At 40.8% G+C, this 72089-nt stretch overlaps 1 pseudogene and 1 gene segment (V, D, J or C); both read right to left on the bottom strand.

The window, feature by feature from the left end:
• Positions 1-17545: 17545 nt before the first annotated feature.
• On the bottom strand, positions 17546-18124 carry LOC147001866 (T cell receptor alpha variable 23/delta variable 6-like). The segment is given in 2 exon segments: positions 17546-17934; positions 18073-18124. Coding segments are annotated over 2 exon segments (441 nt in total).
• Positions 18125-49324: 31200 nt separating this feature from the next.
• On the bottom strand, positions 49325-49917 carry LOC147001865 (T-cell receptor alpha chain V region 2B4 pseudogene; annotated as a pseudogene).
• Positions 49918-72089: the final 22172 nt, after the last annotated feature.

Below are 72089 nucleotides of genomic sequence, written 5' to 3'. Positions count from 1 at the left end.
AAGCCTTGAAGATATGGGCACAGGGGAAAAATTCCTGAATAGAACAGTAATGGCTTGTGCTGTAAGATCGAGAATTGACAAGTGGGACCTCATGAAACTACAAAGCTTCTGCAAGGCTAAAGACACCATCAATAAGACAAAAAACCCACCAACAGATTGGGAAAGGATCTTCACCTATCCTAAATCAGATAAGGGACTAATATCCAATATATATAAAGAACTCAAGAAGGTGGACTCCAGAAAGTCAAATAACCCCATTAAAAAATGGGGCTCAGAACTGAACAAAGAATTCTCACCTGAGGAATAACGAATGGCAGAGAAACACCTGAAAAAATGTTCAACATCCTTAATCATCAGGAAATGCAAATCAAAACAACCCTGAGATTCCACCTCACACCAGTCAGAATGGCTAAGATCAAAAATTCAGGTGACAGCAGATGCTGGCGAGGATGTGGAGAAAGAGGAACACTCCTCCATTGTTGGTGGGATTGCAAGCTTGTACAACCACTCTGGAAATCAGTCTGGCAGTTCCTCAGAAAATTGGACATAGTACTACTGGAGGATCCAGCAATACCTCTCCTGGGCATATATCCAGAAGATGTCCCAACTGGTAAAAAGCACACATGCTCCACTATGTTCATAGCAGCCCTATTTATAATAGCCAGAAGCTGGAAAGAACCCAGATGTCCCTCAACAGAGGAATGGATACAGTATTTATGGTACATTTACACAATGGAGTACTACTCAGCTATTAAAAAGAACGAATTTATGAAATTCCTAGCCAAATGGATGGACCTTGAGGGCATCATCTTGAGTGAAGTAACACAATCACAAAAGAACTCACACAATATGTATTCATTGATAAGTGGATATTAGCCCAAAACTTAGGATACCCAAGATATAAGATACAATTTGATAAACGCATGAAACTCAAGAAGAATGAAGACCAAAGTGTGGACACTGTGCACCTTGGAATTGGGAACAAAACACCCAGGGAAGGAGTTACAGAGACAAAGTTCGTAGCTGTGATGAAAGGATGGACCATTTAGAGACTGCTGTATCCAGGGATCCGTCCCATAATCAGCTTCTAAACGCTGACACCATTGCATACACTAGCAAGATTTTGCTGAAAGGACCCAAATATAGCTGTCTCTTGTGAGACGATGCCGGGGCCTAGCAAACACAGGAGTGGATGTTCACAGTCAGCTATTGGATGTATCACAGGGCTCCCAATGGAGAAGCTAGAGAAAGTACCCAAGGAGCTAAAGGGATCTGCAACCCTATTGTTGGCACAACATGATGTACTAACCAGAACCCCGGAGCTCTTGTCTCTAGCTGCATATGTATCGAAAGATGGCCTAGTTGGCCATCAATGGAAAGAGAGGCCCATTAGACTTGCAAACTTTATATGCCCCAATATAGGGGAATGCCAGGGCCAAAAGAATGGGAATGGGTGGGTAGGGAAGTGGGGGGCGCTATGGGGGACTTTTGGGATAGCATTGGAAATGTAACTGAGGAAAATATGTAATAAAAATATTAAAAATCAAAAAAAAAGAATTTTTTATGTATGTGCATAATGAAAATTAGTCTAAAATACTTTCTTTTTGTTGGATATTTGACTAGTTTTAATATCAGTAATTCTGACATCATGAAAAGAATTTGGAAATGGCCCTTTCTTTTTTATTTTTGAAACAATTTGAGAAGTATTGGTGTTAGCTCTTTGAAGTCTGGTAGAACTCTATGCTAAAGCTGTTGGCCCTGGGCGTTTTTAGTTGGTGGATTGTTAACTGCTGCTTTCATCTAGTTGGTTGTAATGTGTAGCTGCTTAAACGTTTTTACTGCATCTTGATTTAACATTTGTAAGTGGTATGCATCTGGGACAATGTCAGTGTTGGGCAGAGATGCTTGTTTGTTGCAGTGGTCAGCATTCAATGCTGCTATGTTGTTCAAGAAGAGGAGATTAAACAACATTGGCATGTCCACTTAGTACTAAATAAGAAAACATATGGAAATCCACCCCAGACAATGAACTAAATCTGCTTACCATGTATTCCATAAAGTTCTAGTTGGCATACTCTACGGTTGTAGTGTCTCCCACAAAATAAAGTCCATAGAGTCTTCTCAAGTCCATTTGGCAATACATCCTAATGACTGCTCTCACGGCTTATCACAGACATCTGTGTTCTGTCACATGTCTTACTGCTAATGGGAATACATTGTGTTGGGAGGGTGGAAGACAGCAAGAAGGCTCTGTCATGCTACCTATAGAGGTTTCTGCATCAATATCTTGTTTCTACAACGGGATATTTCTGTAGTTCAAAAAGGGTCAGAATATAGATACACATTTCACCTAGCAAAGAAAAACAATCCCGACTTAGGCAACAATGCTAAGCTCTGTGAACTTTTGTCAACCTGTGCTGGATCCTGTGCTTTGAGGACCTGAAAAGTTGTAGAGGACTACAGGCTAATACTGTATACAACATCATTACAGCTTCAATACATGTTCATACATGAATATAGCAAAGAAAGCAAGGATGAAAGGAAGGTTGTTTTTGAGTTCAGAAAAACATGTACATAAGCACCAGTAAGCACAGACTAAATATTAACAGAGAAGCCCTTTTCCAGAATGTTCTCAGGACAGATCAATTTAAACACAACTTCCTGGCTTGTGGTATAAGTTATATCTGGGAAGGCAATGAAAGCAAGGTAGAAGGTCATATCCAGATTCAGGGTACACTGACCAGATAGGGTTCTATAGATATGTTCTGACAACCAACAAGAATAAATATGTCCTTAAAGTTGAATGTAAATGTCTGAGGAGTGGGTGTAGCAGCAGTCCCAAAATGGCGCCTGGGGACTGCAGCCAAGTCTTATTACTTGCACCTGACTTCCTCATATACCTGAAAATAAGCCACAACAATTGTGAGAACTGTGCAGGTGCACCATGATGCAAGATTGTACCATATGACGAGTGATGATTCTGGCCAATGGACTGCTGTTACGTGGACCGGGCTGATGGGGCGTGGTTGAGGGGTTATATAAGGGATTGTGATTGGGGGCGGAGATAGATACACAAGAGACTATTCCTAGAGAGAGATTCCTGCATGCATGTTGAAAGGTTCCTGAATAAACTGCTTTGAGAAGAACATAGTGTCCTCGTTCCTTTCTGCTGTTCGGAATCGGAGGCAACATAAATGTCACACAGAGCACAAAATCACATCCAAGACCAATCCAGGGAACAAAAATGCACCTGAGGTCAAAGGCCCTCTGCCTTTTGGCCTGAAGCCTATTTCAGTTTCCCAAGGCATAGGTCATTCTTCAGTCTATGTTCTAACAAGCTCCACGTCTTAAGCAATCTTCTGTTCTCCGTCTTAAAGTACCCATGAATCATATTTGGCACTCCTGCATGAATCGTCACTGTATCTGACAGCTGTGGGTCAAAACCACAACCTTCTTACTAAATCGTGCCTGCCATCAAAGTTCTATCCTTTTTTTTTTTTGATATTTTCTTTATTTACATTTCAAATGTTATCCCCTTTCCCTCCAGAAACCTCCTATCCCTTCCCACACCCCCTGCCTCAATGAGGGTGCTCCCCCCACCCACTCACCCACTCCCACCTTCTGCCCTGGCATTCCCCTACACCGAACTTCCATCAGGCATCCTGGCATCAAACTTCCACAGGACCAAGGGCCCCTCCTCCCACTGATATCCAACAAGGCCATCCTCTGCCACATAGATCCCTCCATGTGTACTCTTTGGTTGGTTATCCAGTCCCCAGGAGCTCCAAGAGGTCTGGCCGGTTGACACTGTTGCTCCCCCAACTGGGCTGCAAATCCCTTCAGCTCCTTCAGTCCCTTTTCCAACTCCTCCATCTGGTACCCTGTGCTCAGTACAATGGTTGGCTGTGAGCATCTGCCTCTGTATTTGTCAGGCTCTCGGAGAGCCTCTGTATCAGGCTCCTGTCAGCAAGCACTTCCCTGCATCCTCAATAGCGTCTGGGTTTGATGACTGTATGTGGGATGGATCCCCAGGTGAGGCATTCTCTGGATGGCCTTTCCTTCAGTCTCTGCTCCACACTTTGCCTCGGAAGCATACACACTTTGGTCTTCAGATCAAGGATAGCTGCTCCAACCACTAGGAATCCAATTTGACTCCTGAGCACTAGAGGGCAGCCAGGAGCTCAGCTAAAATATCAAATACTTCAGTTAGATGTCTGGTGGCCGATTCAGTCAAAAACTACTTCCCTTTGAGTCTCAGAAAGACAAATATTGCATTATTTTTTCCTATGCAGGTCTTAGATTTTAGTGTGTGTTTGTGTGTGTGTGTGTGTAGAAATGTGATTGACTATTGGCCTAGAAGAAGATATGAAAGGGAAAAAACAAAGACAAAAACAAAAGCAAAAACAAGATCTTAATGGAGGCCTGAAAGTGGAAGAGAAACAGGAAAACAGGCAACAGGAAATCAGAAAGAACTCAAAGGGACAGTCAGGGAGCCAGCAGCAGGAGGGGCAAAATGGAGGGGTCATTTTTATATGCTTATTTATTGAGTAGAATGTCAGGAGCTATTTTGCCTGCTTCTGTGAAAACCTGTCTGTCAGCCAAAGTCAAGGCAGCTCAGGGTCTGCTGGCAGATTTCCTGACCTGCTGACACCTGGACCAATAAGAGAAGCTACACTTAAGACTCAAGGTGAGGGTTGAACATCCTATTAATCTTGGTGGAAGGAACAGGGGGTCCTCCAGGTGGCAATGGATATGCTATGTGCATTAACCATTGTCTCTGCCAGCTTGTGACTTTGTTTCCCACTCTACTGTAAAGTATATAAAGGTGATGTGAAATACATTTGCTGCTGGTGTGGTACATACTTGCAGCCCTGCCAATTTCTAACTTTCATCTCTGAGTCTTTTTTCCATCTTTCCTATAATCATCCTCACATCCCTCTCAGTGGACTGTCTGACTTCACACTGGTAGGCCTGGTGCGGTATAATTTGTGAAATGGCCAGACTTTTCCATTTTTATTGATTCTTTTCTTCCTGGATTTATAAGCTTCTTATATATTCAGTATTTGAATTAATTTCAGAAACACGCAATGAGGCAAAGAGACACTGTGACTCTTGCCTATAGTACACGGGAGGCTGAGGGAAGAGGACCATTTGAGCAGAGAGTAATAGTTTGTGATCAGAAAGGGCATTGGGGCAAAACTCTATGTCTTTAAAGACAGCAAAAAGCTATGCATTGCAAAGATGAATTTCCAATGTGCCAATGACATTTCCAACTCCTTGTTGTTACGTTTTAGGGTGGTTGTAGCTGTTGTACTTGACGGACTCAAACTGGCAAGCCTCTGCCTCAGGTGTATAGATCTCTTAAAACTGCAGTCAGCTGTGAGGCAGTGGATAGTGCCAGGAAACTTGGTAAGGTGAAACAGATTGGAAGCCCTGGGGATGTCTGAGGGGACAGTAAGAGTTCCACCTGCTACAGACCAGGTCCCAGTCACGTGACCACATTCTCCGAAAAGGAATCTGACAGGTCATGATAATCAGAACAGAGTTCCCCATGCTAATGAGGTTTCTAGAGGCCCTGAGGGTTTAGCCAATAAGCTTCCCTTCCTGGACATTCCTTCCTGCAAAAGGTATTTAATTTCGGTCCACCTTGAGAATGTGGTATGCATCCAGTTTCCACAATGAACAACCAATAAACAGTTTAGAACCAAGGACTGTCTCTTTCATAAAACAAAAACAAAAAACAAACAAACCATTGTGGGGGAGCATGGAGAAGGCTGAGCTAAGCTGAAGTTCCCCATCCTCCCATCCCCTCTCATTCCCGGGCTCCTCAACCCATTGGTCCAACTTCATTCCCAACTACCCACAACCCAGTGGCATCTGGATGTCCAGGAGTTTGGGAGCCTCTGGCCCTCAGGCTCCTCATCTTTGGCCTGTGGACCCCCTACCCTCCGTTCCAACCTCTATGCAGTTTTCAGTAGTAACTGGACACCCGAGAGTCAGGGAATCCCAGCTTTAGCCTCCCACATCTTAGACTGCTTTCCCACTTCCTGAGCAGTGTATTGGGGCGTTGTTCTAGCCTAGCACCTGATGGCAGGGTAAGTGCAGACTAGTGCTCCACATCCTGTCTGCCCAGCAGCATTCCCACACCCCAGAGGCAGAGCAAACTTGGAAGGTACAGTCAGGTGCCACGGTGTCCAATTGAGTAGCCTTTTCCAAGGATTAATTGCAAATCAGTGCTAGCAACTCTTTTCTGCAGTTGGTGCAGACAATTCCAGCATGCTGCACCCCCCCTAACCTTAATTTAATAACAATCCATTTACTTTCAGCTTTACTTTTGAGAGAGGCTTGCTGTCTACCATGCTTGTGTTGATGTTTTGGTTGCATGGATCATTGGTGGTCTTTTCTTCCTTCCATGTTCATATTAAGGGTCTGTGGTTGGCTGTCTTGGACATGATAGATTCCTTCCTGGCTCTCCTCCTTTCATCCCTTCGTTTCATGAACTTTATTATGTATATGTTCTTATGGATGACACTGCCTTTCTCCTTCTATTTACAGAGTTGCTCTAAGGATTTTCTACAGTGTTGTATAGTGGTTGTGAATTGTTTTAATTTGTGTTTTTCTAAAAAGAAAAAAATATTATTTTTTCTATGGAATTGAAATGATCACTTCCCAAGTATGTTGACTGATAGTTAAATACTTTCAGGCCTTAAAATATGTCAGCCCTTTTTAATTGGCTCTTGGGAGTAGCCTTGTCTGGTGTTTCTGGTTTGAATGTAGATTGGTGTTTTTCACTTATTGTCCTTAACATCATTTCTTTATGGAGTGGTTCTTCTTTGATCATGTCTGTTTAGGTTTTAAATACTCTCTAGTTTAGATCTCCATATCTTTTACTTGGTTTGAAGACTATCCAGCAAACATTTATGTAATAAATTCTGTTTTCAGACTTTTCTCAACGTCTTCTTCTGTCCCACTGATTCTTGGGTTTGGCCTTTTGGATGTGTCTCACATTCTAGGAAGTTTGGGATATCTTCGTTATTTTTCTATAAGAGCATCAGATGTCATTATAGATGGTTGTGAGTCACCATGTGATTGCTGGAATTTGAACTCAGGACCTTCAGAAGAGCAGTCAGTGCTCTTCTCCACTGTGCCATCTCTTCAGCCCTGGTTGGTTCATTTTTGAGTCTCAATTTTCTTGCTAACATTTTCATACATTTTTGTTTGTTTTAGTTTTTATTATGCAAAGTTACTGACTATTTTATTCACTTTTATAACTTTTTTTTTCAGATCCTGAGTTGACTCTTCAAAATTGTTCTTATATATATTTGACTCTCCAATATATGGTCATTTTTATTATTTCAAAGGAGATCACAAAGGCTTTATCTGACATGTTGGCTGTCTCCCTTTCTCGGATGTCTATTACTGAGGAGCTGTAACTATGGGTGGATGTCACAGTGGGCAGCTGTCTCATGTATTTTGGTTTTACTCATTTTGCTTTGCGCATCTGATGGATGTGTCTTCTAGGGTTTTGTTTGTTTGTTTTGTTTTGTTTTTATTTTGTTTTTTACTTACGTTTGTCTTATATGATTTCTCCTGGTGAACTGCCTTTGATTTGTGTTACCTCTGGCTGTTTAGCAGGGAACATATCTGCATTACCAGACATAATGACTTAGCCAAATTTCCAGTGCTGACTTGCAGTAGAAAACACTAGAGCACTTTTCCAAATCCCCAGTAGAGTTTAATGACATTTGAATGAAAATGTACTGATTTTGAACTAATGTTTAACTAGTGAAATGAGTAAGGAGAAGCAAAGAAGGAAAAGGACTTAAATGAAAAGGGAAGAATGAGAGTCAGAATGAGGTTTTGGGCAGTAGAGTCATAAAACATTTGACAATAAGATTAAATGGAAGACAAAAACATAACAAAATATAAAACTATACATAGTAATAATTACTGTGCAGTCTTCTAGGAAGGACATGCATGATGAATTCTTGATTCACAAAAGCCAAGGATACATGTGCAAGACTGGACCTTTCAGTATTCTACGATTGCCAAGAGGCTCCAACTCTATATGAGGAGCAACATTCTGTTGGTGCTGGCTGGGGGAGGGAAAGACATATTCCTCCATGATATAGGCACAGATAAGGTATTTATCATTCCTCCAATGACTCCCTCATTCACATCCACCCTAGTGGAAGAAGTCCTAATTATGTGCAGTATGCCACAAGTGAAGGACATAAATATAACACATAAATGAAATATGGATAATGGAGGCAATACAATCAAAGTACATATATACATAAACACATATATGATGTATATGTATATAATTATGTAATAACGATAAGTTTAAAACTTTAAAATATCCAATAGCATGAAGTAGGAGGTATCATGCATAGAGTCTTTATTTCTTCCTCTTCAGTATGACATGGTCTCTCTGATTGGGTGGATTGTAGATCAGTTTCCACAGGTAGAAAGGTCTGCTAGTCTCATGAATTGAACCAAGTCCTCAGTGGGTCCTTCCAGATGAGGATTTCTGTGACAAAGACCACTTTTTCTGTCAGAAGTCTTGTTGTTGTTGTTGTTGCTGCTACTGCTGCTGTTGTGTTGTTGTTGTTTGGATTGTTTTGGTTGTTATAATGAAACACTAACAAAAACCAATTTGGATAAGAAAGAGATTATTTCAGATGCTACTTCTACCACACAGTTCATTATTGAGGAATGAAGTCAGAACTTAGGGCAGGAACCTGGAGGCAGGAACTGAAGCAGAGATGAAGAATACATTAGCACAGCTGAATTTTCTCTCTGTGGCTCTCACAGACCTCATACAGGTGGACACTCACTGCCAACTACAGCAAGCACTAACTGGCAGAGACAGCGTGCTGCAGCTGTTGCCTGGCTAGTTCTCTGTGAAGAAAGGACCATCTGAGCCTCTTCTGTTTGCTTTAGTTCTTTCTCTTAAATGGCATATGGTGCTTTTACTTTAACTGTTTTCCATGTTGTCCCAGAAACCCAAGTGCTATCTGACTGTTTATCCAGATGTCCCGTGGTAGCGCTGTAGTCTCAACTTGAATTACTTGAAAATAGGGGAAGGAGGTTTGACTCAGTGGATAAGAGTACTTGCTGCTCTTGCAGAAGACCCAGATCCTGCACCCATCTGTTAACACATACCTTTCAATAACTCTACTTTAAGGGACTCTAATGTCCCCTTCTGGCCTCCATGAACACCAGAGCCCATAGTTCTCACACACACACACACACACACACACACACAGCCAAAACAATTACATAAATGATATTGAAAAATAAATCTTTAAAAACACAACTGAAAACACATTTTCCAAAATTTATTTCCCATGTTGCTCAGGTTAGATGGTGGATATGGAAAAGGCAACTGTAGATGACTTGAGAAACAGGTTTGATATTTATGTTTTGTTCACCGCTGAGGATTCAGGCCCAAGGTACATATGATGTCAATTAGTCCCTGATGACTTTATTATTGACTCCTTAACCCATACTTCCAATACCATATATTCATTGTGATTCAAGTATGTGTGTAGCACATTGGTAAGTGACACAGCTTCTTCTGAAGTCCCATCTCTTTCCTCCCATCCCACCCTCCACTCCTGCCACAAGCACATATGAGATTTGGGAGCTAAGAAAGTTTTGTGCTTCTAGACACCAATTGCATTCTGAGTCACTGTATTTTCACAAATCTCAGTACATGAGATGATTTTATGCAGCTGGCCTTTCTAGTGGCTGGTCAAACTGACCTTCAGCACTTCAGACAAGTCCCAGATACAAAGACAAAGTTTTGTGCTGATAACCTGGTCACCACCAGCAATTTCATGGAGTGAATTCCTTATAATCTGTCTCTGACTACTTCACTTGCTGGATCTTTTTTTCTGTGAGTGTGAATTTTACCAGGAAGCTATTTTTGCTATTCCAGATAACTCATCTGAGGTATGTGCTATTCCCAACTTAAAGAGAAACTGATCCTTTATATTATTGTGGTGCAAGATTCCCAACTGTAGAAAATACTACACATGGTCTCTGTGATCTATTTTTCACTGTCTCAAGACAAAGCATTATAGAAAGCCGCTCACCATAACTGTTTCTGAACTGCATGGACTGAGGTTTTACTTAGAAACACAGTTCTGATGCAGACCACAGAGGCAGCATCCACAGCTGGGACCTTCTTGTTCAGGATGTGCAGGTGTGTTTCTCAGCTGGGCTCCCTCCCTTAGCAGGGAGGGGACTCTGCTTAAGGAGCCCCAGTTTTTGTTCAGCTTCTGCTGTCACTTCAAACACTGTGCCAACTCCCAGAGAGCACAGAAATACTTTCCCGAATCGTCTGGTTGTAAGGCTGAAATGACAAGGCTGATGGAGTTGAGTGATTTCTGGAAGACTACAGAATAGCGGCCGCTCCTCTCTTTTGCAGTAGAAGAAGACGTTTGTCGAATAAGGAAAACCATCTCTCCACTAAGAAGGTGCTTGTACCAGAAAAGATGGTATAAGACCTGACTTGTCTCATATGAACAGTCCAGGGTGAGTTCTTCGCCCTCCTGCCTGCTTGCTGTTGACCAGACCTGAATCACTTTCTGGGCCACATTAGATCCTGTAGAGCAATCAAAAGAAAGAATTAAAAGCTTAGCCTGTGACAGTGTGAACAAAACACTTTTGGAATTGGGCATTTTAAAACCCAAAGACAAAGCTGACTAAATACACATTGTGCTGGTTTCTCTCCAGTCCCTCTTCCCCCTCATGTCTGTAGGAACTGCCACATGCCTGTCAATGCTTCCTGTTTATATCCTTAGTTATTCATGATGCATTCATACCAGAGAAAGCCAAGGACACCAGCACACAGAGCAGGCTGTGAGGAGACATGTGACACACGGTCCTCTGCATGCGTGTGTCTGCTCTGCCTCAGCTCAGAGATCAGTGTCTAAGTGCCTGACACATGCACTGCCTGCATTCTTATGTAGCACCCCAAACAGGAAGTGGGGTTTTCTAAGACCATAGGCCACAAATTCTATGTAGAGAGAGAAAAGGTGGAGCTTACCACAGCCTTTTACTTACTTCCTTGTCTTCCTTGTTAGATAAAGGAGGCAGCACTTAGAAGGGAGCATGGGAAAAACCATGCTGAGGACGTAGCAGCTTTACCCACATGGGTATTATTCAGTGGGATAATGTTAGGACCCTAAGTTAAATTCATCATGAACCATGTGAGATAAGTAATGTACTTACAGGTCATTCTCAGATGTTTTCGTCTCTACATCAATTTGCTAATAAAGGTTAACAAAGAAAAAGTCCTCACAAGTCCATGCATCTCCCCCAGGAAACACCAGGATCTGGAATAGTCTTCTTCCCTTAAAGAGTGATAGGATTTGTTTAAATTCTGCAATTAACAAAGGTAGTTCTAAACTGTGTAGTAAAGTGCAGTCCATTAGAATTCCAGAAGATCCCTGTCTGCTTAAGTTATGTAACATTGTAACAGGAATAAAATAATAGTCTTTGGAGGTCTAGGAGAAACTCATTGTGTCAGTTCCCTTCTGTAGACCATGAGAACCTACCTGTGGATCACCAGTGGCCACAAGAGAATCTAGATGTCGTAGAGGGCACCAGCAGTTCCAGATATGGAAAGCAAAGGCAGAAATAGTCAAGGGTTTCACAAGTTGGTCAGTATAGTTGAGTCGGTGACATTCGGGTTCAGTGAGTGTCTATTCCCACACCAAATAAAGAGGTGGACAGTAATAGAAGATAGCAAATGTTAACCATGAGCACTGGTTCACACACACACACACACACACACACACACACACACACACACACACAGAGATGCAGAGACAGACAGACAGAAGACACAGGGACACAGAGCAGAGACACAGAGATAGACAGACAGAGAGACACAAACAGAGACAAAGGACAATAACTAAAAACCCCATTTTTACAAACATGGATTAACTTTTAAAAGTCTAACATTAGGATACATTCAGAAGATGGTTCTTGTACTTATGAAAGACCCACAACGTGAGGACTCCCCCATGTTCTGACTCAGGAGAGGCAACACCCCAAAATCACCCACAAGAAACGATCTTGCTGCAACTGCAAGAGGATTTTTATTCAAGAGCGCTCTCGGGCCCATGGTCATACACCACGCAGGGGTAGAGGACCATGGTGCCCCGAGTAGCTGAGTAAGGGGGTATTTAAAGGAAGAAACCACAACTCAAGGAGGTGGGGAGGGCGTTGTTGGAAAATACCAAAAATACCAGTTAAGAGTCACAAGGAATTGCAAAGTCACAAGTGTCAGGTTATCTCTCAAGACAGTTTTTAAGAGCCCCTAACAATCTAAGAGCCCCTAAAGATAGAACATTTGCATTGCAGGTTCCAATAATGGTCAGGGTGCCATTCTTTGAATGAACACTCTTTGAACCTAGGAAGCTGGTGGGTGAGGAATGTCGCTATCTGTTTTATGACCAGCACCTGGAGCACTAAGCCACAAAAGCCACACTCCCAAGCCTGGGCCCAAAAGCCTCGAATTTTGCTATACTTTTTCACTTACATAGAGAACTCTGCATGTTACATGTCCTGAGTTTCTATACCATTTCCCCCAATTATCACTTGTTGAATTCTGTTTCTTTTTAGTTTACACAATGGTCATTGATAAGCTTTCCAAGTCTCTCTCTGATTCAAGTCTATTACATGTGCATGATGCAAATAACCTGCACTTATGGCGATGTTAATGCCATGTGAGTTGGTGGTTGGATTTTTATTGTCATTTAGAATGTAGTTCATAATCTTTCACTTGCTATCCCAATGGATGAAATAACTCAAAAGGGAATCAAAAGAGAAAATACAAACAAGGTCTCTGAAAGAGCTGCACGTCTCTCTATGAGATCAAATGACCTATAATCAAGCACATCAGGGACTATTATCTGGTATCTGGGGTATATTCCTCTGTCCATTTCACTGCTGAGAGCTGAGAGCACGTGCTCTGGACTGCAGTCTCTGTATGTTGTGTCTGGCCAGTAGATCACAACTTGGGTTCTAGCCTGGAAAGGCATTTTGGAAACCTGGAAGAGAAGAGGGGCTGGGCTGTGTGAGATAAGGAAGGAACCAAGACAAAGGTCTCTGTTTAAGGTTTAATTTTTACTATTCTGGCACTCCGTTATGAAGGAAGGAGGAGGGGCCCAATTCCCGCCAAATAATCTTGGGGTCCAGTAGCAGGGTGATCACGTGATGGCTTCGGAACAGCAAAGCAGCAGGTTCCAGCAGTGGGCATGGCAGAACGATTGAGCTATTGAGCAGGGAAGCCCCATCCAGGTGTAAACAGTGGAACCATTAAGGCTGGGGGAGGGGAGGCTACATCTCCTCCCTGTTGTTAATAAAAAGAAAAAGAAAAAAGGAAAGGCTGGCCTGAGGCAAAAAATTTATCTATGTTCAATAGTTCTGCCTGAATTTTTAGGGCTAAAGAAAAAAACCTGTCTCCGTGGGATTCCCTAACTTTTCTTTTGGTAAACCGTATCTGGATAAGACTGTCCTTTCTATCCTAGTAAACAACTAACAGAAAAGCCCTGAGCAGTTGGCTCTGACTTTATAATGCTAATTAGTGCTGGATAGGTAACTTCCTAGTTGAATTTTAAGTAGGGCGTTGGAACCCTGACTGAACAAATTTGAAATGCACTCTATTAAGAATAACACTGAGTTAGTATTCCTCCACATTTTGGATGACAGACCAACTCTGTAGTACAAGGCCAATTGGCTTTTTTTTTTAATTTTTAATATTTTTATTACATATTTTCCTCAGTTACATTTCCAATGCTATCCCAAAAGTCCCCCATAGCGCCCCCCACTTCCCTACCCACCCATCCCCATTCTTTTGGCCCTGGCATTCCCCTCTATTGGGGCATATAAAGTTTGCAAGTCCAATGGGCCTCTCTTTCCAGTGATGGCCGACTAGGCCATCTTTCGATACATATGCAGCTAGAGACAAGAGCTCCGGGGTTCTGGTTAGTACACTGCTAAAGAGTTACAAATCCTTAAAGAAAAACAGCCAATTGGCTTTTTTAGGGTGGGAGGCAGTGAAGGGCTTGCCCTTCCAACAGTAAGGTCTCCACTATAGTTAGCAGGAGACCATGGGAGCCACAGCAGCCTGGGGAGCTCAGGATGGCACAGCTCTGCCCCTGCTCTCCTTCTCCACAGAGCAGGTGGATGCTCTCCTGTCACATAGCCACAGCCTCTGAGATGTGTCTTTGGAGTACATTGGGTTTGAGTCCTGGGCTGGACAATCAGTCTCATTCTAAATGCTGCTTTGTCTTTCCTTGTGAATTATTGACAGACAATACTTCCTAGTGAAAATAAAGCTTAAGGTTGGTAGAGAGATAGCTCAACAGGGAAAAGCACTTGCTGCTAATGATAAAGGCAGCACTCTCAGTGCCCAGGACCCATTTGACAAGCCAGTGTCCTGCAAAACCTGCAACTCCAGCTTTGAGGGATTGGACACAACCTACTGGCCTTCACATGCATGCATGTGTACCTATACACAAGTCTGTGTATACTCACACATACATACACAAACAAAAATAAAATCTATTAAAAACAATAAAACTTAAAATTTAAGGAATCATAAAAACAAATCAGCTATTCAGGAAAATTGGGATAATGGTGCACTTAATTTAGAAGTGGGAAAGTAGGTCAATAAAGAAAGAGAGGAGAGAAAATAAATGCGGAGAGCCTGCCCCAGCTGGAATTGGTTGAGTAGAACATAGCATTGGTTGCCGACCAAAAGACTGGTGCTCCCTGGCCTTGCATGACACTTAACAGTTTCTTACTGTTCTGTGCTTCATTAGGTGCTGAAGACTTAACTTTGTCTTCTTATTCTGTGATAAAAACTTAAATCTTTATTACTGTTCTGTGCTTGATTAAGCACCGAGGAATCTTAATACTTTATCTTATTATTTACTTTATAATTCTCTGTTCTTGCATAAGTGCTGGAAAACTTAACTCTAACTTTATACTTTATAATTCTCTGTGTTTAAACAAATGTTAGAAAACTTAACTCTTACTTTATAAACGTATTTTATAATCCTCTGGCAATTAATATATGCTGTATAGCAGTGGAGGATTAAGTAAAAATGCCCTTTGTTCTTTTCTTGCTTACCTGGAAGCCCAGCTCCTTGGTAGCCAGGCTAGAGGGAGGTTTGGGACAATTAGATTTTAGTTGAGTCAGGAAAAGAAAGTCATATTCACAGAAAGAAGTTTTTTATATAAGCAAATGTGCATGGACATACACATTCATACATGCATTCATACATGACCAAACACGTCGGGCCTGATCACTTGTTTCATCAACTCCACATGTATTCATGCATACTTACATGCACACACCTATCCTTAAATGTGCATATATCTATTTAGTGGACAGAGCAAAAGCCCCATGAATAAGCTCCATAGAGCAAGTGCCAGTTGCACTTGAAAGAACTCACTCATTCTGGATGAAAAATAAGCTTCAACCTTTATTGCTTAAAGAAAGAAAAAACTTTTTTTTTTTTTTTGAGTGTGAAAAAGCCCTGTCCTTGTCAGTGAGAAGAAACTTGCTGTTAAGGAAAAACACCTGTCTCATGGTAAGAAGAAACCTGTCTTCTCTCTGCTCGCTCTGTTCACGCTGCTGTGTTCTGCTGCCCAGCTTTGCTCTGCTCTGCTCTGCTCTGCTCTGCTCTGCTCTGCTCTGCTCTGCTCTGCTCTGCTTCTGCTCTGCTTCTCCTCTGCTTCTCCTCTGCTTCTTCTCTTGTTGCTATCATTCCCAGTTCTTGTTAATTTGCAGGATATGTGATTCCATGGTATCCTAATTCTCTTATTTTCAAAAGTTCATAAGTTCAAACATAAATTCAAATCATAAATTAAATAAGAATGAACAACAGAGATGTTTACATGTGTTTCCATTAAGACTAGTTATCTAATTAAACATCCATTATCTGTTAGTAACTCACAGGTTCATTAAGAGTTTAAAACAATAATTCTTATGTCCAAGCACGATTTTGTCAAGAGGCAAATCATGTGCCTAGTGTCTCATTATGTCACAGGATTAGACACTGTCCTTATATAACTGTTATCTTAATCTGATCTGAGATGTTTAAGATTGTGAGTTTAGGGCCAAATAGCAAATTCATGACTCTGAGTTTATTGTTAGGGTGTTTTCAAGATTTTATTTAGAAATAGCTGAGAGTAGTTAATGGACAATAGTTTATATTAATTTACATAGATAGTTGGTTTTCAAAAAACATGAGAAATTCACAGAATGTGATGTTTGATGTCATGTATTCACTTGTTGTTAAGACAAGTCTGCTCCTGACAGATTTCCCTGTCTTGGATTCAAAGAAGAAATTAAGCATCTATGAGTTGCTCCTGTTGTGGTGAGACAGCCACTAGGCAAGACTTGCCTCATTTCATCTACAGACATAATACTGCCTAAAGAAAGAAGCTTGATTCTGCCAAGACAGAGTAGGCTAGTCCTTAATATCCTGTTTCTCTAAACTCTGTCAGATGTTCATGGGCCAGAAGGCTGAAGACTGATGCTCCAACATGTTGAATTAAGGGACTGTCCAGGTGATCAGCGGTCTCTATAAATTGGCTAAGTTTTGGAAGCTGTCTTGGGCTTCCTATATATTTTCAGTTAATATCAGTTGTTCTTGGATTTCTGATAAGGTTGAAAAACTAGATGGTCTCCTAGCCAACCCAGGTTATTACTTTGAGAGGAACAGATTTGAGAGGATGGTTTTCAGATGGCACTCATAACTTGATGGTAACCAACACATCTCTGATTGGACTTGAAAGCTCACTAAGGAAGAGGAAAATGAGAGGTCCTTTTGTTGTTCTGTGCATAGCCATAAAGACTGTAGCTGATTTTATTTGAAAAAAATTTACATTCAAAATTATATTTTGTTCATCAATAATATACAAATATGACGTCACTTCTCTAGTGAAGGTTTTGTGTTTTCATTATGTAAGTAAATTGAATTCTTTCCTCGATGATGTCATTTGTGTTGTAGACACATATGCATCCTTGTGAAGGCCTCCTGGTTTACATGGATTTCTTGAAGGTAGATGTGGATTTGAGAGGCAAAACAATAGGAAGTAGAAGAAGTTAGTGGTCATGTAAATCACCGCTTCCTTGGTCTTCAGAGGAAATTAAGATAAAAGAAAATTCTATGTGATTTCTACCCCAGAAGTCAAAGTCAAGATCTCCTGACCCTGGGTTGTAACATTCACTCATTAACAACATTATTGACAAGAGAGTAGGTAGATGGGGCCTTTATAATTCATAGCTGGTACAAACCAACCACACAGAGAACTATTTGTACAACCACTCAGAAGAGCAATTCATTTAAACTAGTTAAACACAACTAGAAGTTCAGCTGGTTTTGAGGAACAAGGAGACTGGAGAAAAGCAAGCCATGACTTTACCTTGGACTGTCACCAGCCTGAATGAGTCTAACCACTATATCCACTGTTCCTAGAAATGAAAACTCCCCCTGTATCTCTGCCAGGCTCAGCCCACAGCAGGGCTTTGCTGGAGCCTCAGCTGCAGGTTTGGGTCTGGGCTGCAGGTGCCTGGAGAGCACTGTGCACTTGCTGCACAGAAGTAGGTGGCTGAGTCTCCAGGCTGAGAGTCTGCGATGTGCAAGGAGAGCTTTTTCTCCCTTTTATTGAAGAAGATTGTGAATCGTCCATCTTCCTTTTTATCAGACACTGAAAGTATGGCTATCAGGAATACAGGGCTTTCCCCAGGGAACTGCTGGTACCATGGGAAGTAGTCAAAATTACTGTTCTCATAACTGCAGTTCAGAATTGCGGTCTCTCCTTCCCAGACTGTCAGAGACTGGGGACTTTGTCTCACCTGCTGCTGGTCACGTTTCTCCTTCTGCTGGCCACTCACCCCTGTGTAGAGAAATAGCAACTGTTGTTAGGTTCCCAGGAATGTACTTCCTGCTTAGATACCATGACTTGCCTGGTGCCCCAAGTCTCTCATGCCTCCACATTAATCCCACATTCTCGGATTTCTCCTTCATAACTCACCAGCTAGGTGAAGGCCTAGGAGTAAACATGATGCTGTCAGAATCTTGTCCATTCCTCCTAGACTGAAGCTTGGGGGAACTCAGGTGGCCTTTTGTCTCCCATAGAACACTGACTCCAACTTCACAGGCACCTCAGCTCTTTGAGCAGGCTCCACCCTTCACAGACACTTTGTCTGAAGCTCTTTCTGACATATGAAGCACTTCCTGTTCTGTTCAAACTTATGCTGAAAGCAGAGTCCTGAGAATCAGAAACCTTGTCATTATAATTCTGCCATCACATATTGTTGGTAAAATTTTGTGTTGATATAGCCACCAAGTATAGCAGTGTGGATTCTCTGAAAGAAAGAGAGAGAGAGAGAGAGAGAGAGAGAGAGAGAGAGAGAGAGAGAGAGAGAGAGAGAGAAGGGGGGAGGGAGGGAGGGAGGGAGGAAGGAAGGAAGGAAGGAAGGAAGGAAGGAAGGAAGTAAGAAAAGGAGGACCAATGATCCAGCTAATCTAATACCATTTAGGGGAATTGAGATCACCATATAAAAGTCAGCATATAAACACATACGTGTGTATGTATGTTTATTATAGCACTATTCACTGTTGCTAAGATGTAACCTAGTCAGACAATGAATGAGCAATACATTATATCTGAAACAACATAGTAATACTCAGCCGGAAGGAAATATGAACTTAGGCCATGTATAGAAAAATGAATGTTATTGAGGGATGTGATGTTAAAAGTAAAGTAAAGCAGATGTGTAGAGGCCTACAATACATGTGTTCTCAAGCATAAAAACAAAAAGAAAATGAAAGAAGGGGAAAAGGAAAGAAAAGATGATCTGAAAATAAAAGTTAGACAAAAGAGTAAGGAGGAGGGTCACTTGGAGGGGGAGAAGAGAGTACAGCAGAAAGGGCCAGCAAGGTGAATATGGGGAAATCACTACAAATGCATATAATAGACTGTTACTACAAACCTACTAGCCTGTACAATTAATGTATGCTAATAATTAGGATATTTATGATTAAGAAAGGATGACTTTTTCTCCATTCTAGAAGTTTACACACACACACACACACAGACAGACACACACACACACACGTACATTAAACAACTTACAATTGAGTTATTATATATGGGGCATGAATAGGCCTACCAGACTCCACAAGCTAGTGAACAAACAGGCAGTGGCAAGAATGGGTTACTTTGTTTGGTGTTTGAGTAAATTTTCTATCTATGAGTAAGATAAATATAATGGCCAGAAGCTACTGAGAGAGGGAATTAAAATTTGTTCCATTTATATTCTAATCATCGTCCACCTCAGAAGAAAGTCAAGTCAGGAATTCAACCTGGAATAGTGGCAGGAAACAGAGGGATGAAAGCTGCTCACTGCCTTGCTCCCCTTGGCTTGCTCATCTTATTTTACTTTATACAACACAGGACTTCCTGCACAGGGGTGACAATGCCCACAGTGGGCCGAGCCTTCCCACATCAATAATTAATGAAGAAATGTCCGAAGATGTGCCTCCAAACCAGTAAGACAAATAAAATTGTTTGATTGAGGCTCCCTTTCCCTGGGTATCTCTTAGTTTGTGTCAAGTTGATAAAAATTAATCATCACAGCTTACCACTTGTCAACCAGACACCTAAAAACAGTATTATTTAACCTTAATCTTTATTTACTTGTTGATTCCTCAAGATCTCATTTTTGGAACACAACATAAAAAATTATAAAATTTAAAAATCTGTCTTTTAAAAATTTCAAAGACTTTAACATTTAAAGTCTTCTACCATTGGGTTCCTATAAAATCCAAAATAAGTTAGAAACTTCTTAATCCAAGTGGTAAGAACAAGGGCACTCTTAAACAAAGCAAAGTCCTGGTGCCTAGCCTTAGCTTCTTCCCATGTTCCCTTCAGTCCTGCAGCTTCCGCTCTGCAAAACCTGTATCATATGTGAGACTCTTACACATTGCCAAGTTGGGATTACAGATTAAAGTGAAGCCCTGACCTCCCAAACCATAGTTTCTATGTGTGGAAATTTAGGAGATAATTCCCAGAAGATTGAGTTCAGTTAATCTAATTCATTATAGCTGATTCTTTAGCCACAGCTCATCAAGGTCAATTGTTCCAATAAAACACAGGTTTCATATCCAGATTATTAATTCAAAACATCTCATCAATTGTCCTGATCACAGTTTTTTTTCATTTATCTTAAGCTCCATAAACTAAGCCCCATTGTTTGTCCTTCATTCAATCATTCCAGAGATTAATGAAAATCTCAACCCTCATTAGAGAAACTAATTACAATAACTTATGATTAATGCTGTGTCCCACTATTGGCCCATATGCAAAGAATAAGAGTCTGTGGAATGGTCAGCCCTAATGACACATCTGTATCACATCCTCTCCTTCCAAAGTTCAGGGATCATTGTCGCATTAAAAGCAGAAGTGTCAGAGGCAGAGGTGGTCGATGACTATAAGTAAACAGTGTCTTCTCGGTATAGCAGGAAAGCTGCACAGATGAAGTCACACCTTTAGTGACAGCCTGCACAAGGCCTGTGCAAGGTCAAGGCAGACAAAATCCTAGCATGGACAGTCGACATAAGCATGAATACAGCAAGTACACTTAACCACTGAGCCATTTCTTCATGTCCAGAGGCTGGTTTGTTTTTTGCAATTGTTAATCATATATACTGAAGATTACAATCAATTACAGTGTTCCATTACCAGCTATGGTTATGAACCAGATGACCAAAGAAAATACATGTTCCTTTCTCTTCAGGGAATTTAAATTTTGTTATAATTGTTCACATGTATCCCCATTTTACATCCTCTTACAAGTGATAAGTTTAAATTAATTTAAAGTTCGTTGTAACTTTATAAAATAAAGACCAGGTTAACTAAATGTATCTAAGAATGTACCTGTGGAAAACAAATTAGAAGTTAGTAGGATGATACACCCTGGAACGTCTATGGTCTTCAGATGGGTGAGAGAGAACAGAAAATACTCTGCAACCTGCACAGGATGCACACCTTCAAGAATGCAGAATTTTGACTGCTCTCAGCATGAGCCTACATAAGCATTTAGTAGCTTCCTCATATTTAATTTCACAGGTGAAATATAAATATTAAAATCAGTTTGGCTTTATATGTTGATATCAAGGAGGCATCGAGTGGAAGTGAAGAATAAATGAAACAGCATCTGCTTAAGCAGAGAGTCTCTGTGCTATAAAATATAGAAGTTAACATTATATAAGAAAGTGAGAAATTTGATGTATATATGACATTATCACAGGTCTACTCAAAGAATAACAACATCACAGCCAACAGCAGACTATGATCTATGTAGCACAATGTCTCCAAGGATGGACTGACGATGTAGTCCATTTAATACAGTGCACCTCTAATCGCCAGCACATATAACCTAAGCATGGTGCACATATTTGTAATCCCAGCTCATGGAAGTTAGCCTCAGGAAGATCATAAATTGAAAGACATTTTAGCTATGTGACAAGGTTGAGGTCAATATTGATACCTGAAAGTTTCTCAAAAAGAGGATGAGGATGAGGACAAGGGTGAGGGTGAGGGTGAGGACGAGGGTGAGGACGAGGGTGAGGATGAGGGTGAGGACGAGGATGAGGATGGCAACAAGGAGAAATCTATCCAAACAGGTTATATACTTCAACACCCTAGGGCGTGTTTTGGTTTTTGTTTTGTTTTTACAATTTTGTGTCTTCTTTTTCCTTACCCCTTTCAGCCAGACTTCTATCCAACATCCATCATCTATGGGGGATATATTCCATGATTCCCTTGAATGTTTCAAATCACAATCACAAATAGTGCTGAACCAAACACACACACACACACACACACACACACACACACACACACACACACACTATGCCCCCCCAGGGGGCATACATATGCATCTACAAAAACTTTAGCCTTTGCACATGAGTGAAGCACATGTGTCTGTTCTCTGGCAAATTTAAATTGCAACACCAACCAGTACTATGATACTGAAGAGTCCTTATGCTGACACAGATGGCTGCTCAGTGAAAACAGGCTGATGACCTGGGCAGCAGGAAGACGCTGAACAAAGAAGCCCACGGGTGAGGGGTTTCTGATACAAACTGGAAGAATGGATGGTTTAAAACAAATATCAATGGCAAGGGATTTCTGATACTACATTGAACAAGGGGTGTCTTAAAACAAACAAACTATTTACCTATGAAGTTTCTTTGGTTAATCCAGCCTTTAGATGGTTCCAGTCAGGACTTCAAATGCTTCCACTAGCTTTCTTAAAACTAACCATTTTTTCTAACTTTTTTGCCCCCCAAAAGAAATTCTTTGTCCCAGTTCAGCAGGAAGTAATTATAAGAAAATTGCCATCCCAATCTTTTAAGCTGGTTTGTCTGGTTTTGGTTACTTTATAAAGTATAAATATATTGTCACTTAAAAAGATAATTTACAGGCTGGTGAGATGGCTCAGAGGATAAGAGCACTGATTGCTCTTCTGAAGGTCCTGAGTTCAAATCCCAGCAACCAATGGTGGCTCACAACCATCTGTAATGAGATCTGAAGACGCCCTCTTCTGTAGCGTCTGAAGACAGCTATAATGTACTTACACATAATAAATAAATAAATCTTTAAAAAAAAGATAATTTACAAATAATTAAGTTCTGGACTGGGAGGAAACAAAATAGAGAGGTAAGATTTGAGGGGTTTTATACTTTCTTTCCTCTTCTTTATCATTCTTTCTTTCTTATGTAAAGAGATAGGGGTTGAAAAGAATAAAGAGAAATATAGTAATATAAGAAATTACAAAAATGGACCTAGATAATTAATTTTATTCTTAAACAAAGCATTTTATAGCCATAATCTTACTTTGATAGAGATCTTTATATTTTGAAGCAAAATTGAAATTACATTCTGTTACATTGATACAGAATTTTGGATATTGATACAGATTTAAGATTTTCATTGGTATAAATCTTTGTATATTGATATAAATTTTAAAATTAAATTTGTTACTCTTAGATAGGTATTGTGCCTATGCAATTTATTTAAGAATACAAGGCTTAGATGCAGTTCTTTTAATAGTTGCTATTCTAAACTTTAAGATAATTAAATAATGCAAGTTAATAGTCAAATAGTCAAATTCATGTTTATATCAGGTTATAATTTAGTTAATTACAATAAAATGTTTTCAAATAATAAATAGCTAAAAATAATCAATGTTTGATGATCCGGTTATGCTATTTATAGATAGATGGTCTTCAAAAGCACCAGAGACCCACAGAATATGGCATTTAATGTTATTTCATTATTCAAAGATCTTTTTTTTTTTTTTTTTTTTTGGTTTTTCGAGACAGGGTTTCTCTGTATAGCCCTGGCTGTCCTGGCACTCACTTTGTAGACCAGGCTGGCCTCGAACTCAGAAATCCGCCTGCCTCTGCCTCCCGAGTGCTGGGATTAAAGGCGTGCGCCACCACGCCCGGCTTTATTCAAAGATCTTTTGACTATGAGACATGTCTGCTCCTGACAGTACCCCCATTCCACTTCAAGGAAGGTGATGAGCATCAATACTTCCACCTGGAGTTGCCTAGATTGTGGCAAGCTAGCCACTGGGGGCGGGGGAAATACCCTAACTTCATCTGCAGAGAAAAGGCTGCCCAAAAAAGGACAAATGGACATAAGATTGTCACTATTAAGCTCTTCCAAGACAGGGTAAGTTAGTCCTTCATAATTCCTGCTTCACTTAAGGTCTGTCAGATGTTCTGGGCCAGAAGGCTGAAGCTAGATGCTCCAATGTTATAAGGAATGTTGGGGACTATCCAGGTGGTCACCTGTCTCTATCATTTCTAAAGTTTTGCAAGCTTTGTCTTTATTCTTCCTGCATACTCAGGTAGTATTTTATTCCTTCTCAAATCTCTGATGGAATTGAAGACTAGTTAGAGTCTCACAATTGAACTTAAGTTGATTAGCTTCAAGGAAAGTGTTCTAGATTTGAAAAGATGCTTTTAAGATAGTGATACAAATTAAAAGAGAAGAGAATTTGGGTACAGAATATTAGACTTATTGAGATAGACTAGATGGTTAAGTACCTCATCTATGTTACAAAATATAGATTGGACTTTTAAATGTAATTCATACCTAATAATTTTCATAATTGTTTCAAAAAAGCCCCTACTATGTATTGTTTGTCACTATAAGAGAAAGAGCCTTATTAATTGAACAAAAAGGGGGAAATGTAGTGGATTGGCCTGATGCTTGTATTCTAATGTTAATTTGGGGCTCCCAAGACTGGCTGCCCCTGAGATGAAAGAGTCTGTATGTAGATGCTGAGTGACCCTTCCTCCAAGTTATTTTTGATTGTTAAATAAAGATGCCAACAGCCAATATCTGAGCAGAAAAGGCATAGGTGGGATTTAGGTTTCACATGCTTGGGATCAGAGAAGGACCATGAGGAGGAAGAAGAGTACAGGAAGAGGAAGGACAAGCTGCCATGGGTTAGGAGTCAAAACAGCATGGCCCTCTGGGCTGGCCAAATGTAGTTAAGAGCAGCCCCAGTCTACAACCACCATAAGATGCCCCATAAGAGCTGTCAAAAATGGCTGTACTATAACCCCTCAGCTACAGCTCTCACAGGAGCTGTCCACAGTGGCGTATCTTCTCTCCTGCCTCACCCTATGACCTTCTTGAAATGCCATCACAGTAGCTGTCCTACAGGTGCTGTCCACAGTAACAGCACCTGTTTTCCAACCTCATTGAGCAACATACAAAGATGGAACCTCAGCCAAAGCCATCTGAGGCTAAGAAGAACTTCCCAACCTACCCCATGGGCCCGATGCAGGGAAAGGGGGTTAAAAAAAGCCACCAATCCTCAGGCAGGAAAAACCCACCAATTCCTGATCACAAATAACTACCAATTTCTGAGATCCACAACCTCATGACTTGAATCCCAACAACCTTCAATCTGGAAATCTCTGTCCTGGAAAGCTCTATCCCCTAAGAAATCCTATATAAGAGCTGCTCTTTGTCCAGTTCCCCAATGTCTGCTCTTGAGAGCAGAGGCAGCCACTCCTGGATTTGACCCTCCACACCCTTGACCCAATAAATCTCTTTACTGAATTTTGCTGCCTGGTGTGACTGTCTCATCAGAAGAAGCCAAGAAGCAATAAAGGAAAAAAGGGAAGAAGCAAAGAAGTGGAACAGAGCCGACGCTCCTGAGCTCCTCATCGCGGTTGGAGATGCCCTCCCCTGTCATCTGTAATTGGCTCTTCTTAGGAGGCTTCTTCTCAGAGCTGTGCTGTTCCAGAGCTCCCATGTCCCAGTATGCCCTTCCCTTGTGACACTGTCACATCTCAGAGATGTGTGATTTCTGGGCTCTCATGTATCTGGATTTCCTTCCATTGGGATACCTTATCCCTTCAGTGATGTGTGGTTTCTGGGTTTCCAAGTCCCAGGCTACCCTTCCATCTGAGAAGAAACACAGCTCTAGCCTTGAAGGATAGCATACATTTTCATGGTGTTCACTTACAAATTCCTATTTGTCAACATTATGGGCCCAGAATAAACAGATATAATATAGATAAATAATTACATAGATGTATGAATTTCCTCTCTAAGTAAACTTAGGCAACTTAGAAAACAATTCTTTAATAATTTTAAATAATTTTAAATTCTAGTGTACTGAGAAGTATGTGGGATGAGCCAGAGCCTTCAGCTGCTCTGAAGCAGCACTGCCCTCCTGTGGCCATATAGGAAGGTCTTCACTCAGTTTCCTGTGCTTAATGGTCCAGGCCTTTAGACATTAAATATTTTTCTAGGGACAATATTGTTGAGGTGGAGAGAGATTTTGTCTATGCTAATGTCAGCTATAGGATGGTTTTCTTTCCTCCCCTTCCAGCCTTTTCTCCATGTACCATCATGAGTCTCTATCTTTCTATATTGCCTAAAGCCACTTCCTTCTTGAAAATGAGAGAAGCTACTCATAAGAAATGAAAAAAATGAGAATGTTCATTACCTGCAATAGAACTTTATATAATAAGCAAATGGCTGCATTTGACATGAGTTATACTTTTTGACCACTTATTTAGACCACTGGTACACATGGCGATTATTAAGTCACAAACATTCTTTTTCACTAAAATATTTATCTTTTAGTTTTTGAGATTATAACATAATCACATAATCCATCCTTCCTGTCATCTGTCCAAAACCTTCCATATATTTCTCCTTGCTGGTTTTAAAAGTTATGGCTTCTTTCATTAATCATTGTTATATATGTATGTATATACATATTTATTCCTAAATAAATAAATAAATACAATCAGTTCAATCTAGATAATGTTACTTGTATGTATGTTGTCAGGATTGATTAATCAGTATTGGATAACCAATTGGTGTGCTCATCTCACAGAAAGACTATTTCCCCACCATCAGCATTCTTGGTTTCCAGTAGGTCATTGTCTAGAACAAGAGACTGTGCTTTTCCTATCCACTTTAGCATGTCTGTGGCTGTTGCATTTCAGCTCACCTTGGTGGGTCTTCATCTGTGTAGCTTCCAAACTTCCCAGGAGACACAATTATGCAGCAACACCCTGACCCTCTGGCTCTTGCCATCTTTCCTCCTGTCTTCTTCAGTGTTTCCTGAGCCTTAGCAGGAGGAGGGGTTGTACTATGGGCACACCCACTATGACTAGGCTCCACAGCACTGCACCTTGATTTGTTGTGGCTTTCTGCACTGGCCTCCATCTTCTAGTAAAGTCATGGAGACCCTACAACCACTACTGTACTAAACCAAACAATCCCTAACTGCATTCTAAGTATTTGTCCTTATCCCACACATGTTCATTTAGACAGTCTGCTCATTTTGCTCATTATAGGAGTCAATCATTCGCTTTTATTGAGTTGTAAGAACACTTTTTAGATATTCTATTTAAAGTTACTTGAAATATGTGTACATATTGTTTAAATAACAATATTTTTGAGTACTTTTTCATACTCCCTGGTCTATTTTCTTAAAGATATTCAGATCTCTACTGAAAAAAATTCAAAGTAATGATGCATAAAGTTAATAAATGAACGCTAACCCTCAATAATGAATTAGAAGATTCAAAAACTCACTGTGGGTGACACTGTTCTGTGGGAAAGTGGTTCTGGGTTGTAAGGAAGCTAATTAGGGATAATTCTGCGAGTGAGTTACCAACAGCCTTCCTGCATGGTTTCTGTTTGAATCTCTTGTTTGAGTTCCTGCCTTAATTAGCACCAATGTTGAACTATGACCTGGAAGTGAAAGCTAAATAAATCTGATCACCTTCGAGGGTGCTTTTACTCAGTGTTTTATCCCAGCAGCAGAAAGGCGACGAGAGCAAGCAGCTATCTGTGCATTCTGTATCTTACACGGTTCAATGTTTTTGCTGTGGCTGCGGTTTTATTTCTCCTCACTAACCCTGACTCTGTCTACAGCAGTTCTACCTGGAAGCCTGCCTTTGCCTCCATTCCATTTTCTCCTCAACATTTATGAGTTCTGCACACTGTGGCTTAAATGATCATGTTGATTCTATCCTCCCATCAGCTTCTCTGCTAGTTCTAACATAGACATTTATGCTTTGAGAGGGTGTATGCATGGAGCAATGAAGATAAAGACCAATGTCCTGACCCTACCAGGACAAAAGCTCACCTGAAGTTACAACTCTACCAATACAGGAAAGGTGTATTTAAACCAGACAGATAGTCTTTGTGGCTTCCTGAGGTCTTGTGACTGCAAAGGGCCACGCCCACCCAGCTGAAGGTTTGTGTGCGGGCTGCAGGTGTGTGGGGAGCACTGTGGATCCATAGCACAGAGATAAGTGCCTGAGTCTGTGATCTGGGAGGAGGAAATGTGTAAAGAGCTGCGACGTTCTTTAATGACTGTTGTGGATGTCAGTCTCCCATTCTGCTTTGTCCCAGAAGGATTGTAGAACAGTCTGACGAGGCTTCCTTCAGGACGTTGGTAAAACCACTGCACACTGTTCAAAGATGTGGAAAAGTTACACTGAAGCTCTGCGTTCTCCCCCTCCTGCAGAACCAAGGACACGGGACTCTGCTGCACTTGCTGTCCTTTCACCCCTGATTAGAAACAGAGAAAGAGACACAGATGGCTGTCACTGCAGTGTCCATAGAGCCCTGAGCACACTCAGGTCCTCTGAGAAGGTGGGAGCTCTGCAGGACTCCTGAGCTGCTCTCCCCACCCCTCCATGTGCTGAGCCAGATCCTCTCAGGTGCCCTGAATGCAGACACTCAGACTCACAGCAAACCTGGATGTACAGAAGGCCCAGCAGAGAGCACAGCAGCCTCTTCATGGTGCTTGTGTGGCTGCTGGAGACAGAAGCAAGTAACCAGCCCCTGGGCTGTGGTGTCGGGGTGGCTGTTGAAGTGTCCCCTACTTCTTCTGCAACCAGTCAGCTCCACCCAGGAACCCAGCCTGGCCACACCCTGCTGAGTTCCCTCCCAGCCTTCAGAGCCTGAAGCTCCTCCCAAATCAGACCTACCCAGAGCCTGGGTGGAGAACAGTGAGGGGAGAGGAGCATTCTGAGATGACCCTTGGTTTGTATGGAGTTAGGAAACCATGAGAGAAAGAGGACTATGTCATCCCAAGAGAATGTGCCTCAGCTGTGTACAGAGCCTGGAAATCTCAGTAAAAAAACAAAAAACATCAAAGAACAGGTTTATGTTCTAAAAACTAAAGACCTTTTATTGGAGCCTCAAAGATGGCTTAGCAGTTAAGGGTATTTTTTTTCCTAGAGGCCTTAGCTCCCTTGCTAGCATCCACATCAGGTGACTCACAGCAGCCTGTCACTCCAGGTCCAGGGAATCAGATGCAGTCTGCGGTCCTCTTCAGAACCTGTACAGGGGTATCAGATGTTTACACAGACTCACACTCATATGCATTACCAAAAAAGAAAAGTCTTCACCTATGAAATAATTTAAGTGAGATCATTGCAGTAGAAAAAGAACCAGGAACACAAAGATATAGCCAAGTGCAATGGTTTCCTGGCTTTGCAATGCATTTTAAAGTGTCGGACACTCCTGCAACAGTCACAATGTGTTCTAAATGCTGTATAAAAATTAGGACTCCATAAGAAAGAAGTGCACTGAAGAAAACTAATGTAGGAGCGCTGCATTCCAGAGTGACAGGGAGGCAGCCCTGGTGTCCTGACTGCAGGAAACACTGTGCTACGCAGAGGACTGCATTGTAAAGCTTTACCATAAAAAGACTGGATGAGAAATAAGACTAGTGATAAAAAACCAACTACATAATCTGATCCAAAACAGCTTACAGCCCACCTCATGCCCTCTGAGTCTGTCACGGTCTCAAACAGTATTAGAACAATCAATGATTTCTACTTTGATCAGAATCCTCTAGCATAATTGGGGTAAAATTTCCCTCTTGGATAAAAGTGTTATTTCTCAAGAATCAGATCATTCCAACTATAAACAAGTAATTGGCAACTAAGATCTATCCCATAGAAATGATCTATCCCATAGGAATGAAGTACTTGCCAAGGTACTACTTTCTCTGTACTGTTGTCTTTGTAAAACATGCCGATTCCCTGAAAGTGCCTGAGGTTGGGACCCTGGTCTCTTACTCTGCAAGCCTCAGGTTGTGTCCAGCTCTGCCCTTGTGACTTGAGGCAGAGGAACACTCAGCTCCCTCGGTCCCATTGTCAGGGGATCCTCAGGTGGGACAGTTTTCGTCCTTCCTGACTCAGTCTGAAAGTCCTCCATGGTAGAGACAGGATGATTTCCTGGGGAAAGCTTCCGGAGCTGCTGGGGACCCAAGTGAGGGTGTCACACAAGGACCCTGAGGGACAGGGATGAGCAGCTGCCCCTCAGCTCCAGAGCAGCTGTTGCACATGCACAGATGCAGCCATCAGGCTGGGGGGTCCCTGACCTCTGCATCCTCCTGTAGCCTCAGTGCTGTGTGGGGAGCCCAGTAATAGGAGGCTCTCTGTTCAGAGTGAAGCCACACAGTGTTCTTTCTGTGAAGATGGACTGAAGCAGAGTGACACTCACAGGGCTGTCCAAGCTTCAGGATGCACAGCAAGGTCACCAAGATGAGCAGGAAGCAGCTCACTCCTTCCTGAGAGATTCCCAGGAAGCAAATGAAGCCTGAAGAGTAGGAGAGGTAGACAGAGCTTGCTCTGAGCAAGGAGGTTTAGATACCTTCATCCTAATAACATTGGAGAGACAATGAGGAAGAGACACTTTCTCTCCCTTGGCCTGTGTCTGACATCTGGGTAAAATATGTGCTGTCAGAACATACTGAGGCAGTGGAAGAGGTTTTAAAAAACAATTTAATAAATTCGTATAAGAACATAATGTATTCAGACCAAATCCACCACCACCCTGCTCCTGCTACAACTCCTCTCAGAACCCACTGTATACCATTCCCCCTGACAAAGCCAGGAAACTAGAAAATAGGGCATTGGTGGAAAAAAAAAGTTAAGAGTACAAGATAGGATAGTAGAACGCAGATAGTTTAACGTCAAAGGGAGCATGGAGAGGGCAGTGTAAGCAGAGAGCAGAGCAGGATGGCAGTGTAAGGCTAAGACAGAGGTTTGAGTGAGTTTATTCTAATCAGTGAAAAAGCCATTTATGTTTTAGAAGGTGTCAGTTGGAGGCCCAATAAAGACATAGGAAGTTCCCAACTGCAGTGGGCTTTGCACTGTCCTTGTTGCCTTCTCAGGGTGAATTCCAAGGGTTTCTGATCATGGGCAGAGAAAGGTTTATGCTAAGTGTCAAAAGTTGTGAGTTTTTAAATAGAAGAGTATAGGGTTATGAACTGGAATGGGGAAAATATTTTAGAGTGATAAAATTTCAGCATCTTTACACATTGTGAAATAAGAGCCAGAATCACAGAATTTAGACACTGAGCGGTTACTGGAGTTCTACACAATGTCATCAAAATGCCTGAGAAAAAGATGTGGTTGATGTTTCTGAGAATATTGCAGGTGCATTACAGTACAAAGAGTGAACTAAGTATAGGCTTGAATAAACATTGTGAAAGTGCATAAAAAACATAAACAACAACAATAACAACAAAAAAGCCCACCCCGTTGGGGAGCAAGGGGGGGGGAGAGTATACGGGGTTTTGAGGATAGCATTTGAAATGTAAAGGAAGAAAAATCTAATAAAAAGAAAGAAAGAAAATAGGAATAATACATTTTAAATTTGGCAACACATCTAAGCTAACATTTCTCAAAAGAGGTAACACAAAAGACTAACAGAAAAAAGAAAAAAGAAAAAAAAAATGCCCACCACAGACAATCTCCATTTCAATGAACTCAAATTCAAATTCAACAGAAATCAAGTTTATGAGAGCCTCGATTCAGTCCCTTGTCTTTTCTTATAAACTACAAGATAATTCAGGAGTGTCACCTGCCATATTCTAGGCCCTGCCCACAGGAGGAGATTATGCAGTGCATGGACACCAGGGGGCAGGAGACATGAGTGTCATCTTCCAATTCCACTACCACAAGTCTCTCTAGCAGTTATTCTGAGGGTTAACTTGTCCAAATAACTAACTCTCTCTCTCTCTCTCTCTCTCTCTCTCTCTCTCTCTCTCTCTCTCTCTCTCTCTCTCATGTCTGTGTGTCTATATTATCAATCAAAATATCAAAATAAGGTCATTGAGGATCTTAATAGGTCCATTCTGTGAGGCAATTTTATGCCAAAGGCAGCACACAAAGTACAGAGTCCTCCTCAGGCCGATCAGAGAGAGCTCAGTGTGGTAGCCGTGAACAGTGAGAGCAGAAAAGCTTATTAGAAGCAGGGAGGAGGGGAGATACAGATTCCAACACCAGACACTGCCTGGAAACAAACCAACTTGATTTGAGTTAAGGAACCAGGAAGCAAGTGCTCACAATGTAAGCAGTGTTAGCTAGAGGCTGACAAACCAGGATGGCCGCACCTATGTGCACAGTGAACAGACTATGGGTCACATGAATATGGCCAACTCAGCCATGCATCCTAGCCGGGTCCAAAACATGTTTACAGCCACTTCACCACCACCTGGTGATTGTAATTGAGAGGTATTTGGTGAAAGACAGTCTTCAAAATGTTTTACTTTTTAAACACAATTTAGAACATAACATCATGTCACCTGTTCTCTTCTTAGATCTGCAGTCTATTGTATAGGGAAACTGGAGCCTATGACTCATTAATCCTATATTAAATATTCTTCCAGTTACAAGAAAATATTTTGGATAATGTATTGCCTATATGTTCTAAAAAGAAAACCTTACTATAATAATTTATCATATTAACACTCATTATGATTTTAAATGCATAAGTCCAGTTTTGGAGAAATTAAGTAAATTCATTAAACAACAATCTCAGTGTCAGGCATTGGAGTTATTGTTAAGGGAGGCCCCAGAATTATCCAAAACAACACAGGCTATTGTCATTGTTCCTGGTTGCCCAGTATAACTAGATGGTAAGATTCTGTGGCTAAAGGCACCACATTCTACTGCTGCATGACAGAGAAGTCAACCTTGAACTGACTGGGGAAATGTCCTCCTTGCTGACTAGCTGTCATAGTGCTGGAAGGTCCTATGCAGCCTGCTGGGGAAGAAAGGACAGCAATACTATTCATCTGTGGTGGACCCTGCATGCTACAATACTCAACTTCCAAATATTATGTGCCCAAGGGTGCTCAATAGTGGCCTGACTTCTACAAAATAATCACGGCTTTCTGATTGTATTTAAAGCCTACCCCATAGGAGGGAACTCATGCCTAGTAGTATAACATGGCCCAAAACCCCATGGTTCAGAGGTCATAGTCCCTAGGGGGAAAATACTATTGTTATTTCGATAAATGACTGAATCAAAGTAATCGCTTCTAAGTGTGTGTTTATACTCACAGATTATTGCTAGTCTCAACTTTGGTTGGAGTATGTCTTTCAAGAACTTACTCTAACAGTGGCTTTCCATGCTGCTTTGTTCGAAGTACCACTAGTCTTAGATATCCTTTCCCCACATTCCTTCCTCTGCCCTGCCCTCTCATTATCACACATTTAAATTCTGCCTGTTCCAGTTTCCCACTAATTGAAGGTTTTTTTGTTTTGTTCTGTTTTTCTGTTTGTTTGTTTTTTATATTTCACCTTCCTCCAAAGATCACCCCTTGCATCATGACCTCGTACTGATTACCTAACATCTATAAAGATTCCAAATAAAAAACACAATGACAAAGCTCATCTGACAGATTATGTTCTGTGCTGTACCATTAGAAGTAGATTTGGGAAACAAATTTGCAGATCTTGGTTCCAGGACTCCTCTGAACTTAGGAACTTAGTCTGCATAGGTGAGAGTGTGCACCACAGAAGCTGACAGCTTCTGGGACAGGCGGGAGCCACAGAGCCTCTGAGGCAGTGCCCTTTTCCGGCCCCAGACATTCAGCCACCCTCCCGGCCAGAGGACAGCTGTCTGCCCGGCTCGGGAGCCCTTTGCCTCAGGAGCAGCGGGAGCCATCTTGGTTCAGGGACTCCAGCGAACTTAGGAACTTAGTCTGCACAGGTGAGAGTGTGCACCACAGAAGCAGACAGCTTCTGTGACCTGCCAAAGCAACATAGTTTCTGGGAAAGGTCCTCTTTTGGGCCTTCATCTTTGGCCAGGAGGAGGTCCAAACACCAGATATCTGTGCACCTTCCCTGTAAGAGGAGAGCTTGCCAGCAGAGAGTGCTCTGACCACTGAAACTCAGAGGAGAGAGCCTGTCTCCCAGGTCTGCTGATAGACAGTAACAGAATCACCAGAAAAACAATCTCTAAACAGAGACAACTATAACAGCTAACTCCAGAGATTACCAGATGGCGAAGGGTAAACGTAAGATACTTACTAACAGAAACCAAGACCACTCACCATCATCAGAACCCAGCACTCCCACTTTGCCCAGTCCAGGGCACCCCAACACACCCGAAAAGCTAGACCCGGATTTAAAAGCATATCTCATGATGATGGTAGAGGATGACAAGAAGGACTTTAATAACTCACTTAAAGAAATACAGGAGAACACTGCTAAAGAGTTACAAGTCCTTAAAGAAAAACAGGAAATAGAGCCAAACAGGTAGAAGTCCAAAAAGAAAAACAAGAAAACCCATCCAAACAGGTGATGGAAATGAACAAAACCATACTAGACCTAAAAAGGGAAGTAGACACAATAAAGAAAACCCAAACTGAGGCAACATTAGAGATAGAAACACTAGGAAAGAAATCTGGAATCATAGATGCGAACATCAGCAACAGAATACAAGAGATGGAAGAGAGAATCTCAGGTGCAGAAGATTCCATAGAGAACATCGGCACAACAATCAAAGAAAATACAAAATGCAAAAGGATCCTAACTCAAAACATCCAGGAAATACAGGACACAATGAGAAAACCAAACCTATGAATAATAGGAGTGGATGAGAATGAAGATTTTCAACTTAAAGGACCAGTAAATATCTTCAACAAAATTATAGAAGAAAACTTCCCAAATCTAAAGAAAGAGATGCCCATGAATATACAGGAAGCCTACAGAACTCCAAATAGACTGGACCAGAAAAGAAATTCCTCCCGACACATAATAATCAGAACAACAAATGCACTAAATAAAGATAGAATACTAAAAGCAGTAGGGAAAAAGGTCAAGTAACTTATAAAGGCAAGCCTATCAGAATTACACCAGATTTTACACCAGAGACTATGAAAGCCAGAAGAGCCTGGGGAGATGTTATACAGACACTAAGAGAACACAAATGCCAGCACAGGCTACTATACCCAGCCAAACTCTCAATTACCATAGATGGAGAATCCAAAGTATTCCACGACAAAACCAAATTCACACATATTCTTTCCAAGAATCCAGCCCTTCAAAGGATAATAACAGAAAAAATCCAATACAAGGATGGGAACAACACCCTAGAAAAAACAAGAAGGTAATCCCTCAACAAACCTAAAAGAAGACAGCCACAAGAACAGAATGCCAACTTTAACAACTAAAATAAAAGTAAGCAACAATTACTTTCCCTTAATATCTCTTAATATCAATGGACTCAACTCCCCAATAAAAAGACATAGACTAACAAACTGGCTACACAAACAAGACCCAACATTTTGCTGCTTACAGGAAACTCATCTCAGATAAAAAGATAGACACTACCTCAGAATGAAAGGCTGGAAAACAATTTTCCAAGCAAATGGTATGAAGAAACAAGCTGGAGAAGCCATTCTAATATCTAGTAAGATTGACTTCCAACCCAAAGTCATCAAAAAAGACAAGGAGGGCCACTTTATACTCATCAAAGGTAAAATCCTCCAAGAGGAACTATCAATTCTGAATATGTATGCTCCAAATACAAGGGCAGCCACATTCATTAAAGAAACTTTAGTAAAGCTCAAAGCACACATTGCACCTCACACAATAATAGTGGGAGACTTCAACACACCACTTTCACCAATGGACAGATCATGGAAACAGAAACTAAACAGGGACATAGTGAAACTGACAGAAGTTCTGAAACAAATGGATCTGACAGATATCTACAGAACATTTTATCCTAAAACAAAAGGATATACCTTCTTTTCAGATCCTCATGGTACCTTCTCCAAAATTGACCACATGATTGGTCACAAAACAAGCCTCAACAGATACAAAAATATTGAAATTGTCCCATGCATCCTATCAGATCACCATGGACTAAGGCTGATCTTCAATAACAAAATAAATAATAGAAAGCCAACATTCATGTGGAAACTGAACAACACTCTTCTCAATGTTACCTTGGTCTAGGAAGGAATAAAGAAAGAAATTAAGGACTTTTTAGAGTTCAATGAAAATGAAGCCACAACATACCCAAATTTATGGGACACAAAGAAAGCATTTCTAAGAGGGAAACTCATAGCTCTGAGTGCCTCAAAAAGAAACTACAGAGAGCACGCATTAGCAGGTTGACAGCACACCTAAAATCTCTAGAACAAAAGGAAGCAAATTCACCCAAGAGGAGTAGATGGCAGGAAATAATCAAACTCAGGGGGGAAATCAACCAAGTGGAAACAAGAAGAACTATTCAAAGAATCAACCAAACGAGGAGGTGGTTCTTTGGGAAAATCAACAAGATAGACAAACCGTTAGCCAGACTCACTAGAGGGCACAGGAAAAGCATTCTAATTAACAAAATCAGAAATGAAAAGGGAGACATAACAACAGATCCTGAAGAAATCCAAAAAACACCATCAGATCCTTCTACAAAAGGCTATGCTCAACAAAACTGGAGAACCTGAATGAAATGGAGAAGTTTCTAGACAAATACCAGGTACCAAAGTTGAATCAAGATCAGGTTAATGATCTAAACAGCCCTATATCCCCCAAAGAAATAGAAGCAGTCATTAATAGTTTCCCAACCAAAAAAAGCCCAGGACCAGATGGGTTTAGTGCAGAGTTCTATCAGACCTTCAAAGAAGACCTAATCCCAGTTCTTCACAAATTATTCCACAAAATAGAAACAGAAGGTACTCTACCCAACTCATTCTATGAAGCCACAATTACTCTGATACCTAAACCACAAAAAGATCCCACAAAGATAGAGAATTTCAGACAAATTTCCCTTATGAATATTGATGCAAAAATCCTCAATAAAGTTCTTGCTAACCGAATCCAAGAATACATCAAAACAATCATCCATCCTGACCAAGTAGGTTTCATCCCAGGGATGCAGGGATGGTTCAATATACAGAAATCCATCAATGTAATCCAGTATATAAACAAACTCAAAGACAAAATCCACATGATCATCTCGTTAGATGCTGAGAAAGCATTTGACAAAATCCAACAGCCATTCATCATAAAAGTCTTGGAAAGATCAGGAATTCAAGGCCCATACCTAAACATGATAAAAGCAATCTACAGCAAACCGGTAGCCAACATCAAAGTAAATGGTGAGAAGCTGGCAGCAATCCCACTAACATCAGGGACTAGACAAGGGTGTCCACTCCCTACCTATTCAACATTGTACTTGAAGTCCTAGCCAGAGCAATTAGACAACAAAAGGAGATCAGGGGGATACAAATTGAAAAGGAAGAAGTCAAAATATCACGTTTTGCAGATGCTATGATAGTATATATAAGTGACCATAAAAATTCCACCAAACAACTCCTAAGCCTGATAAACAGCTTCGGTGAAGTAGCTGGATATAAAATTAAGTCAAACAAATCAATGGCATTTCTGTACACAAAGGATAAACAGGCTGAGAAAAAAATTAGGGAAACAACAGCCTTCTCAATAGTCACAAATAATATAAAATACCTTGGCCTCACTCTAACTAAGGAAGTGAAAGATCTGTATGATAAGAACTTCATGTCTCTGAAGAAAGAAATTAAAGAAGATCTCAGAAGATGGAAAGATCTCCCATGCTCATGGATTGGCAGGATCAATATAGTAAAATTGGCTATCTTGCCAAAAGCAATCTACAGATTCAATGCAATCCCCATCAAAATTCCAACTCAATTCTTCAACAAATTAGAAAGGGCAATTGGTAGATTCATCTGGAATAACAAAAAATCTAGGATAGCAAACACTCTTCTCAAGAATAAAAGAACCTCTGGTGGAATCACCATGCCTGACCTAAAGCTGTACTACAGAGCAATTGTGATAAAAACTGCATGGTACTGGTATAGTGACAGACAAGTAGACCAATGGAACAGAATTGAAGACCCAGAGATGAACCCTCACACCTATGGTCACTTGATCTTTGACAAGGGAGCTAAAACCATCCAGTGGAAAAAAGACAGCATTTTCAACAAATGGTGCTGGCACAACTGGCTGTTATCATGTAGAAGATTGTGAATTGATACATTACTATCTCCTTGTACTAAGGTCAAATCTAAGTGGATTAAGGAACTCCATATAAAACCAGAGACACTGAAACTTATAGAGGAGATAGTACGGAAAAGCCTCGAAGATATGGGTACAGGGAAAAAAATTCCTGAGTAGAACAGCAAAGGCTTGTGCTGTAAGATCAAGAATAGATAAATGGGACCTCATAAAATTGCAAAGCTTCTGCAAGGCAAAAGACGCTGTCAATAAGACAAAAAGACCACCAACAGATTGGGAAAGGATCTTTACCTATCCCAATTCAGATATGGGACTAATATCCAATATATATAAAGAAATCAAGAAGGTGGACTCCATGAAATCAAATAACCCCATTAAAAAATGGGGCTCAGAACTGAACAAAGAATTCTCACCTGAGGAATACCGAATGGCATTGAAGCACCTGAAAAAATGTTCAACATCCTTAATCATAGGGGAAATGCAAATCAAAACAACCTTGAGATTCTACCTCACACCAGTCAGAATGGCTAAGATGAAAAATTCAGGTTACAGCAGATGCTGGCTCCTCCATTGTTGGTGGGATTGCAAGCTTGTACAACTACTCTGGAAATCAGTCTGGCGGTTCCTCAGAAAATTGGACATAGTACTACCGAAGGATCCAGCAATACCTCTCCTGGGCATATATCCAGGAGATGTCCCAACAGGTAAGAAGGACACATGCTCCACTATGTTCATAGCAGCCTTATTTATAATAGCCAGAAGCTGGAAAGAACCCAGATGCCCCTCAACACAGGAATGGATACAGAAAATGTGGTACATTTACACAATGGAGTACTACTCAGCTATTAAAAGGAATGAATTTATGAAATTCCTAGGCAAATGGATGGACCTGGAGGGCATCATCCTGAGTGAGGTAACCCAATCACAAAGGAACTCGCACAATATGTACTCACTGATAAATGAATATTAGCCCAGAAACTTAGGATACCCAAGATATAAGATATAATTTGCTATACGCATGAAATTCAAGAAGGAAGACCAAAGTGTGGACACTTTGCCCCTTCTTAGAAATGGGAACAAAACACCCAGGGAAGGAGTTACAGAGACAAAATTTGGAGCTGTGACGAAAGGATGGACCATCTAGTGATTGCCATATGCAGGGATCCATCCCATGATCAGCTTCCAAATGCTGACAGCATTGCATACACTAGCAAGATTTTGCTGAAAGGACCCAAATATAGCTGTCTCTTGTGAGACTATGCCAGGGCCTAGCAAACACAGAAGTGGATGCTCACAGTCAGCTATTGAATGGATCACAGGGCCCCCAATGGAGGAGCTAGAGAAAGTACCCAAGGAACTAAAGGGAACTGCAACCCTATAGGTGGAACAACAATATGAACTAACCAGTACCCCGGAGCTCTTGTCTCTAGCTGCATATGTATCAAAAGATGGCCTAGTTGGCCATCACTGCAAAGAGAGGCCCATTGGACTTGCAAACTTTATATGCCCCAGTACAGGGGAACCCCAGGGCCAAAAAGGGGGAGTGGGTGGGTAGGAGATTGGGGGGTGGGTATGGGGGACTTTTGGGATAGCATTGGAAATGTAAATGAGGAAAATACCTAATAAAAAATGAAAAAAAAGAAAAACAAAACAAACAAACAAACAAAAAAGAAGTAGATTTGGCATTTATAAATTCAATAAAACATCCCACTTTGCTCCCTAAGCAGCAAGAGAGAATGTCTTGGCTCTTCTTTGTGTACACAAATATGAGTCTTTCTTGATAAGCACTATGGTCCTTGATTTCAGATCTTTCTTCTCTTTCAGAAAGATAAATTTGACAACTAGAGTATTTTATTTTTAACCAAAATCTCTTACAGAAACCTTGGCCTCCTTTTCCATCTTTCAGATCAATGTCAGAGGAACTAACTCTAATCCCAGATGAGTGAGTATACCAAATGGTCAGGATTTAACAAAAGTGCAATGTCAGACAAAAGTAGACTTTAAAAGGAAGGGATTTGTGGATAGTCTTTTAAGATCAGGCTGCATCATACACAATGCGTAGGACAGGGAAGGACCTGCATCTCAGGGCATCATTTTGAGACCTCTAACAGCTGTGTTTCATTAGCAGCTTCCCTAAGTGAAGGCTCTCAGGGAGTGTGGTGATTTGAAAGAGAATGGGCCCTCATAGGCTCAAATATATGAAAATTTGATTTGGGGTTAGTAAACTCTTTAGGAAGGATCATAGGGTGTGGCTTTGTCAGGGGAGGCATGTTATTGGTGGTGAGTTTTGCTCTCAAAGCCCAAGCCACACCCAGTCTCTCCCTCTCTCTGTATCTGCTTGTGATCAGATGAAAGTTCTCAGCTACTGCTCCAGGGCCATGGCTGCCTGACCTGCTACTATGGCAGTCATGCACTCACCCTCTAATCTCTAATCAAGCCCCCATTTAAATGATTTATCGTATAAGTTGTCTTGACCATGGCATCTCTTCACAACAATAAACAAAAAAACTGAGATGGGAAGTTGTGCTGAACTCTCCGGTAACATGATCCAAAGAGAGGGAGAATCTAAATAACTGATGGAGTGAGACTGAAGCAAATTTTTAAAGACTAGAGTCTATATTCCTCATTTCAGTCATAAATTTGAAGTGTAATAAAAGAAGACTCTTGGAGAATTTAAATCACTATATTTTGTAAGACATGTTGGTAGAGATAAATCCCATGTCAGAGTTTTCCTGGAGAGCTCCTCCATCTAGGGAGAGAACTTTATTTCTGGGATCAAAGCTTGGATTTATCTCTAGCAATGGCTTCCATCCTACCCCATCAGAATATTCACCAATTGCTAGATTTCTAGGTGTCTGATCTCACAGTTGTTCATGTTTTTCAGGAAGCTAGGTAAACAACCGCTTAGGGAAAGCACATAGCCTCCCTCACAGGGCCTCCACTATCAGCCCTCCAGCACCCTTGGTTCATGTGCAGCTTCCCCTGCAGTCTCTCTCGCCATGTCACTCAAAGCACAGTAGTACAGGGCAGAGTCTGACAGCTTCACTGAGGACTTCTGCAGATGGAAGGAGCTGCTGCTCTTATGGAGAGTGGCATGGAATCCTTGGTGCTCGGTCCTCTTGTTTCTGTGGAGCTCCTCAGGAGTAGCCGAGGGGATTCATTGAGATATTGCACATACCAGAAAAGGAAAGTTGAGTAAGCAGTTTGATAGGTGCAGTTCAGCATCACAGGCAACCCTTCTGTGAGAGTGACCAGGCCTTCTCTCTGGGTCACGGAGTCTCCATTGCTCCTTCCTGAAAATAAATTTTAAAAATGAATGAATGAATGAATGTAGAGGAATTACTTTTTATGCAAGGAGGAACACTAGAGACTGCCAGAGTTGTAAGAAAATGACATCATTAACCCTAGAGTAAAATATGACTTACTGAACATTAAGAGGAGCACAAGAACTGAGCAGGTGTCAGGACGCATGTTCATGGAAGAAATGACACTTGGTCCTTGAGTGTACCAATCTCACAGGGCAGTCCTCCTGCAGGATCTCCCCACACTCCTCACTCACAGACAAGGGCCTCTGTCTGCACAGTGAGTCTGTCACATTAAGTCACCACCAGAATGAGATGTTAACCACATCTGAAGGGGTAGTGCCCTCTGCTGGTTTCCCTTCAACCTGCACCACAGTTGTCTGCACAGCACATTGCATGTAAACTTGGAACCTCACCCAAAGGAGTCAGGTCTCAAGTCTCCAGTGGATGCCTGAAATCACTAACATGACTGAACTATGTATATCCTATGGTATTTTGCATGATTATCATACATAAACACACATGCGCGCACACATATACATACACACACACACACACACACACACACATCTGTTAAAATGTTTCCATGTTCTCTCATTTTTTTAGTTCTTTGAGAATGCTATGCATACTCACCTGCTCCCTCCCTTTCTGCCAAATCCATCCCCTCTTCCATACCAAACCAATTTTGCACCACCCGTTTAAAAAATAAAACATATCAAGTTTTGTGTTACAGCTTGTGCTGTTCGTATACTCTTGGATATATGGCCTTCAGTGGAGGCTGATCTATGCACCAGAGTCTGTACCTTAAAGAAAACAGACTTTTGTTACTAGCAACTACCAATAACCAATAGCCCACTTCACCTCCTTGTGATGGAATTTTGACTGACCTGATCCTTTGTATATCTTATGTGTCCTGTCAACCTCTGTAAGTGCATATGTGCAGCTGTTCTGCAGTGTCCTGAACACACTGTTTCCCTGTAGTTACCCACCACCTATGGCTCTTATAATCTTTCCACCCTCTCATCCTCAATGAACTCTGTGTCTTGGGAGGAGGCTGTGAAATATAGATGTCCCATCTGGAGCTGAGTAAGCTACACCCTCTTCTTCTCTGTAGCATGATGGGTTCTGGTTCTCTGTTAATCACCATGTGCTACCGCAAGAAGTCTCTCTGAAGAAGACTGTATATATACCAATAACTCCTTAGGTGTTGGTTTAGTAATATCTCCATTTAGCAGAATAATAACCATAGGGTTTCCCATATGGCCTATGTCTTGTCTAGTCACAAGTTCTTAGCCCTGAAAATGATGCTGTGTATGGGTTCCAATTTGTGGAACAGACCTTAGCTTGAATCAGAAATTGGTTGGTTACTTCCTTTGCCTTTGTGCCACCATTGAACTGACTGTCATGTCTGCCAGGCTATGGCTTTAGCTCATAGGATTCAGAACTCAGAAAGACTGCCATTCATTTTCTCTTTCAGTAGCATGTGTAACACATTCTAGCACCATGGAAACTATCCAGTAAGACTGAAGCTTCAATGTAAGCACCAGCTTAATTTTTCCATGTTCTGTCATTTCATCAAAGGTTTTTACTATCAAGTGCTGGCGGGGGTGTATTGCAAATAGCTCATAATATAGAGGAGTATATGAAACCTCACTAGCCAATAGAAAGTAAGCTATTTCTGTAATTTAGCTTTTTGCTTGTTTTCCCATATTGGTCTAATAGGGGCTTTGTTGCCTCACTTCAGAATAACTCTATTGACACGCTTTATGTATGTGTATGTATGTATTTATGGATGCTTCTATAACTCATTTCTACATGAATTTTTCAAAATGTACAAGGGGAATAGAGCTTTATTTTTTCAGGTATACATCTGAGAACATTAAGTATCTAGAATATAAAAATAACATTAAAATCTAAACATCAATAAAACAAACCAATAAAAATAGAGCATGGAACTATATAAATAGTTCTCAAAAGGTGAAGTACAAATAGTGTTAACACCTCTAGATATCATGAAAATACAGATTAAAGCTACATTGAAATTTCATTTTACTCATAAATGATGGCTAATGTCTAAACAAACAAACAAGCAAACCAAAAACCAAATGAACGTTCTATATTTTTAATTACCAATTCATCGGCTGCTGGGCATCTTGCTTGTATGTATTCCCTAGCTACCGTGACTAGAACAGCATTGAACATGAATAATCAGATATAGTCTATAGAGTTGTTTAGGTATATTGAAAAGAAAATATACCAGGATCATCTGATAGACCTATTTCTAAACTTTGAGGAAACTTAACATTGATTTCCATAGCAACCCATCAGTATGCACACCCATCAGCAGTTAATTAATGTTTCCCTTTCTCCAAATCCAAGGCAGTATTTTTCATCATTTGCTTTTTGGTTCTTTGCTATCATTCCTGGAGTGATACGGAATCTCAAACAGCTTTAATTTTCATTTATGTAATAAGTAATGATGCTGAAATATTTCTCAGCCATTCATTATTTATATTTTGATTATTCTTTGTTTAGTTTCATCTTTAATTTTAAAATTGGTTTTGTTTCTTGATGTTTATGGATTTTTAGTTGCTTGTATGTATAAGTATAGTTTAAAAGGGTTTTCTCATTCTGTAGGATGGCTTTCCACTCACATGGTGGTGTTCTTAGCTGTGCAGAAGGGGTTTTGTTTCATTAGGTCTTGTTTATCACTTGCTGGGCTTAATGTCAGAGCAGAGCATATGGTGGAAATCAGAGGTAGAAAGTCACATAAGAACTTATCTACTACTGTAGACGCTTCCTAAGTCTATACACATATTAACTAGACTTACCATATCATGGGACAACAAACCTCTTAAAAGGCACCATGGGATAACAAATTAAAATCCCAGTGGCAGGCATGGGTTTTATTTGTTGAAGTTATTGTCCAGTGGGGTCCTATATTCGCTCAACATTACAGGTAATTGCCAGTTCTCTATATTGGTAATATATCTACAGTGATCTTGTTACTCTCCAGAACTTGATGATAAAACCTATTTCTGAATGAAACATATATGTGGGTAGTAAAGCATTAAGAAATAAGGCTGGTACTCACTTGGAAGCTCACTGACAGACACATTTATTCACTTACTTACTTACTTACTTACTTACTTACTTACTTACTTACTTAAGGCACCAAGACATCCAGGCCTTCCCTGGGTAATTACTTACTTCTTTTACCCAGATTTTACTGAGAATGGAGAGAACAAAAATAGAAAGACGTAATGTGTTTAAAGCTACAGACATGATGGGTGCAGACAAAAATCAACTGTACTTATTGACGAGATCAGTGCTGCTATAGAATACATACTACTTTTCACTGGAATGCTAGGCATGGTTCCTGGAAGGTAAGATACCCCAGGGTAAAAGAATAGTAAGTTTTTCACTTAAAAAAAAAAAGGTTCCTGCAAAATAGTCTCTTTGGGTACTTTCTGGAAACTGTCCATGCTGGGAAGTTTTTTCCTCAATTTAGCCACGTAGGCATTCAGAAACCACATCAGTGATAAAGGGTATGGACTACAGGGGAACCTGGCAGTAGAACTCAGTACCGTCTGCATAATGCTTATAACTGCCTATGATCACCAGTTCCTGCACTGAGGCACAGAGGAAAGCTAGGGATACCAGGCACTGTACAGCAGAGCCAGATTCCTGGGAGCCTTGAGAGGTCAATGAGTGAAGTCCAAGGGCAAAACCCAAGTCACAGTGGTGACCACTGGGTGTTTCAGTTTCCAGGGAGAGTAAATATCTGCTGAGGAAAGCTGCAAGATTTGAAAACTGTAGTGCATGTGTAGAGTAGAAGCAAGCATAACTAGTTATTAGAGTATATTTAATCAGAAATACTTACCTCCAAACTATAGCATTTCAGGGTGCTGCTCATTATAATTCCCGATGAATCACAACTTCCTGCAACTAGAAGACTTACCTCAGTGTGTCAAAGGCATATATAGGCCTTGATGCTACACAGAGATTAAAGGCCTCTAAGTACTGCTAAGTCCTCCCTTATGATCCACAAGGATTCATAACTCTTGATTGTGGCTATTAAGAATAAGCCTGCTATCAACATAGTTGAGCAAGTGTCTTTGTTAGAGAATGGAGCATGCTTTGGGTATATGCCTAGGAATAGTATAGTGGGTCTTGAGTAAGAAATATTCCAAGTTTTCTGAGAAACCTCAAAATTGATTTCCAAAGTGGTTGTGCAAGTTGGCACTTTCACAAGCAATGAAAAAGTGTTCCCCTTGCTCCATATCCTCACCAGCAGGTGCTGTCTCTTGAGGTTTTTATCTTAGCCATTCTGATGGGTGTAAAATGGAAGGAACCTCACAGTTGTTTTGATTTGCATTTCCCTGAAGACTAAGGCTTTGAACATTTCTTTAAGTGCTACTTGGCCATTTGAGATTATTTTGTTGAGAATTCTCTGTTTAGCAATTTACCTTGTTTTAATTGGGCTGTTGGGTTGTTGGTTTTAATTGGGTTGTTGGTTTTTTGTAAAGTTTGGATATTAGTCCTCCCTCAGAGGTAGGGTTGGTGAAGATTCTCTCCAAATTTGTGAGCTGCCAATTTGTCCTATTGACAGTCCCCTTTGCCTTACAAAAGTTTTGCAGTTTCATGAGGTCCCATTTATCAATTGTTGACCTTAGAGTCTGAGCCATTGGTGTTCTGTTCAGGAAATTGTCTCCTGTACGAATGCATTTAAGGGTATTTCCCACTTTCTGTTCTATGATATTTAGTATATCTGGCTTTATGTTGAGGTCCTTGAGCCACTTGGACTTGAGTTTTGTCCAGGGAGATAAGTGTGGATCTATTTTCATTCTTCTACATGTCCCTCAACTGAAAAATGGATAAAGAAATCAACACAATGGAATACTATTCAAATATTAAAAACCAAGACATTATGAATTTTGCAGGCAAATGGGTGGAATTTGAGAATATCATCCTGGGTAAGGTAACCCAGTCCCCAAAGGACATGCATAGTATGTACTCACTTATAAGTGAATATTAGCCATATAATACAGGTACCAAATTACATTCCACAAACTCAAAGAAGCTAAACAAGAAAGGGACAGGAAAGTGCTCTGAGTAGAGCCCTTATCACCATCTGGGGACTGTGATACGTTCCTTTTCTCTGTCAGTTAAAGAATTTCTAGGTAGAAAAATCTTGAGTCCAACATGGAAACAGAGAAAACATAGTAGACAGAATCAACTGATGAAGAAACTCTTATATCATGAGGAAACGATAGATAGATAGATAGATAGATAGATAGATAGATAGATAGATAGATAGACAGATAGATAGACAGATAGAGATAAAGAACAGAGAACCTCTGCAGAGCAGAGGGGGCATTCAGGAACCCCCAAATCTAGTGTCTTCTGCAATGCTGGTGTTTATAAGGATCTTTAAAAAGATTTCCTCCCCTCCTTTAGGGTTGGTCAGTTTGAATAAACACAAGATGGTTAATTGGCCCACAGCTTTGGCATAAACATGTCTTGATCAGGCCTTGAACTTGTTCAGGTTTGACAGCAGCAGTGTGCCTATGTGGGGCTTAGAGAGAAGTACTTATGGAGAAAAGACTCACCAGGCCTCTGTTTTAAATTGCCAAGCTTTATCTCAGATCAAGATGGTAAAGAAGAAGCCAGCCATCTTTAAAGTCCATTGTTTTTGATAACTATATGGCCCCTCTCCCTACCTGTCTGCCTAACAGTGAATATGTTTAACTCCTAGTCTCTCTGTGTTAATGTGATTTAGTCTTCCACTGTTTCTCTATCACAGTTAAATTTATTAAGATAGCAGGGTGAGACCTCTACCCGAGTCCTGCCTGTGCCACTGCAGAGCAGCTATGGGAGTTTTGCTACTGCAATTGTTGGTAATGTGTTCAGCTTCCCAGCTGCTTGGAGCATGAGGATTCTCTGCTGGTCGGTTGTTCACATCTAGACAGAAACATAAACTAGAGGTCAGAAGTTCGCATTTACATTTTCCAAGTGCAGTACCAAAATATCAAGACCTGGCTTCTTCAAAGATGCAGCCTCTGAACATAGATGCCCCTGTTCCCATTACCAGTAGATCAAACTCACCAGCTAGTTGAAGGCATACTGCCATGAAGGCTACCAGTTTATCAGTTCTCCCTTCTATCACAGGGGATGCAACTCTAGACTCTTATTTGGAACTAAGTTCCTAAGAAAATAAGAGTTAGCTCCCAATACTGAGTACACATTCTAGTCTATTTTACAGAGCCCTGGCTTTTTACCTAACCTTCCAGAGGAAAGCTTTGTCTAAACACACATACACAGTCTAAAGGAACCGAAGCACTGCAATATTGCCATCTGCCATCTAGTTCTTGCCACCTCATCCTGCCACTGGAACATGCTGTGAGATACCTGAATCCAGAGCTGATTCACAAGAAATAACAAAGCTATTCCATTCTCTGCCTTTTCTAGAACAGTTAAAATGTAATAGTTTGATTCAATGAGACATGAATGTCAAAATAGTTTTATATAGATCCCAGGGATGCAGAGACTTTGATTCTAAAGTGCAAGTCTTTTCACAATTCAGCTGTATGTGACTAAACGACCTAGTGCCAGACACTGACAGTACCAAAGATTGACCGAGGACAGTGGCTCTGGGTTTGTGATCTTATGTCAATGAAAGAAAAATGTGGACTCTTGTAAGTGTATTCAAAGCCAAGGCAATCTTTATTAAGAGAATTATAGGAAAGTGAGAATAGGAAAAAGTGAAAGAAACTTCTGGGAGAGATTTCAGAGAGGAAAGAGCTGGCAACCTCCTCACGCTCTATGCCTGTCCCAGCTTGGGAGATGATCATGTGATGTTCGGGTACTAATCACCCATTAGATGTTGATGAGGCTCCTCTACCTACCTCGGACTTGTGCTTTCTTTGATGCTGACCTTGACTGCTTAACAGTTGATAGTCACTGGCTGGCATTGATGCTTCTGCATTTCAGCTGTCTCTGGTGCTATCAAACATATTAAGCTTTTTATTCTTTAGGCTAACAAGAAAAGGCTGAATGGGACATAGAGATGACTGTAAGAATGCAGAAAGAAAGCTGAATTGGATCTGCACAAAATTCAAGAGGGTTTAAACTGACAAAAACTAAAATGTAAATAAGAACTTCGACCCTGGCTTTAAACAGTACAAAGGATGTTAGCATGGGCTGAACAGGAGCCTGGCCAGTGTTTATAACTGGAGCCCTGAGGAAATTCACTGTGGTATAGCCAGATCTGAGACTCCATCTATGAATTTGTTCTTGAACCAACACTGATAATATGATCATCCAAAGGAAGAGTCAAAATGTGCCTCCCAGTTGCAAGAAAGGAATGTGACTGAGTTCAAACAAAAGCCAACGATCAGAATAGAGTTGCCCTTAGCCATGGTCAGAAAAGCTTTCTTTTCAGTGAATTGATGCATAAGTACTGAGAATAAGTGTTGAGTCTCAAACCTAAGTGGGATATCTATATCAGCTCCCCCAAGGCTAGGAAAACATCACAAAGCAGAACTGGAAAACTGTAAAAATTCAGGGATAAGAAGAATGTTTAGATTAATGAAAATTGGAGACTGTGAGTACTCAGCCACCGGTGCAACATCTCTACCAACTCCTAATCCCAACAAAGTTTAGGGAATATCTTGGAAGAGAAGTGGGGAAAAAACATAAGACTGAGAAGATGAGAGCTTTAAAATTCTTTCCTCTGGACATGGCATGGCTGTTGCACAACATAAACTCACAGGACCTGCATCAGATATGTACAAAATCAAGACACATAAAACCTCGAGTATGAAGGGTAAAGGGGCTCATGAGGCCCTTTCCTAGCTGAGGAACAATTAGCAATTGGTAACTGTTGGGGCAAAGAGAGTCATCATTCTTTAAGAAAGTAGACCCTTGTAGGTTGCCCATGCATCAGTGAATGATCTGTACCCATAAGCATTGGGTATCACTCATTAGATTCAATAGATTATAAGAAATAAAAAGAGGGAGGAAGAAGAGTCACAAAGCTTAGAGCACTATGTGTTCAGAATGAGGTATTGCCTTAAGACAAAGACTTTCCAAATCAAGTGTGCTCTAGCTCAAGTCTTGTAGGGACCCAAGGTTTAGGTGCAGGCTGCAGGTGTCTGGGGAGCACTGTGTGCTCACTGCACAGAGGTAGAGAGCAGTGTCGCTGGGTTGCAGCTCTCTGATGTGTAGGGAAACATGCAGGCTGGCTCTATTGAGGTGAGCTGTAAATCTGCCTTCTTCCTTTTCACCATCAGAGAAGATGGACACCAGCACCTCAAGGCCTTTCCCAGAATGCTGTCTGTACCACCTGAAGTTGTTAGAAGTACGATCACTGAACGTACAGTTGAGAGAGGCCATGGCTCCTTCTGAGACAGTGAGGGATTCTGGGCTCTGCTGCACCTTCTGCTGGCTGCTCACCCCTGTGCAGAAAAACAAAGGTCAGATGATCAAGACTGGATGCATTTGGATGCTAACACTCTAGAATAAATTTTCCATGGGCCTCCCACCCCTTAACTAGAGATTTAAAACATCTATGTTTCTACCACTATCCTAGAGTAGGCAGTGACCTCATTTATAACACCTTATATCCAAAAGAAATGTCCAAACTCACAATTAAACTGGAGCCACAGGACCACTAGTGAAACACTCAAGGATTTCATCATTTGCTCTTCATCTCTCTCCACTGGCGATTCAGATCTTAAGCTCTTTTCAACACCCTTGCTTCATCAGCAATCCCCTCCCCTTCTCCCTTCCCCTCCCCTCCTCCCACTCTCCCACCGCTCTCTTATTCAAAAACACTTGAGAGTTTTCCCCAGAATCTCTAAGAAGAGACTGCCATATTGTGGTTATTGACAGTGACCAAAGAATTGCTAAAAAATAAACACCTTTCTGATGTGAGATGCTCAAAGTAAAAATCTCACATCTTCGTGAAAAATGAATTCAAGAGACGTTTGCTCCAAGTCAATGTGGGGGAAAATATATGTTTTCATGTATTTCGAGTTAAATTTGAAATATTTCCTGTTACCTCAAGCAGCCACTTGCCTGTGTTCAGTGACTGGTACTTTCTCTGTTACAGGCTCTAAGTGAGATCTTATAGATCAGGACTGTTTTGCACTGCACAGCTTCTCTCTGTGCCAGACAACACACCTGTATAAAACATTTCCTTTGACTTTTGAAAGACTGTCCTCTAATTAAAGGAATTCTGGGAAGACCTGATGGGTTAAAATATCAATAAATATGGTTCCATCTTAAAATCTAAGGAACACTTTTTTTTTTTTTTTGAGACAGGTTTGAATTGGGCTCGTATATTTGACGCTTGATCACTAACTGGTGGAACTGTTTGGGAAGAATTAATAGGCATGGCTTTCTTGGAGGGGGGATGTTATTGGGGATAAGCTTAGAGGTTTCAAAACTCCAAGCCATTCACAGTTATCTCTTGCTCCTTGTCTCCCACTCATGAATCAGGTTGAAAGCTCTCAGCTACTACTCTAGCACTATGCCTGCCTGCCTGCCTGCCTGCCTGCCTGCTACCATGCCACCTGCCATGATGATTATGGGCTTACCGTCTAAACTGTAAGCCCCCATTAAACTTGTTCTTCTATAAGTTGCTTTGGTCATGTGTCTCATCTCAGTGGGAGAAAGTGAGACGGTGTGTGGTGGTATAAATGATAATGCCCCCAGAAGCTCACAGGGAGTGGCACAATTAGGAGGTGTGGTCTTTTGGAGAAGGGGTGAGCTTGGAAGTTTCAAGAGCTCAAGCCAATCCCAGGAACTATCTCTCTTTCTGCTGCTTGCAGAGTTGGATGCAGAACTCCCAACTTCTTCTCCAGCAACAGGTCTGCCTGCATGTTGTCATGCTTATAGACATGCTGACACCTCTGAACTGTAATCTAGCCACAATGAAATGTTTTCTTTTATAAGAGTTGCCATGGTCATGGTGTCTCTTTACAGCAGTAGAAACCCAAAGATACAGGGTCTTTCTTTGTAGTTCTGGATGACCTGAAAGTCACTGTACAGAACAAGCTGTACTGTGAATGCTTTTTTATTTTTATAATAATTTCTATGTTAGTATCTTTATAATAACTTTCTATAATAAAATATTTTAAATTTAATTTTAATTGTTTTTAAGTTAAAATATAATTTTAACAAATAAAGAGTCCAGAGTCCGTTAGAATACTATATTTTATACTAATGATATACTTGTGTCCAACTAGAAAGCCAGAGCTATCTGATGTGTGTAGTAGAATCCAAGGAGCCAGATCCTTTTCTTCAAAACACTTTGTTCTTTAAAAACACAACAAACAGATTTCTCAATAAATGTGAAGGCCCAAAGAGGCATGACAATGGCATATGAAAGCATCCATCATGCCTCAGAAAATGTCTAAAAATTCAAAAGAAAACCTTAAAGACCAGAGGCACGGTGTTTATAAAAAGCACACCTATTAATAACATGATTTTTAACAAATGACAAGATGAAATAGATAATACATTGAATGTAGTAGAAATGCAAGAAACACATCATGCTGACAAATTACAAATTAATCTGGCTGAAATCAGGGTTGTCATGGAAAAGTTAAATGTGATGGTAAGGGAGTGTGAAGTCCTACAGGTTCATACAGGAGAGTATTACCTTTGACCATGAGCCAGAAGAAGAAGAAGAAGAAGAAGAAGAAGAAGAAGAAGAAGAAGAAGAAGAAGAAGAAGAAGAAGAAGAAGAAGAAGAAGAAGAAGAAGGAAAAGAAGAAACAGTACATTCACTGTTACCCCTTTATTTTCAGCAAAAGTAAACGGCTATTTATTCCACAGTAAAAGCTTCTACTAAAATTATGTAAGCTTCAAATATAAAAACTTTATTAAAAATAATATCAGAACCCTTATTACATGGAAAACTACACATGTATTTATCTGATATGTTGTTAGGAACTCATCTAGTACTTATAAATTGTATATTAGGCACTTATCTTTTAAGCTAACTAAAAGGGAACACGATACAAAATATATTAATTTTGCATTTACCTATATAGCAATTTTATTATGTTCATTAATTTTGTACAGCTCCAAGCTATTGCGTATTGCTTTTTTTCAGCTTACAGTGCTCTCCTTCAATTTCTTTTTTATAAATCTCAAAAATATATTTTATTAATTCATGCACATGATGAAAAAAATTCATTCACATAATGAAAAATTCACATAATGTATTTTAATCCTATTCACACCATATCTTCATTGTTGGCCACTTTCTGGTGATCTTGCTAGACTCTCTATTTTCTTCAGCAATGTCATTCCATAGATGCTCAGGGAGGGTTTTATGGCCACCATCCTCTGGGTTCATACTGCTTTTTGGACATGTGCCTTTTTATCTTCCAGGTAGTTTGGAAAGATTTATAGTCAAGCTTTCTTCAATTATTCCCTTTCCCTTGCTCTTTCTCCTAGGATATTTATATTGATGTCTTTATGAGAAAATGTTCTGTAAAATCTTAAGTTCTGTTTTCTCTCTCTCTCTCTCTCTCTCTCTCTCTCTCTCTCTCTCTCTCTCTCTCTCTCTCTCTCGATGTGGGTGGGTGGCTGGCTGTATGTGTGTTTCCTCCTTTTCAGAACTGGGTCACGTCATTTGACCTTCATTTTTAAGAACTTTTTATCTTGTGTGATAAAAAGTATGTTGATAAATCCTTCTCTTGCATTTTTAAAGTAATTTTCTCCACAAAGTGTCTCCTCTGCCTTGGTAGGGTCCTGGGATATATAAAATACAGGAAAACCCTTTGGGTTATTCCTTCAGGGAGGCACTTGACAGGCCAAGAAAATCAAGCATTATTCTTTAATAACAAGGTCCACTTTATATTTACCAACAACAAAACACTACACAGTACCCTATACAGTTTAAGGCTGTCTGAGCCAGGAGGATGAAGGAGGTAATATGGAAAGAGAGAAAGATAAAGAAAGTTAAAGGCTATATGAAGAGTATTATAGAAACCTAATACAGTAGAAGCTTGTATACGCATGTGTTTGTGTATATGCATATATATGTATATATGTATGTGTATATATGTATGCATATATATGCATATGTGATCTAAATGAAATTGCCAAGTAATTGGGAAGACAGAGTCCTAACTACACATCTCTTGTTACCAAATGAAGCTTCCAGTAGTGATTGGGTTATAACTAACTGAGTTGTTTGCCAAAGGGGTCCCACAGGAATCCCCAAACAATCCAGACTGTAATAAAGACTATACATCGCTCTCCACTAAATAATGGCAGGCTCCATTGCTGAAGACAACACTACACAACTCATTTGGCATGGATAACTTGAGCTTGTACCTCCATAGAGCCTTCCCCCCTAAGTTCATTTTTGGTAAAAAGAGGTATTCTGTACACTACCAAAGGAGAAACATAAACAGGAACTCAGCTACAAACCCTTTGATTTACAACACTGCCCAGCTTGCAAGATGTGCTAAGGCAATGGCGGCAAAACTTGCCAGAGAAACCAAACAGATAGAGGTTTGATTTAAGGCTCACTCCATGACTTAAGGCTCACACCCATACTTGGCACTGCTTGGGTGAACAAGAACCTGACACTGGATAGTCCAGGGACCCAGGATAAAACCAAGTACCATTGTTTATTAATGTAGCAATAAAATGATTCCTAAAGACATTCTGCTGTATTCATAGATCAGTGCCTTACCCAGCCATCACCAAAGAAGACTCCTCCTGCAGCAGATGGAACAAATACAGAGACTCCCAGTGAGAGACCTTAAAACACTTAGCCATAAATGTCTCCATTAAAATTCCTTCATCCCTCCATTCAAGGCTTAGGGGATACTGATGAAGAGGAAGCAGAAAGACTCTAAGAGCCAGAAGGGATGGAGGACACTAAGAAAACAAGGCCCTCTAAATAAACATGATCAAATCACATGGGAACTAGAGAGACTGAGGCAGCTTGCACAGGGCCTGCCCAGGCCTGCATCAGGTCTTTTGGGCATATATTATGGCTTTCAGTTTGAATTTTTATGGGATTCCTGAGAGTTGGAACAAGAGGGTCACTGTTTCTTGTGCATTCTCTTGGGAACTTTCCTTTGGTTTGTCTTGTCCAACTTGAACATTTTGGCTATGTCATGCTGTATCACTGTCCTTCAGAGCCCTGGTTAGTTTCTAATGAGAGACAGAAAGGGATTGGATTCAGATGAGAGTGGAGGTGGGAGAAACTGGAAAGAGTAGAGGTCATGGAAACTGGAGTCAAGATACATTATGTGAGAAAAAGAATCTATTTCCAATAAAAGGAAAAGAACCATGGAGCAGAAGCACGGGGGCATAGCAGGGTGCTTTCTCCTCACTTTTGCCTTCAGTTCTCGTGCAGTACAAATTCCATGGGCCTTTGGGCTACTATAGACTGGTCAGCTGTCCTCCTAATAGTATCTCCTTAACATGGGCCTCTGACTGAAGGCATCAGCCATTTCATGGGACTTTGTGTTACTCTGTGCTCATCCACAGCTCCAGTTTATCATCCTTTGCATGGCAGGATGAGTGGTGTGAAGCCCTACAGATTCACCAGTCTTCACTCCTCAGCTCAAAGGTTCCTTAGTGTTTCTAACCCTTCCTTCTCCCTCTGGAGACTTCTTGTGTTTATTTGTGGTTTGGAGAGTATTTTAATTTTTTTCAGGTAATCTATTCTGATCATGCTTTACCCTTCTGCAACTGCTCCTAGATTCTATCCATCGTCCTTCCACACAAGTCTCTCTCTCACTCTTTCTCTCTCTCTCTCTCTCTCTCTCTCTCTCTCTCTCTCTCTCTCTCTCAGCAAAAGCAAGCCCATAACAACAAAAATTAAAACAAACAAACAAAAGCAAATGAAACAAAAATCACCAGAACAAAAAGCCCCTTATACACACATGTTTAAAACAACAACAACAACAACAACAACAACAACAACAAATAAATGACAGAAACATGGAGTTCATTTTATGTTGGCCAACTACTTCTGGGAATGGGGCAATGGCATGTGCTTGGTATGTTCAGTGATAGCTCCACTGAGAAAAACAAAAGGTTTGTTTTTCTTTACAGCAGGTATCCATTTCAAATATCTTCTTGGTCAGTTAGGGGTGGGACCCAATATCTTTTTCCCTCTCTCAGTTCTGGGACCCTGTCTGGTTTGAACTCACAGTCTGTGTGTTCACATATGCATCCATCCTGTTTTGTGTGAATGACACTATTTGCTTGGAGTCGTCCACCACTTCTGACTCTTACAATCTTTTTACCACCTCATCCACATTGACTCTTGAGTGTTAGGAGAGGGGAATGATGAAAATATCCTGCTTAGGATTCAGTGACTTCAGAGACTCCAGAGTCTCTCACTCTCTGCACATTGTGGATGTTGTTGATGCCTGGGCTGCTGCCCATTTACTGCAAGAAGCTTCTCTGACGTAGGTTGAACAATGCAATGATTTATGGGAATAGAAACCTGTCATTCGTGTCATTTTATTGCTATATTTCTTTGGATATAATAGCAATATTAGATTTTCCTTTAGGACAATGATATATCTAGTCCCAGGCTCTTGGACTCTTTCATAGTGCCAGATATAAATTGGACCTTAAATTCGATTTTTAAAAGTGTTTTCTTTCTCCATAACACATGTGCCACTATTGCTCCAGTGTACCTTGCAGTGCACCTTGTTATAGATTATAGAATTTGTAGCTGGTGGCATTGATGGTTATCTTTCTTTTCTAGAAGCATGCAAAGTACTTTCCTCTACCATGAATACTCATAGGTAGGGGTGAAACTTACAGTTGGGCACCAGCTCAACCTCTCTGTATTCAATAGGCAGAAGCAGTAAGCAATGGAGCCCTAATGATTAGGTTGCAGAGTGAAATCAATAACCTTGGAAATAAGCTATAGTGTCTGCCGCTGGGAGCACAAACTGGTATAGCCACTATGGAAATCAGTGTGGAGGTTCCTCAAAAAGCTAAAACTCAACCCAACACACCACTCTTGGACTTATACCCCAAAGTATTCCACATCTTAGTAAAGAGATACCTGCTCATCCATGCTCACTGCTGTTCTACTAATGCTAGCCAAAATTTGTGAACAGTCTAGATGTTCATCAACTGATGAATGGATACTAAAAACCCTGGACACTCACACCGTGCAATATTATTCAGCTGTAAGCAAAGTGAAACTTACAGGCAAGTAGACTGAAAAAAAAAAGCCATTCTGACTAGCTAAAGTAACTGAGATCCAAAAGGACAAATAATGCAGGCTTTTGCTTATACATGAATGTTAGCTTTTGAGCTTTTGATATGTATGCTATAATCTGAAGAAACACATGTTACATATTTATTAAGGATCTGGAGAGAGAGGAAATGATCTCTGCAAAAGAGGAATAGAATATACAGTTATGAAGAGATAAAAGGAATATTAGAATAGGCAGGGGTAGGGAAGAATAATAAAGAAGTGAGTTTAGAGAGGAGCAACTAACAGGAAAGATGAAAAACCATATGAAAAGCTACTACTGTGGAAGTGTCCTATAATAGATACATATATGAAAAGACATATATGTATAAATGGACTCTTTATACAATGGAGAGAGGAACTCCTAACTACACATCTTATGCCACCAAGTGAAACCTCCCCTTCCAGGAATGGGTAACATCTTGTTGGTAACAGCTGTACTATGTTCTGAAACTACAAACACACCGCTTCTTTCCTTTTCTAACCACAGCCTCAGTCAGCATTGTACATCCTCCTGCTATCAGCTTCATCAGAAAGTTGGTAAACTAGCATCTATATCCAGCATGGTGGCACATGTCCGTAATTCCAGATGTCAGAGGCAGAGACAACAGGATCTCAAATTCGAAGTCAACCTGAACATAATGAATTTCAGACCAGCTTTGCCTACAATGCTAAGACCTTGTCTCCAAAACCTTCCACTACCAACAATAATAGGAAGAAACTAAATTTTTGTTAATCCACATGTAATCTCTTGCTGGTAGCTATGGCTTTAGATCATGATGATAACTGCTTTTTTAGTTCATTATCTCATTAGACACTGCAAAGTGGTCCAAGAGGATCTAATGGTGAACATAATGAATCTCTGCAGATCTCATAAAATTGGCTTTATCCTTAGTCTCTTTGTCTTATCTTAGTTACATTTTAATTACATCATGACCAAGGTACCTTATAGAAAAAAGAGCTTATTGGGAGCCTACACTTCAGAGGATGAGTCTAGGACCATCATGGCAAGGGAAATGGCAGTGGGTAGACAGGCATGGCAATGGAAAAGAAGCTGAAAGCTTACATTTTGATACACAAATTTGAAGCAGAGAGAGAGCTACCTGGGATTGGCATGAGTCTTTTAAAACTTCAAAACCCGCCCCAACGACTTCCTCCAATAAGTACACAGCTCCCAATCCTTCCCAAACAATTTTACCAACTGGGAACCAAGCATTAAAATATATGAGTCAATCCCTATAATTTATAGAACAAAGTTCAAGTGTGTCTAAGAAATTAGAACAAAGAAAGGAAAGAAAAGAAAATGAGAAAGAAGAGGAAAGATGGAAGAGGAATCACCTAGTTTATGCTGATGGAGAAAAGGAATTTGCAAGGGATGTTTCTTATCCCTTGGGGGTGAAGAAGGATGTGTAATTAACGCCCTTTTGTTTCTAGATCAACCACTAAAGTTCCAAAAATAAAAATAGACAATCATTTGTGAATTTCTCGTGCACTACCTGTTTTATTATGTTTTCTAATAACGTGACCACCCTACATGTACCATATTCCTGAGTTATACCATCAGGATACAACCTAGAAAGATGCAATAGTACCTTAGTTAGGGTTAGCATAGATGTGATGAAACACCATGCCGAAAGCAATTTGGAGAGAAGAGGATTTGATGCTTACAATTCCATACCATTGTTCATCATCAAATGACGTTAGGACAGGAACTCAAACAGGGCAGAAACCTGGAGGTGGGAGCTGATAAAGAGGCCACTGAGGGGTGCTGCTTCCTAGCTTGCTCACCATGCCCGACCTGCCTTCCTCTAGAACCCAGAATCACCAACCCAGAGATGGTAACACCCACAATTGTGCTGCTCTGACCCATCAATCACTAGATTAGAAAATGTTCTACAAGCAGAATTTATAAAGATATTTTCTCCATTGTGGTTCTCTCCTTTCAGATAACTCTAACTTGAGTTGTCCTAAAACTAACCAGCACAGGTAACATTTCTCACTCTGACAGTAGAAAACTCACTCACTACTTCTATTGAAGCAGGAGAATCACCAAGACCTTAATGAGGAAGGTACAGACCCAGAGAGACAAACATCACTTGCTCTCACTTATTTGTGCTTCCTAGCCTGAATCTTCGTATGTGAGTAAATAGCATACAGTGACTACAAACAAAACAAAACAAAACAAAACAAAAAAAACCAACCAACCAAAAAAACCCAGAAAAATTAAAATGTACTATTGGGAGAAATGGAAGAAGGAGTTCTAGAAAGTGGGTGGTAGGATGCAGGTGCTATGAAGGGAGAGATGGGAAAAATTAAATGAGGTATTTAACTAGGAAGGGGGAAGAAAGGGAAATACAGAAGGGGGAACTAAGGGTGTTTGAAAAAGCCATAAGGAAACATGTTATTCCATATTTATTTAAAATACATATGTGTGTGGATAGATGATAGATAGGGAGAGAAAGAGATGGAGGGAGAGGGAGCAGGAGGGACAGAGTTTGAATGAAGTCACTGCACTTAGGATGCTAATGTTCTCCTCAAGGGTCACAAACTTTCTGACAAAGCCTCAGTTGCAGTCATAGAAAACTTTCCTTTGAGAACTCAGAGACTCCCAATAGCATTTGCTATGCCACTTTTGCTGATTCGCTCCCAGAACCTGAAGGTAAGAGCCTACTGTTTAAGACAGTACATACTTGAGATACAAAACTTCAGAAAATCCTTGAACTCCTGTAAGCATTAACTCTCACAATATCCAAGGGGCTATTTATGTTTCCAAAGGAAAAAAGTAATCAAGAGGCCTATTTAGGCATACTGTGTATGAACCACAACAATAACTAACACTACACAATGTATGTCATGGTAGCTACAACATCTGTGTAGCTGGATTTAAAGCCCATCAATAGAAGGAAATCCAGGCCTGGTATTGTAAACCTGGCTCACTTATCCATGGCTAATGACGCTATGAACCCTAGAAGAGAACAAACTAATGCCACTTCCCTAAAACAGTGTAATTCCTAACCAAATTCTAGATGCTTAACATAAGTTTAACTCTCAAGGGTTTCATTTTGCAGCAAACAAAAGAGACCATTATAGATGTCCCAAACTGGTTAAAATGCGGAGCAAAACTAACCGCAGAGTGTCTAACCTCTACTGCTATATCTACAGTCCAGCCTCTGAATGCAAGGCTCAAGGACCGCTGAGGAAGAGGAGGAAAGGGACACCTGCTGTGAGACTATGTCTTCTATACATGACAGGCCAGCTGCATCTGAAATCTCAAAAAATGTGGTCACCCAAACAAGACCTGCAAAATGACAGCACCGACTGACACGTCAACATAAATGTTGAAAATCTCAAAGGACCACACTCCTCGATGAAAAAAAGGCAGACAATTAATGGCTGCTGCAGAAAAGAGAACCAGCTTTCTCCAGGGATAAGATGGTTGATAACTTATCTAATCCCAAGTGGTCCTGTAAACACACATAGAAGCAATGCTAAATAGACTCAGCAATTGTGTGTGTTTGTGGGTGTCTGTCTGGGTGTCTGTGTGCATGTGTGTATGTATGTATATATATATGTTGTGTGTATATGTGTGTATGTAGGTGTATGAGTGTGTGTGTGTGTATGTACATGTGTGTATGTGTGTATTTATGTGTAAGTGTATGTGTATATATTTGTGCATGTATGTGTATATGTGTCTATGCGCATATATGTATGTGTGTGTGTGTGTGTGTGGCAATAATTGAAGAAGGCGACATGAATTTGAGATGGAGTAAAGGATTTATGGGAGGATTTAAAACAGAGAGGGTGGAGTAAAAATTGTATAAGTATGGTGCACCTATACAAAATTTGAAAAAAATGTTTAAATTAATAATAATAATTAATCTCTGCAAATGCTAACTTGTCAAACAAGGAAGACTGGATGCCTCTCTTTATCTGCACTTCATCTAAGGAACACAGCTAGTGCAAAAATTCCTGAAGCAATATACACAATAGAGATGTGGACTCTGAGGGTCTTATGAAGAGCGGTACACCGTGGGGCAGGTGGGTTTGCCCTCCATCCTTGCTCATCAGCACACATACCTCCTTGGGAGAGATTTTTCCTCAATAAATGTGTTTCTGTTACCATTTGAAGCACATATCTCTGGTGCAATCTTTTTTCCTGGGACATACTAGTGTGGTCCTGGCTGCCCTCTGCACACATGCATGGCTCAGCACTTCCACACTTTTCCCCTTAGCATTGAGTGCTTTCCAGCTGTTTCTTTGACCTCTGTAGTTAACTGAAAAGCTAATATTTTCTCCATCTCCCCACTTCATGGTGGCTACCAGGATTTCCTGCGTTTCTATGATGTTTTTCTCTTTTAAAAAAATCTATTAAAAATAAGCTCAAGCTTTCTTTTCAGACTGTTTTAAATTGTCTTTCTAATGAGACAGCGTCCCAAATAGGGAAATTCAGTTCCCCAGTGCAGTGTTTAAAAGGCTTCTCTGGCTAGGCAGTGGAGGTGCATGCCTTTAATCTCAGCACTCGGGAGGCAGAGGCAGGTGGATTTCTTCGTTCGAGGCCAGCCTGGTCTACAGAGTGAGTTCCAGGACAGCCAGGGCTACACAGAGAAACCCTGTCTCAAACAAACAAACAAACAAACAAACAAAAAACCCAAAAAAAACCCAAACAAACAAAAAAACCTAACCAAACAAAAAAGTCTTCTCTGTCACTTATGCCTCCTGGAAGCCTCCAGGAACAGGTTTTGGTACTGGCTGTAAGTTTCTGGGGAGCATGGTGCGCCCACCACACAGATGTAGGTGGCAGTGTCATCCAGCAGGGTGGCTGTGATGTGCAGCGTGCTGTGCTTAGCATCTTTATCCAGAGTTGCTGAGTATCTCCCATTTGACGTTTTGTCTTTTTCGTGAACCAGGACTGTCAGGGACACAAGACCTTTGCCTGTGTCCTGTTTGAACCACCTTAAGTGGTTGTCAGGGGTCACACTGTAATTGCATTGAAGGACGCAGCTCTCTCCCTGACGGACAACCAGGGACTGAGGACTCTGCTCCACTTGGGTCTTGCCAGCCACCCCTATTCAGAAAACAGTGAGAGATTCCAGAAGTCAATCATCTGCGCTACCACTTGTAGTTCTCATCCCTCCTTGCTCTCTACAAGCCTTTCAGGTTATCTACAAGTAGGCTGATGTGGTTCCCTCCTCCTAGCACACGGAATTACATCTTTCCCCCAAATTCTAAAATGTCCTTTGCCTTCCTATGGCCCCCTGGCTAATATCTCCACTCACTTACACTGATAATGCAGCCACAAAACCACCCAGCAGGCACACAGGCACTTTTTCATGGTTGTTCTGCAGAAGCTTGCCTCAAATCTGCTGCCTTGTTTCATCAGCTCTTTCTTGTAACATTAAACAGGGACTCTCAGGAAGTACAGCCAGCCAATCAGAGAACAGATGTGCACAAGCACACACACACACACACACACACACACACACACACACACCAGTTCTTGGAGACAGGACTAATGCAAGCACTGCCATCTTGGGGTCAGAGTTATACTTGGGCAAAATCTTTGAATAAGCTTTTTGTGGTTGCTTTTTACTGTTGGCAATGTGATACAGGATGTCATACAAGACAAAGCAAGTTTTTAGGAGAGAATTACTAGAAGTAAAGATGGTGTGATCTCTGGTTTTGTGACAGGATGGCCGGGCCACAGCATCCACATAGTCAATCTAACACTTGTCTAAATCTCACTGTGAAAAAGTTGAACCTCGTGTGGTCATCTTGAAAGATTTAAGAGAAAAAATGATAGTTTGGCATTGTGACTCAGGAGGCAGAGGCAGAGGCAGAGGCAGAGGCAGAGGCAGAGGCAGAGGCAGAGGCAGAGGCAGAGGCAGAGGCAGAGGCAGAGGCAGAGGCAGAGGCAGAGGCAGAGGCAGAGGCAGAGGCAGAGGCAGAGGCAGAGGCAGAGGCAGAGGCAGAGGCAGAGGCAGAGGCAGAGGCAGAGGCAGAGGCAGAGGCAGAGGCAAGTATATCTCCGTGAGTTTGGGGCCAGCCTGGTTTGCAAATAGAGTTCTACTATGGACAAGGCAACATAGAGAGGCACTGTGTCAACTTTAAAAAGAAAGAAAAGAGAAAGAGAAAATGATGGAGTTTCCCATAACAGTAGAAATTCTGTCTCCTGCACAATGAATTCACCCTTCAGCTCTCTAGGGTGCTGTTGCTCCAGAGTCCCTCTCTGTCCTTCGGTGGAGCATATTCACTAAGGTTACTCTCTGCTAGCAAAGACTTGTAGTAACACAGAGCCTGAACTGGCCATCTTCTGTAACCAGCAAGGCCTCAAGTGGAGGGACTGAGACACCAACTCAGCAAAACAACCTTTGACCTATAGTTTGTCTTGCCTGCAAAGGGTTCTGGGACCAGAGCCTAGCAAAACCAACATCAAAGAGACCGGAAAAAGTTCATCCAGCAACTGATAGGGACAGATGCAGAGTCCCACAGCCAACCATCAGGCAGCCCAGGGAGCCCTGCAGAGGAGCAGAAGGAAGGATCAGAGGAACCAGATGGGTCAGGGACACACAGCCCACAGAATCAACTGACTGGGATTCATGGGGACTTGCAGAGACCAGGGGGCCTGTAGGGGTCTCCCCTAGGTCTTCTGCATGTATGCTATGGCTGAGTAGCTTAGTATTCTTTGGGAATCCTAACAGTGACAGCAGGGACTGTCCTTGACTCATTTGTCTACTTGTAAGACCCTTTCCTCCTACTGGGTTGCTTTGTCCAGTCTTGGTGTGATGGTATGTGTCTGGTCTTGTTACAACTGTGTTTGGTTAATGTCATAGAAGCCCAACTCTTTTCTGAGGGGAGGTGGGAGTGTGGATCTGGGGGAGTAGGAAGTTAGTGTGAGAGACTGAGGATAGGGGAGGGAGGGAAAACTGTGATTGTGCTGTAATATATGAGAGAATAATAACTTTTAAAAACAGATGTCCACAGGGCTTTGTTAGGGAACAATTGCTGCTCTCTGACTTGTTTCCTTCCAGATTCTGTTAGGTCACATCACACAGACGCCACTTACTCCAGCACATTTGATTATCTAAACATAGATGAGGTTTTAAATGTGGCTCAGTAGCAGACCATTTGCCTTGCTTGCATGGGGCTCTGGGTTTGATGCCCAGCACTGCAGGCAAATAACTTAAATGAGATACCACAATGACCCCGGAGACTTGTTCATCCATCTAATGATGTGTGAAGTTAATGTGGCCTGGCATGAGGACACTTGTATGAATTTCACCAATCACAGCCACACACAAAAAGCTGTGCGGAAGTCAGGGTGATTTCAGAGGCAGCTGCTCAGCAGCCAGACCACCTGTCGCCTCTAGTTTTGTGCTCAGCTCCCCCTGCAGTTTCTGTCACTGTGTCACCCAGAGCACAGTAGTACACAGCCGAGTCTGACTCTTGCACTGAGGCTTTCTGCAAGTGGAAGGAGGTGGCTTCTTTATTGTATGTGGCTTCAAACCCTCTGCTGCTTCCCTTCTGGCCAGCCGTAATGACTTTCAGGAGGAGCTGTAGACCTTCTCCAGGATATCGAACATACCAGAAAAGATTAGGGTACGCTATGCTTGTGGCTGAATACGTGCAATTTATTATCAGGGACTTGCTTTCTGAGACGGTCACTTGGCCTTCTGTTTGAGTCACGGTATCTCCGTGGGTCCTTCCTGCAGTGCAAAGGGAAGCAAGAAAGGGAGAGGGAGATGAGCTCTGTGTCGCCTTGAAGATAACTAACCGCTAAAGATTTCTCTGCTTACTTACGGAGTATGAGAAGTATCACAGCCACGAAGCCTGGAGAAGAGTCCATCTTTAGTGTCATCTAGAAAGTGGTCTTGATGCTTTGCATGAAGAACTGTTAACTCGGAGAAACTGTGAGTCATCTTAGACATAAACCACCCAGGAAACAAGCTGGTGTTAGGCATATGCGCCCCCAGGTGGACAGGAGTTGAACTGAGCGTTCTCTCCTGAAGGATATGTTTGTCTTTCAGTCCTTTATGTCTAAAGACAGCTATCAAGGTATAGCTCCGTGATTTTGGAACTATCCTGCTTTACAAATAGAGTTCCAACATAGAGAGACACTGTCTCCACTTTAAACGGAAAGCATCTCAAGATTGTTTTCCTTCAGATTACAGCTCTAAGCACATACATAGAAATAACACAGACCTTTACATGTCCTGGCATCTATTGTGACCCAGCCTGCAGTCCACGGAAATCCCATGAAAGTGCTTCAGGTTTAAATCACGGAAAGCAATAAGAAGTCAACTCATGCTGATTGATTCTATTTTTCAGAACATGTAAAGGAGTTATTGACATATACAAAATAACAATTTATATTTGTTAAAGAAAATAAAAATCATGAATACCAGGTTTTGAGCACAAAGTCACTACTTGAACGGTCATATTGGCTCTGTTCTATAATAACTATATTTTAAGATTGCCATCTTTCAACAAAAGATTTTCGTTTTCTATAATCCACATACAATTACCTATTAATACTTCAGAGTCACTGAAAAGTGGAAAGTATGAATTCTAGACAGAACAAGCTCCATAACAGAAATAATTAAATCCCAATGATCTGATATCGAGGTCTTATTTACTCCTAACTTCTTTGTCTTCAACACGGGATTACCAACCGTTAGGCAGGTGCTCATGCTGCGCTTTATGGTGGTCCAGCACAAGGGATACTTTCCACATTAATCAGCACGTGGGCTTGGCTGACACCCACTTTCCATGGATAAAGAAGGCCATCCATGCAGAATCAAGCTGTGGTAATACCTCAGATACAGACACAAATGACCAGTTCCGTTACTTTGCCTGCTATTCTTTGAGTTCGTGTGTACCTTCTTCTCTTCCACTTCACAAGTCACCTCAGCAGAACTTCTGTTCAGAACCACGCTATGAAACTTCGAAAACATCAGTTATAAAATTTATTCCTGTACATGACAACAACGTAAGGACTAGGTGAAACTGGGTTTTTTTTTTTAAAGTATGGAGTTTTATTTTCACAGAATGAAGAGTTCTATAGATTCAACAACTATGAATGCACTTACTATTACTTAAATTTTTACTACCACTTTTTAACTCATTGGTTGAGAATTTTATATATGTACATAATGTGTTTTTTTTCACAACCCCGTATGTGTTTTCCTTCAACTTCAGTCAAGCCCCCACTATGACATGTTGGAGGTGTTAAGCTTTCTATCTGATCATACAGCACACCTTACTTATAACTTACAAGGATTGCAGAGTCGCTGCCTTTTAAGGCTCCTAAGCACCACCTTGATGTTCCTCTTGCAAGGAAAGGGTAAATTACAATGCAGGATAGTTTATTGGCCAAGCTCCACCATTCTAACCTTGGGCACATATAGCAACTTAAGGTGAGATGTGGAAGAAGGAGTCAGAGAATGCGATTTTGGGACAGCAAGAACATGTTTATGGTAGCAATCCTGGGGCTGTATAAAAATCCCCACATGGCAGCAGTGGGTGCTAATTTAGAACTATGTGAAGGGTGAGGCTGGAGAAAAGGAACTCACAATCTGTCATTTGTTTCCAGTGGACTTCTAAGGACTAATTATGATTGGCTTATTGATAAGACCATGGATTAGCACATAGCAGATAAACTTAGGTACATAAAATGGGACTTTTTATGCTAGAACTGTGGAGGACTATAAAATAGAATAGATTTCCATCATAAAATATGTTGCACAGTAGACAGTCCATAATTTCTTGAATTTCTTGAACATGAGTATAGTTTTTCATTCTTGCTGTGTTGTTGGTGTAGAACTGCAATAATATTTCTTGACATAAATATTAATTTCTATTAAGATTGAAAACTTTTATGTGCCATATTTTAGCTGTTGGGCTAAGGTTAGCTATGACTAACTCCATAATAAAATTTAGTAGTACACTTAGTATGAATGCACTACAGACCATCTATATTAAGGCAAAACACACCCAAACAGATAAAAAACAAAAGCACAGAGAATACAAAATATAAAGCACAAAAAAACCTCCCCACAGCATATTGCTGATAAAATATTAAATATCAAGAAAACAAACAAGGAAGTGGTACTAAAGGAAGTGATGGAAAAACCACAAGCTACACTTAAAAAATATATAACGTTAACAACTGATATCTCAATGGACACTTTAAAAGCCTAGCTCTGACTCATTCTGTCAAATCTTTCTCTGAATCATCATTTTGTCTGCCCCTTAATTAGATGTCACTTTCAAACATGGCTCCTTCTTTCTACAAAATAACTTTACCTTCATTGCTGAGGATTAAAGGTGCATACAAAGGGCATGTCTGTATCCCAGCCAAATCATACTGTAATCCAGGGCATGTCTACATTCTGGCCAGATCATATAGACCTTGAAGGTCTTTGGATGTGATCCCTTGCCAAAGCAGCCATGGTGCTGGATTAAATCACTTCAACTAAAATCAGGAACAAGACAAAGATAGACATTCTATCCATATCTATCCTGCACAGTACTTGAGGTCTGGACTAGAGCAATGGGACAAGTAAGCAATCGGGAGAACATAAATAGAAAAGGGAGAAGTCAGAGTATCTTTATTTGTACATGTGATTATATACATGTGTGAGCCTAAAAGTTCCACCTGAAAACTCCTACAACTGATAAATACAGGAAAGTACTGGGATACAAAATTCACAAAACCAAAAATATAAAGAAATGACAAACAGACTAAGAAAGAAATCGGGATGAGTATATTTCACAATAACCTCAACAAATAAAATATCTTGGGTTATATCTTGGGTTAACTCTAACCTAGCAATAAAAGACTTGTCTGATAAAACTTCAAAAATATTAAAGAAAGAAACTGAAGAAGATAAAAGAGGATAGAAAGGTCAAAGATCCGTAGAATTAATATTGTGAACCTGCCATTCTGCTGAAAGTGATCAACCGAGTAAATGCAATCCCCATCAAAATCCCAACACATTTTTTCACAGAAATTTTTTTAAAAAGCAATTCTCAAATTCACATGGAAACACACACAAAAAATCCAGGACATCTAAAACAATCGTGAATTACAAAAGAACAGCCAGAGAAATCACCATCCCAAGTATCGAGTTAGTCTGCAGAGTTATGATAATAAAACCCCCACGGCATTGGCATAAAAACAGACACGTTCATCGCTGGAATCGATTTGAAGTTTCAGACATAATTTCACACACCTAGGAACACCAGATTTTTTGGCACATCATTCAGATAAAGTGGCAGCCTACAGAATGGGAAGAGAGCTTTACCAATTACACATCTGATAGAGGGCTAATACTTAATCATATACATTTTAAAATGGAAGATCAAGAGAACAATTGCTCAAAGAAAAACCTAGATACATAACTGAGCAGAGTGTTCTCAAAAGATAAAACACAAATGGCTAAAAAAAAAAACACCTTAGGAATTGTTCAATATATGTAGCCATTACAGAAATGCAAGTTAAAAAGCTGTCAAGAGGAACACTCCTCCATTGATGGTGGAATTGCAAGCTGGTACAACCACTCTGGACATCAGTCTGCTGTTCCTCAGAAAATTAGGCATAGTACCACCTGAGAACCCAGTGACACCACTCCGGGCATATACCCAGAAGATGCTCCAACATGTAATAAGTACACATGCTCCACTTTGTTCATAGCATCCATATTTATAATAGACAGAAGCTAGAAACAATTCAAATGTCCCTCAACAGAGGAATGGATACAGAAAATATGGTACATTTACACAATGGTGTACTACTCAGCTATTAAAAACAATGAGTTCATGAAATTCGCAGGAAAATGGATGGAACTTGAAAATATCATCCTGAGTGAGGTAACCCAGTCACAAAAGAACACACACATTATGCAATCATTGGTAAGTGGATATACACCCAAAAGTTTAGAATACCCAACATACAATTCACAGACCATATGAAGCTCAAGAAGAAAGAAGACCAATGTATGGATGCTTCAGTGTTTCTTAGAAGGGTGAAAACAATACTCACAGGAGGAAATTTGGAGACAAAGTGTGGAGCAGAGACTGAAGAAAAAGCCATTCAGAGACTTCCCTACCTGTGGATCCATCCCATATACAGTTGCCAAGCCCGGACGCTATTGCAATTGCCAGGAAGAGCCTTAAATGGCTGTCTCTTGAGAGGCTTTGCCAGAGCCTGACAAATACGGAGGTAGATGCTCACAGCCAAACATTGGACTGAGCATGGGGTCCCAGATGGAGGAGCTGGAGAAGGGACTGAAGGAGCTGAGGGGGTTTGAAGCCCTGTGGGGGGAGCAACAGTGTCAACTGGCCAGAACCCCTGGAGCTCCCAGGGACTGAACCACCAAACAAAGAGTAGACATTGAGTGACCCTTGACTCTGGCCGCATATGTGGCATAGGATGGCCTTGTTGGACATCAGTGGGAGGAATGGCCCTTGGGCCTGAGAGGGTTAGATGACCTAGTGTAGAGGAATACCAGGACAGGAAGGTGGATGTAGGTGGTGGGGGAGGGGAGCACTCTTATAGAGGCAGGGGGAGGGAGAATAGGATAGGGGGGTTCCGGAGGATTTTCTTATCAGAGTCAAAATGGTCAAAATCAATAATGTTAATGGTAGGATGTGTTGGTGAGGATACGAGGAACGGGAAACAGTTATTTATTATTTGGTGGTTGTGAAAATTTGTACAGCTACCATTGAAATCAAGGTGTCAATTTCCCAAGAAGCTGGAAATAGACCTACTTTAAGTTTCAGCTTTACCACTCTTGGTACCCAAAGGACTCCACTAGTAGAGACACATGCAACTTACCCATGTTCATTGCTACCTTATTCCCAGGAAATAGAAACGGGGAACAATCCTAGATATTTATCAACTGATGAATGGATAATGATGATGGTGTGATACACTTTCACAATGGAATATTATTCTGCTGTTAAAACTGAAATTATAAAATTTGAAAATAACTTGACAGAGCTAGAAAAAAGTAACCTGAGACAACCTAGATCCCCCTCTCCAAATAAAACAAATATTATGTGTTCTCTCTTATAAGAGGACATTCACTTTTAAGCCTTTGGTAGACATGCTACAATCCAAAATTTTTTTAAAAAATCACAAAAATGCCAGATGAGGGACTAAGAGGGAGGAGAGGATTTCCCAAGAAAGAGGAGATAGAATTTAGAGAGTTAAAGAGAAAGGGAGAGTCGAAGGATTAAATAGGAAGGCGGTGGGAGAGAACGGTAACGGAGGGAATGTGGGAAGGGACAACTAACACTAAAGGCCATTAAAATAAGTCCTCATGAAAGCCTACTATTGTAGAAGCTCCTAAAATATATACATATATAAAAATGAATCTAAACGGAGTCACTAAATAATAGGGCATAAAACGCTCCAACTAGACATCTTACATCATCAAGTTAAAACCTACAGTGCCAGGGCCAGTTTACATCTTGCTGAGTCATTAACTGCAGAGGCCCCATGAAAACCCCTAGACATCACAGGCTATTGGCAAGGCTGTGTGTTACTCTACACAACCTGATAGTTAGATCCCATTGCTGAAGACGACAACACTTACGTATGGCATCAAATGTGGAGACGCTGAGCTGGTGTAGGCAGCTGATGAGCACTGATGTCATTGGAAGGTACTTTCCACACTATCAGAAGAAAGGCAATAATCCATGTCTTCCAGCTGCAAACCCTGAGAACTGTAACAGTGGCCTGCCTGCAAGATATACTGCTGAAATAACAGCACAAAAGTTACAGAAGTAAGCAACCACGTTTTTACTGTACTTAAGGCCCACTCCATGAGCTGTAGCCCATTCCTGACACTGCTGCAGTGGCTAAGAACCTGAGATTAGGTACAGCAATGACGTAGAAGGAAACCTACTACTGTTTTTGGGGGGTTTTTTGTTTTTTGTTTTTTGTTTTTTTTTTTTGCTAAAGGAACATAGCACTAAAATTATTTCTAGTGGCATTCTGTTATGTACATAAATCAGTGTGTTGCTCAAACTTCACCAGAGAAGCTTTTTCAAGCCGTGTATGGGAATTAACATAATGTCCCTCAGCGGGTCATTGTATAGAATGTGACTTTGGAGCACTCAGTAGTAAATAAAAGTTTTTCATCAAAGCTCTCCCCTTCAAGGGATCTATGTGGAAGAGGAGGCAGAAAGACTGCTAGTGTCATAGGTGATGAGTGATTCCAAGCAAACATTATCTTCCAGACACAGCTAGAGCAGAACTCAGAGAGTGTGCCAATATGCACAAGAGTTACACAGATTTAATCCAGATGTGATCCCAGCAGTGAGAGAGGGAAGTGAAGCCTGAAACAATGAATCTGCTGGAAGAACAGGCAATCCCAGGTGTGGGCTTAGGAAAGAACTTTCTAAACAGGAACCCATTTACCCCAGAATTAATGTCAAAGGTTGACCAAAAAGACCTCTGATACCAAAATCTTCTGAACAGAAAAGGAAGCAACAGAGAGGAGAACAGACTCACCACAGAGCTGGAGAGAATCTTTTCCAGCTATACAGCTGATAGAGGATTAATATCCAGAATATACAAACAAGTCAAAGCAAATGACACAATTTAAAAATGGACCATGGATCTGAACAGACTGTTTCCAAAAGAAAAAATAAGAATATCTAAGGAATATCAGAAGGACTGTTCAATGCCTTTGGCAATTAGGGAAATGCAGTTCAAATGGTGCACGTGTTTGCTCACAGCAGTTTCAACACTGCAGGCTTTATATAGAGGTCCTTGATCCATTTCAAGTTAATTTTTGTGAAGGTGGTAAGTATGGGTCCAACTTCATTTTTCTACTACTTTGAGATTTCATTTTACCTGGGGAAGAATGCTCAAGATAAAAAAACAAAACAAACAAACAAACAACAAACAAAACCCACCTGACAGTGAATGTGTTTATGAGGACATGGGGAAAGAAGAACACTCATTCACACTGGTGTTACTGCAAACGTTTGCATTTGTGGAAATCAATGTGGTTAATCTTCTAAAAGCTAAAAGTAGATCTGCCACATGACTCATCTATACCTCTCCTTGGCACATGCCCAAGAGACTTGACATCCTACTCCACAGATCCTTGCTCAGCCATATTCATTGCTGCTCTATTCATGGTAGCTAGAAAACAGAAATAAACTAAATGTCCTTCAACAGATTCTCAGATAGGGAAAGTGTGGCACAGTACATATTGGAATACCATTTGGCTGAAAAGAAAATTAACATTGTAGAATTTGGAAGTAAGTGGATGGATCTAGAAAATATTATACTGAGTAAAGTATCCCAGGCCCAGAAAGACAAATGCTACATATACTCACTTGTTTCCAGAACCCATCTCTGAATCTTCAGCTCTGAATGTATCACCTGGAGTAACTGCAGACACCAGGAAAGTTAAAAGAAACCATCGGGGTCTTCAAAGGAGAATAGTACAGGCTGGAGCTATTAAGGAGACATAGGTGACATGGAGGAACACTTACCTGATGAGCAGAAAGCAACATATATTGGGAGGGAGGGAGCGAGGGAGGGAGGGAGGGAGGGACGGAGGGAGGGAGCGAGGGAGCGAGGGAGCGAGG

The sequence above is a fragment of the Mus caroli genome, unplaced genomic scaffold (assembly GCF_978045245.1).
Source record: "Mus caroli unplaced genomic scaffold, Mus_caroli_1 scaffold_12, whole genome shotgun sequence".
Taxonomy (NCBI): Eukaryota; Metazoa; Chordata; class Mammalia; order Rodentia; family Muridae; genus Mus; species Mus caroli.
This window is presented reverse-complemented; position numbering and strand designations above follow the sequence as displayed.